Here is a 72,089-nt window from a genome sequence, read left to right on the forward strand (position 1 = left end):
GCAGAGTGGAAAACACGAATCTTCGAGATATCTTGAGCACTCCGGAACAAATGAATAGCGAGGAGTGGATGATTAAGAGGTGCACTGGCAAAAGAAGGTATTTGAAATGAGGAAAAAGGATATGATCCACAATGCTTGAATTGGATCCACCGGAGAAGAAAATGAGTGAAGAGTGACAAACTTGAAGCTTCGTTAGAATCTTCATGAGAATCACCGGATACGAACATTGAAAGAAAAGAATGAAGAGACTTCACAAGAATAAAATGGATACTTGATTAAGAAATCCGAGACCTTGAAGAAAAAGGGGTGGGAGGGTGGGAAAATAAAGGCAACTTGGGATTGATGAAACGAACACCGTTGAGAAAACTGAGATTGAATCTTATGGATGTTGAGAAAGAACGGATCTGCTTGAAGAGAAAACACACCGGTTGAAAAAGAATTACCATGACAATCTCCATGATCTAGAAGGATTAGTATTCACATCGGAGTATGAGAATACTGTTTCAGAAAGGTATGGAATCAACACTTGACATTGAAGCAACTCGAATACCACAACTCAAAACAAAACAAGGATTGGCTTGCAGAATAAGCCAGAACAAACATATGATAGAGATTTCGTCTGAAGTTTTCGTGGTGGGGCCTACACGGGCTCGATCGTACAGCACCATCATGTACAAGGCAGTGCACATGACATACGAAGCGTCCCCGAGTCGGCATAGCCAAGGACTCTTTAAGACACAACGAGACCACTGTAAAATCGACCGTGAATAGGCGGACCACTAGACGTCGAACCCCAATTTCATATCATACACCTGTCGGAAAGATATCCTAAGAGCTACTTGAATTCCCACTTATAAACTCCCGAAATTTTCCGGTTATGCAATCAGGTGTTGGGGATACAGGGGAAGCATAATATCTCACCCAAACTAGCAAATCCTACATCCAGCTGTATCCATCCTTCAACACATAACCAAGAAACCTTCGGAAATCATCTACCTCAACCTTCGAAAAGCATCCGTTATACGAGTTATGGCAATACTCCCGAACTCCCGCCCCAGTACTGGGTGGCGTCGAGGTTATCTCACCAACGAACTGCATAAAAGAGATTTTCGATGTTGGCGTACTAATCTCAGGTATTCCAGAATTGCAACGGTAAAATTATGACGACAACACCTCAGAGCTCAACTCCCCGGGACACTTCCACAAAACCCCTGGCAGGAGGCACCAAGACAATGTTCTCATCATAAAACCATCAGAACGATTCCAAGATACCCGCGTGATCCTAAAAAAATTTAGTGAAATTTGAGAAGAGAAGAGTCAAAACTCTACGTCAGGATGACTTACCAGAGCGATGAGGAGACTGGAAAGTAAAAAGAATTCCTAAACTCTCCGATATATAATTCCTAATGACTCAAAACATTTTTCTAGACACAACTCGGCCGCTAAAACGATCAAGCAATGGGGGCTCCTAAGGTCGGGGACGGCTCTGATTACCAACTTGTAACGCCCTCGATGCGGCTATATCTCCCACGTGTCGAAGCACGACTTAGAGGCATAACCGCATTGAAAGCAATGTCGCAAGTGAGGTAATCTTCACACAACCCATGTAATACATAAGGGAAAAGAGATACATAGTAGGCTTACAATCGCCACTTCACACAAATACATGAATAAAGCATTACATCAACCAAATACAATCAAGGTCTGACTACGGAACCAAAATAAAAGAAGAACCCCAAATGCGACACGGTCCCCAATCGACCCCAACTGGGCTCCACTACTGATCAACTAGAACGAAACAACACAAAGGACAAGATCTTCATCAAGCTCCTCCTTGAGCTTGGTTGCGTCATCTGCACGGTCTCATCGGCACCTGCAAGCTGGTTTTGGAAGTATCCGTGAGTCACGGGGACTCAGCAATCTTGCACCCTCGCGATCAAGACTATTTAAGCTTATGGGAAAGGTAAAGGTATGAGTTGGAGCTGCAGCAAGCGACTAGCATATATGGTGGCTAACATACGCAAATGAGAGCGAGAAGAGAAGGCAAAGCACGGTCGGTAAAAGTATGATCAAGAAGTGATCCTAAAACAACCTACGTCAAGCATAACTCCAACACCGTGTTCACTTCCCGGACTCCGCCGGAAAGAGACCATCACGGTTACACACGCGGTTGATGTGTTTTAATTAAGGTCAACTTCAGGTTTTCTACAACCGGACATTAACAAATTCCCATCTGCCCATAACCGCGGGCACGGCTTTCGAAAGTTCAAATCCCTGCAGGGGTGTCCCAACTTAGCCCATCACAAGCTCTCACGGTCAACGAAGGAATAGACCTCCTCCCGAGACATTCCGATCAGACTCGGTATCTTGGTTCTTCAAGACACTTCGACAGGTTAAAACAAGACCAGCAACACCGCCCGAATGTGCCGACAAATCCTGATAGGAGCTGCACATATCTCGTTCTCAGGTCACACTCAGATGAGACTAGCTACGAGTAAAACCAACCCTCAAGTTTCCCCGAGGTGGCCCCGCAGGCAGCTCAGTTCGGACCAACACTCAGAGGAGCACTGGCCCGGGGGGGTTAAAATAAAGATGACCCTCGAGAGAGCGACTCCCAAGGGAAAAGTAGGTGGTGGTGAGGCAAATGGTAAAACCAAGGTTGGGCATTGCTGGAGGAGTTTTATTCAAGGCGAACTGTCAAGGGGTTCCCATTATAGCCCAACCGCGTAAGGAACGCAAAATCCGGGAACATAACACCGATATGACGGAAACTAGGGCGGCAAGAGTGGAACAAAACACCAGGCATAAGGCCGAGCCTTCCACCCTTTACCAAGTATATAGATGCATTAATTAAATAAGATATATAGTGATATCCCAACAAGTAAACATGTTCCAACAAGTAACAACAACTCCATGTTCCAACAAGGAACATACTTCAATCTTCACCTGCAACTAACAACGCTATAAGAGGGGCTGAGCAAAGCGGTAACATAGCCAAACAACGGTTTGCTAGGACAAGGTGGGTTAGAGGCTTGGTTCAACAATATGGGAGGCATGATAAGCAAGTGGTAGGTATCGCAGCATAGGCATAGCAAAAGAGCGAGCATCTAGCAAGCAAAGATAGAAGTGATTTTGAGGGTATGATCATCTTGCCTGAGATCCCGCAAGGAAGAAGAACGAGTCCATGAAGAAGACAAACGGACGTAGACGAACGGGTCCTCACAATCACGACATAATCGGAACCAACCCGAAGAAGCAACACCGGAAAGAAAGCAAACAATATAGTAAACAACCATGACATGAACATGGCATGATGCACAAACAAGTATGATGCATGTCCGGTTTAATGAAGCATGGCATGGCAAAATGCACAAACAAAACTACAAATTACGTGGAGCTCAATATGCAACGAGTTGCATATTGACGAAACACCACATGACTTATTTAGTTCTCTCCTGTTTATGTACCCAACAAGATTAAATGTTTATTAACATGGCAAGAGGGTGAAGCACAATAAAACTACCTATCTAGGCAAGTTTAAATGAGGCCGGAACATCGAACAACAAATCCGGAAACTCCTCATGAGCATATTATAGATTTGGTACTGTTCTGCCCTAAACCATATTTTATAGTTGTTAAACATGCAAAACAAGTAGACCATGTTAAACTAGGCAAAATTCCACCCCATTTGCATATAAAGATTATTAAATTCCGAGTTACGGTTATTTAGTTATGAATTAAAGCATTTTAATATGGCATAGGAGCAAATTTAACCAAACATCATTTTTAAACATTTTAAACATGGATGAAAGTTGCATATTATGAATCTAGACAAAATTCTAAGCAAGTTTCATATATAAAACATTTTAATCCGATGCACAGTTGTAAAGTTATTAAATGCATGAAGCATGAGGGTTGTTCTGTAAAACTGTAAACCTCTGGATAAATGGCAAAATTCACAGGACCAGGAAAAAAACAATATGGGCCGAAACTTGTTGGACCCAACAGGAGGAGAAAAAAAAGGGGGGCGCTGCTCACTTCGCTCTAGGGAGCTGGGCTTGGCGCCTGTGCTGGGCCGGCCTTGGTGGATCGAAAGAGGGGATGGAGGGGGCGTGGTCAACGCAGGCGCTGGGCTTGACTGCTGGTCGTCTCCTCATATGGATGCAGAGCAACGGCGACAGTGGGGGTTCAGGGAACGGCGGCGTGAAGTAGAGGAGCGGCGGGGATGGCGGGGCTCGGCGCGGATCCATGGCGTCGAGGCGCGAGCAAAATCATCGCCGCGGTCACCGTCCTCGCATGCATGTCGTGGGACTTGGCGAGCGGGGCGCAGCGACCTGAAGAGGCGGCGCCGATGGCTGGGAACTTGGGGGCGCCGGCGGCGTTGGTTGAAGGCTCCGGCGATGGGGACGACGGGAGGCGTCAGATCCGGGGTTGGGGAATCCATTCCCGGTGACAAGATGACCTGGCACAGCGCGGGCTTGGAGATCCGGGCGGCGACGATGAGGTCCAAGGCGGCAGGGGCCTCCTGCTGGTCTTCGGAAGGAGCTTGTCTCCCTGCGTCGACGAAGAGAACGGGGAGGCTACAGAAAATGAAGGACGATGGCGCGAGGTGGTGCGGCAGCGAGGCTGATCCGGCGCGGATCCATGGCGTCGAGGACAATCGGTGGCCATGGCAGGCGGGTTCCCTGTGAAGAAGAAGAGAGCAAGGGGAGAGCTGCGCGTAAGAGAGAGAGAGAGAGAGAGAGAGAAGGAAGGGAAAAGAGCAGGGGGAGGAAGGGCGCAGGGCACGGCCTGGTTCGGTGGTGGTAGTCGCCGTTGGCGTCTGGTACTCGGGCAAGGCGGCGCTGGTGGATCGAGGTGCTCGGGGACGAGCGAGCAGAGGAGGGGATCGATGGATCTGATAGGCTTGGCACGGAATGCAAGGAGGAGGAGGGCATCAGGTGGCGGCGCGGATGGACTGATGGGACAAACGGGCTAAAATCTAGGGATTGGTCTAGGGTTGCCACTATATATAGCAAACCGGATAGGTTTAGGTGGGTAACTCATCCCTTCGATCGTAATCGGACGGTCAGGAAAAATAGGCTAGGGAGTCCAAAGAGAAAAACGGAGACGTTTTGTAGATGTTTGGGGATGATCCGAACACGACGGTGACGACTGCTCGGGTCGGGTCCGGGACAATTTTCGGACGCGCGCGCGAGGAGGGCCGCGGGCTGACGAGAGAGGATAGGTTGGGGGCTAGCGGTGAGTGGACTGTGTAGACGGTCTCGAGCTGAGAGAAGAGAAGAGAGAGAGGCCCAGCGACTGTTTCCGGAGACCGAAAATGTCTGACGTTAGACCGGCTATATTGCCGCTATAGTTTAACGGTTGGGCTATCAAACGAGCTCCGAATGCGATGAAACTTGGCGGGCGACCTACTAACAACATAACAACACCGCACGCCAACTTTCAACCCATTCCGAGAACATTTTCCGGCCACTTATAAAATAATATTTCGGACATGCCGCGGGCGCGTGCGAGTGTGGTTGGGCTCAGAACGGACAACAGACGAAACTGGAGAAACCCGGACGGATGCACGTTTTGAAAACATGAAGATGCAATGCGGATGATGACATGGCAAGATGCGACATGCAAGCAAAAGACAAGGCAACAACAGCGAATAACTGGAGGACACCTGGCACATCGGTCTCGGGGCATTACAAGAGTATCGTCCACGTACCCTTGTAGACCGTAAGAGGAAGCATTATGACAACGCGGTTGATGTAGTCGTACGTCTTCACGATCGACCGATCCCTAGTACCGAATGTACGGCACCTCCGCGATCTGCACACGTTCAGCTCGGTGACGTCCTACAAACTCACGATCCAGTAGAGCTTCGGGGGAGAGTTTCGTCAGCACGACAGCGTGATAATGGTGATGATGTTGCTACCGATGCAGGGCTTCGCCTAAGCACTACTATGATATGATCGAGGTGGATTATGGTGGAGGGGGCACCGCACACGGCTTGGAACAATCAACTTGTGTGTTCTAGGGTGCCCCCCTCCCCACGTATATAAAGGAGGGAGGGGAGGCCGGCCGGCCTCTCTAGGCGCGCCAAGGGGGGAGGAATCCTACTCCTACTAGTAGGATTCCTCCTTTCCTAGTCCTACTAGGAGGGGGAAGGAAGGAGAAGGGGAGGGGAAGGAAAGAGGGGGCGCAGCCCCTCCCCTAGTCCAATTCAGACTAGGCCCATGGGGGGCGCGCGTCCAGCCCTCGTGGCTTCTCCTCTTTTCCCCTTAAAGCCCACTAAGGCCCATATGTACTCCCGTATTCCCGTAACTCCCCGGTACTTCGAAAAATACCCGGATCACTCGGAACCTTTACGATGTCCGAATATAGCCTTCCAATATATCAATCTTTACGGCTCGATCATTTCGAGACTCCTCGTCATGTCCGTGATCTCATCTGGGACTCCGAGCAACCATCGGTGCATCAAATCACATAAACTCATAATACCAATAGTCACTGAACGTTAAGCGTGTGGACCCTACGGGTTCAAGAACTATGTAGACATGACCGAGACATGTCTCCGGTCAATAACCAATAGTGGAACCTGGATGCTCATATTAGCTCCTACATATTCTATGAAGATCTTTATCAGTCAAACCGCATAACGGTATACGTTGTTCCCTTTGTCATCGGTATATTACTTGCCCGAGATTCGATCGTTGGTATCTCAATACCTAGTTCAATCTTGTTACTGAAGGAAATATGCCCTAGAGGCAATAATAAAGTTATTATTTATTTCCTTATATCATGATAAATGTTTATTATTCATACTAGAATTGTATTAACCGGAAACATAATACATGTGTGAATACATAGACAAACAGAGTGTCACTAGTATGCCTCTACTTGACTAGCTCGTTAATCAAAGATGGTTATGTTTCCTAACCATGGACAAAGAGTTGTTATTTGATTAACGGGATCACATCATTAGTTGAATGATCTGATTGACATGACCCATTTCATTAGCTTAGCACCCGATCGTTTAGTATGTTGCTATTGCTTTCTTCATGACTTATACATGTTCCTATGACTATGAGATTATGCAACTCCCGTTTGTCGGAGGAACACTTTGTGTGCTACCAAACGTCACAACGTAACTGGGTGATTATAAAGGAGCTCTACAGGTGTCTCCAAAGGTACATGTTGGGTTGGCGTATTTCAAGATTAGGATTTGTCACTCCGATTGTCGGAGAGGTATCTCTGGGCCCTCTCGGTAATGCACATCACATAAGCCTTGCAAGCATTGCAGTTACATGAGTTAGTTGCGGGATGATGTATTACAGAACGAGTAAAGAGACTTGCCGGCAACGAGATTGAACTAGGTATTGGAATACCGACGATCGAATCTCAGGCAAGTAACATACCGATGACAAAGGGAACGACGTATGTTGTTATGTGGTCTGACCGATAAAGATCTTCGTAGAATATGTAGGAGCCAATATGGGCATCCAGGTCCCGCTATTGGTTATTGACCGGAGACATGTCTCGGTCATGTCTACATTGTTCTCGAACCCGTAGGGTCCGCACGCTTAAGGTTACGATGACAGTTATATTATGAGTTTATGCATTTTGATGTACCGAAGGTTGTTCGGAGTCCCGGATATGATCACGGACATGACGAGGAGTCTCGAAATGGTCGATACATAAAGATTGATATATTGGAAGCCTATGTTTGGATATCGGAAGTGTTCTGGGTGAAATCGGGATTTTACCGGAGTACCGGGAGGTTACCGGAACCCCCCGGGAGCTAAATGGGCCATGATGGGCCTTAGTGGAAACGAGAAGAGGCAGCCCTACATGGGCCGTGCGCCCCTCCCCTCCCTTGGTCCGAATTGGACAAGGAGAGGGGGCCGGCCCTCTCTCTCTTTTCCCCCTTCCACAAGTCCTATTCCAACTAGGATTGGGGGGGGGGAATCCTACTCCCAGAGGGAGTAGGACTCTCCTGGCGCGCCCTATGTGGCCGGCCAGCCTCCCCCCCTTGGTCCTTTATATACTGAGGCAGAGGCACCCTAGAACACACAAGTTGATCCACGTGATCATATTCTTAGCCGTGTGCGGCGCCCCCTGCCACCATAGTCCTCGATAATATTGTAGCAGTTCTTAGGCGAAGCCCTGCGATGGTAGAACATCAAGATCGTCACCACGCCGTCGTGCTGACGGAACTCCTCCCCGACGCTTTGCTGGATCGGAGCCCGGGGATCGTCATCGAGCTGAACGTGTGCTAGAACTCGGAGGTGCCGTAGTTTCGGTGCTTGATCGGTCGGGCCATGAAGACGTACGACTACATCAACCAAACGCTTCCGTTGTCGATCTACAAGGTACGTAGATCATATTCCCCCTCTCGTTCTATGCATCACCATGATCTTGCGTGTGCGTAGGAAATTTTTTGAAATTACTACGTTCCCCAACAGTTACCGGCAAGTCTCTTTACTCGTTCCGTAATGCTACATCCCGTAACTAACTCATTAGCTACATTGCTTGCAAGGCTTATAGTGATGTACATTACCGAGAGGGCCCAGAGATACCTCTCCGACAATCGGAGTGACAAATCATAATCTTGATCCATGCCAACTCAACAAACACCATCAGAGACACCTGTAGAGCACCTTTATAATCACCTAGTTACGTTGCGATGTTTGGTAGCACACAAAGTGTTCCTCCGGTATTCGGGAGTTGCATCTTGCATGATCTCATAGTCATAGGAACATGTATAGTTATGGAGAAAGCAATAGCAACAAACTAAATGATCATCGTGCTAAGCTAACAGATCGGTCAAGTCAATCACATCATTCTCTAATGATGTGATCCCGTTAATCAAATGGCAACTCATGTCTATGGTTAGGAAACATAACCATCATTGATTCAACGAGCTAGTCAAGTAGAGGCAAACTAGTGACACTCTCTTTGTCTATGTATTCACACATGTACTAAGTTTCCGGTTAATACAATTCTAGCATGAATAATAAACATTTATCATTATATAAGAAAATATAAATAACAACTTTATTATTGCCTCTAGGGCATATTTCCTCCAGTGTGATGGTGTTTAACTCTGTTATCTTGAACCACAAAACTGTCTGTAGCAACACGCCATGCAAAAATTCTGATTTACTGAGAGATCCGAGCCTTCCAATAATATTTCATAGCCTCCTTTCCCCATTTACATCACCACCGGAACTCCCTAACTCCATATTAGTGTCCGTTAGGTTCAGCGCCAATCTATACGCAGTTTTAAGTGAGAACAGCCTGTGTTTCTTGTAGTGCAAAGAAATAAAATCTTCCTCACCCAAAGTCAGAATACCATACTTGTTGATTGTGCCCACACATGTCATGCTCGATGGACATATCATACACATGACAAATTTGCATCTTATGCATGGATTGACTCATATTACGATTGCCTTGTTGCATCTTGTATTCCCATGTCACCCATGATATATGAGCTTGTGCATTTCCTTAGCAAATTTGTTGTGATCTTTCTTGATGGCATATTCATACATCATGATCATATTGCCCACCATCAATTGCATGATCACATAGTCACATTGAGCACCAATTACCATGTTCATGCTTTTGATACACCGTCTCTCTATGACATCATTTTGCACCGTGGTTGCATTGATCACATTCACAACACATATGTGTGCACAATGATTGCATTTTCGCCCATGAATGATTTGCATATCTTTCTAGATAATCTTGATAAGCTTCATGCACCTTGTCAGGATCAATCTTGTTGCACGGACTCATTCTTACATGATGGACACCTTGTGTGCGCTAACCATTGTATTTCCAAGTGTCGTTTGTGTTTGCTCTTTTTGCATGTGTACCACTCCGGAGACACCTTGGAGTACTTGGATTGTGCCATGTCTTCCACTTCGTCCAACTACAAGTCCGTCGACGACAACCGTTTCCATGGAGATGAGGTTTTCGATCCGAGGTCGGATCTTTCCCAAGGGAGGGGAGATGATGCGGAGCATCCTATGATCATCCCCATGTACACTACGACTTCTCCCCAAGCCCCTAGTGCCCATATGTTGAGACCTCAAGCATATGCCATTGGACACAAGGTGAACTCGCTCCTTTCCGAATCTTCCCTTTCCGCATGTAAGACATGGATGCTACCTCAAGCGCGGGCCTTGTGCATACTCAGGCCCATCCGAGGAGATCATGGAGAGCCAACGGGCCAAGGCCAAGTGCGCGCGGGAGCAAGGGAAGGAGAGCCAGCCGCTACAGCCCGAGCGGTACTACCGCTGAAGACCCACAAGCGGTGCAACCGCTCAACCACCGCCCAACAACCGGCCAAGCTTCTGTGATCGAGCGGTGCAAGGCCGGTGCAGCACCGGTTTATCCCCGTAACAGCCACCTGACCGGTACAACCGCCCCAAGCACCGGTACAACCGCTGAGCACATCCGCAAGTACCTCCAGGAACCAGTACCTGAGCGCCCAGCGGTACAACCGCCCCCATGACCGGTACTACCGCCCTGCCTGTGCGCAGTGAAAGGGGTTTCACCCCATGTATCCCCCAACTTACCCCTTGGACTATAAATACTTGTCCCTTAGCTCCGTACTAGGGGCAGCGTTGGTTTAGCTCATTTGAGAGATAGAGCTACGCTCATCCATATCGGATCTCCTCCGTGCGAGAGACCGCGGCCTCTTCGGAGAAGATCCCTTTGGATTCAAGCCCCCTTTCTAAGGGAAGATCCCCCCGTGGATTCAAGACCTCCTCACGGAGAAGACCGGCTACCCTTGTATCGTCCTTAGTTGTCCGTGGATCGTGTATCTTCTCTTATGTATTCGAGAATCTAGCACATGTGTGACTTATTCTTGTTGGTCTAGTGTTTCTCTTGTGTTCCCCTTGTGTTTTCCCTCTCTTTCCACCTCGTGTTCTTCGTGTTCTTCGCGGGATTCCGCTCCTATCGTGAAAGATCGGGCCACTAGGGTTCTACCCTACATCAATACCTTGCCAAGTAGCCGATGCCACTTGAGGGAATACAATGTCCAACAAATGCCCATGAGGATAATAATTTGCTTTCATCACCTTTGCACAACGAGTCCGGGAAAACCAATAACTGTCAAGCTTTGTTTGTTTGGAAATTGATAAAGCTATGTGTTTGTTTGGAAATGCAATTTTCAATGAGAATAGTGTGATGCCAAGATTGATTCTCACCTAGGTCTAAAATTGTTTGGCTAGAGCTCGCCAAATCAATGCTTCAATACTATTTTAGTTCAACCTTCACTATTTATTATTTTAATTTTGTAATAGAATAATATGAATATTTTGGAACTCTAGTTCAATGTTGCAAATTTACGTTCAAATTTGAAGCAACTAAAGATTCTTATTCAGTACGTTGCCTTAGGTTATACTCCTACCTAACAATTTCCTATAAAAATTACTATCTCTAACGAAGTGTAAATAATAGAAGATAATGATGCATAAAGACATCAATGCAACATCTAGGTTTTGAGTCTTCAGATCCTTCGTACATTCTCAAACTATCAAATTCTCACCTCTCCTGATTTTACTCTACATTTTACGACGGTTTTCGGAGCACGTCTTACACATGACTTTCTGTTTGAATTTTATCGTAAATTTACTCGAGTTTTCCAGAACACAACAATGCACATACATAATCATCAGGTTTTGTGGAGCTCAGGATCCAGATCACAAAAAGGGTACAGAAACTTAATGTCTTCATCAATACTCAGAGAACTCTAAGAATCCTATTGCACTGCCAAATGGTTATTGGGGATATTTTATACTGGACCAGTGATGGAGAATCCATGGAGTGACCCACATGGACCACATGATCGAATTCTGAATACAAGTTGGCATGCACATGCTCCAACTAAGCAAAAGCCCCAGCAGGTGCACCTCCTCGCTGTACCCTATCTGTCTCTCCACATGAGGACTGTGATAATACATAGGATTATCATTGCATGCTGGAGTACATTCACAACAACAAAAAATGGGGCAAGTAGACTACTTGAGGTCTCTGCTCTAGGTCAAAACTACAGTTTCATAAGAGTACAGTATTGTATTTATGTCCATCATAATAAAGGCATAAATACCAGTATTACAAGGGCAATAACTCACTCCTACATCGTTAAATTTTAATGTGGAGATTTGTGACGATTTTTTATTTTGTTCATTTGGTTGATAAAATAGTGTACGAGTTAGATGAGCAAATCAGATATTATAAGGGCACACGTTTTTTTCAGTGTAGGATCTTCCAAAAGGGGACACACAGTCAGCCCCTTCCTGGAATCAAGTGCCATACGTTGTTTCCAGTGTAGGACCTTCCAAAAGTGGACACACAGTCAGCCCCTTCCTGGAATCAACCATCGAAAGGCAAATCATGTCGCACCAAAGGCCAGAAAGGCACCGAAGGTCTCAGTGCCTTATCAGCTGGTGGATCGGCGCCAGAAAAGCAATGGCAACAAGATCACAATATATAATACAGCAGAAATTGACAGCGCATGTGCCACCCCTCTTGCCACTTGCAACTACGACAAATCAGCACAAGGAATAAAGAATCTGCAGGGGAAGTATGTATGTGTAGATTACAATTTCAATTCGACGCTTCTTAATAGCTGGGGATGGCAGTTTCAAATGAGGCTTGGCCATATGAACATGCCGCTAGACATAACAATTGTAGACAACTTACAAAAAAAAAAACTCTTTTACTCTCCAACACTTAGGTATCCTGAAATAATAACCACGCTCACATTTTTCTGGCATATAACTCTGCAAAGTATATGGCTCTCACAAAGAGACCAGCATCAGCGGAAGCCGCCGCCGTCGGCCCAATATGACCCGCCCGCAGTTCCATTCTGATTGCTCCCACCCTTGTTGGCTGGGCTGTGATGGCTGTAACTATCAAAACCGTCATCTTTCGCATCATCCCAGCCGGCCCACGAGTCGCTGCTCTGGCTTGTCTTGGCAGGCTCTTCCTTCTTGTCTTGGTCATCCCAATCATCCCAAGAATTGGAATTGTGGTTCTGGTTCTTCGCTGATCCATCTTGCGGAGAATTCCAGCCGTTGCCGTTGCTGGTCTCCTGATCATACCTGCGGTAAGGCTCGTTGCTGTTGTTCTGCTGCTCCCTTTGTTGCCAATCATCACCCCAGCCACCGCCCACTCCCCCTTCCTTGGCATATTCCTCTACCTTTTGTGTGGCCAATGCCATCACTCCTTTCATAATCCCCCAGGTTCTGCTTCCTATCTCTGCAGTTTTATTGGTAACAACATTGACAGTTTCATTCACCTTCTGATCATAACCCCCTTCCCTCATCTGCATTCCAGAGAAGGAACATTCTTAAAAGACAAATATCGATGTAACATGAGAATAAAGAACACGACAAATAATCTAAAATTCAGCATGCACTATATCCTGAGACAAGGATTATGACAAGATATGTTCACTCAGCGCCTAGTCATGGGTGGAAGTGTGAAACAAGACAAGATACTGAACATCAGGCGCAGTAGAAATAAATATGAATAGAATAATATTCTTGAGTTAAGACTGCTCCAAACAGAGAAGACAGTTCATATAACTATTACAATGTCAAACCTTGCTTGGAGGACACCTTCCTATCATATTAGTATTCAGGAGAGTCTAACAAGATTTAATCAAGATACTAGCTAAACACAGCGAACAAAGAGCATTTTTCATGATCAACTAGACTACGGAAATTCAACTCTTGCATATCACAAATCAGGCAAAGCATTGCAAGTACCTTTGATTGAATCTCTTTTGTGCCAACTTGGACAACAGTAGCAGCAGATTGGGCAGCAGATGCTGCAACAAGCGAAAGGCGTCCAAATCCCTGAAAAGGTAAAATGGTAAGGAACATATACTCATGAGATTAAACAGAAATCAAAACAATGTCCAATTATGACATGACTGTCTAACCATATATGCACATGATCCAAGTATGACATCTCAAGCTTGGCACCAAACAAAATATAACCTTAAGTAACCAAATGACGGATGCAGATGTACTTTGCTAATATAATCTGAAGGAGTGCTGCTGGGGACGTTTATAAGGCACTAAGGCGAGCACCAACTGCCCTGACGCCTAAGTGACGCCTAAGCGCCTAAAGCGGGCATAATTGTAAGGCGCCGCAAGGTCACCTTACCGCCTAAGCGTCCAAGGTGGGACGCTTTAAAAACAATGGCTGGGGTACAGTAATAAACCACATTAAGTCTATAAGGAGAAATTGTTGATGATCAGGATCAGGCTACAAATGGTGATCCCACAGCTATGTCAATATGCATAGCTTAATGAAGACACGGTAGAAGGGGCACTTTAACTACATGCGAGGGGAGGTTCACAAATCCGATGAAGTATAAGATGTGGATGTCCCAGCACTCTAACAGGGGCAATATCAGTGATGCATAGTTAACAGTGGTGACAATATAGCCATTCATGACTTGCTGTAATAGGATCCCCGGAAGAAACCAATTTTATGAAATAGCAGATTTTCCTTTTTGAAAACAGAAGTATATGCTCTTCCAATACTATTGCAGTATTGGGGAAATGTTTGGAGATTCGTTGATTCTAACCACAAAACTATACATCATGTACTAGTAGTATTATGTTTGCAGGTATATAGGGAGTAGTTGATAATATCATAAAAAACAATGACCTGTTTCGTTTACCTGGGAAACGACCTGCATGACATCGCCCTGGGCAGCACCGTTGTTGTTCCTGTTCGCCGACGGCGGCGGGGTGGATCCGAAGCCAACGTACTTGCCGCCCTGAGAGGGAGGGATCCCCTGAGGCTTGGACTCGTTCTCCGCCATTCTCCTAGCGAAAAAATCCTCCTTGCTGGCCGCCGACGCCTCAAGCTCCTGCTTGGTGTATATGTCCTGAGTGGACTTAGACCTCGTCGGCTGTCTCCCCGAATCCGCTCCAGCGCCAGCAAACGATCCGGCCGATTGGTTCCTACGCATATCCGGACGGACCTCGTCGTCCCAATCGTCCCATCCACCGCCACCGCCACCGCCTCCGCCCCCTACTCCGGCGGGCAAGGGCGGCCTCCTGGCGGGGGCGGGGGCGCCAGATCCGGGCGTCTCCTTAACGACGGGCGGGTCGGTCCACGCGCGGCCCTCGGCGAGGGCGACGATGCGGTCGCGGTAGGCGGCGGCGGCGTTGGAGTTGTACTTGGGGATGTGGGGCGTGTCCTTGGGCACGCCCCGCGCGGTGAGGAAGGCGTTGAGGCGGTCGTTGCCCCCGGCCTCCATCTTGCGGAGCTGCGGCTCGGTCCAGGAGTCCATGGTGACGGAGCGGACGAAGCTGATGTGCACGCCGAGGCCCCGGTGCTTGCCGGAGCACTCGAGGCACATGAAGACGCCGTAGGAGACGCTGGCCCACTGCGGGTTCCTCTGCGCGCAGTCGACGCACGTCTTGTTCCCGGGCTGCCCCTGCAGCTCCCTGAGCCGCCTCGCCGCCGTGGACGCCATCGCCGGGATCCGGATCTGCCGCGCCGGATCCGGGATCGGGGCCGGTTGGTGGCCGCGGGAGGGCGAGGAGGGGGAAAGGAGGTGGTGGTGGTGGTGGAGGGCTCGCCGACACGGAACGGGGAGCGAGCGAGCGAGCGAGGGGGAGGTCAAATACCGTGCGGTGGACGCTTGTGCCCCTGGGCGCGCCGGGGCCGCGCCGATGGCAGGCTGGTAATTTCTCCCCGCGGCGGGAGGGCAGGGCGGGGACTCCTCACGGTAGGCGTGGCCGAACGGCCGAACCGAACTGCCCGCGACGCCGACAGCCCGGGCCCACAGCGCAGCAGCAGCGGGACGGACGGGCGAGGAAACTGGGAAAGGGAGCGAGGGGTCAGGACTCAGGAGGAGTCCTACTCGTAGCCGAGTCGGGTCGGGTAGGGCTCGGGTGTGTGGGTGGGCGCTGCACGCGATACAGCCGGGTGGCCATCGGGTGGTTTGGGGTCGGGACGGGCCGAAACGCACGCGGGGCCGTCGCTCGGCAAACAAAAACCGACCCCTCCTCTCGCCTCGCGGTTTTTTGACCCGTCGTTTCCGTTTCCCGCATTGCGTTAGGAGTTAGGACGACGACGCGCCGAGAGCCCTAGCCGATCGATCATGGCGGCGGCGGCGCCGGAGGCGGTGGAGGTGCCGACGGAGGAGACGCCCGCGCCCGCGCCCGCGCCCTCCGTGGCCGCGGCGAGCGATGATCAGGCGGCGCCGGCTGCCGCGGGAACCAACGCTACGGTGCCCGCGCTCTACGTTGGCGATCTCCACGAGAACGCACAGGAGGAACACCTCTTCGACGCCTTCAGCAAGGTCGGCGCCGTCACCTCTGTACGCGTCTGCCGCGACAACGCCACTAGCAGGTCGCTCAGATACGGCTATGTGAATTACTTCTCCCAAGCCGATGGTATACACGCTCTCTATCGCGCTACTGTCTCAATCCATCCATCTCATTTTTTTCCTTTTCTACCATGTCACCGTGAGCTACCGCTATGTATCTTCAATTTCGATTTTTCCTTGATAGCGATATGGGGTGCCATGTTTTTTCCTATCATTATTTATTGCGGTCTTATTTCATGGATTTATACAAAATAGGTATGTTTAATTATATATCAAACATCTCTGCGTGGCATCAAAGTGGGCGTGTTTAATTATATATCAAACATCTTTGATGGCGTTTGAACAAGCTATATGGGTCGTTGTCATCCAACTGTCGTTTTCGTTGCTGTAGTGTGTTGCCACTTTTGAATTGATAGCCATCATCGGTCCCTTATGGTAACCGGGGGAATTGCATAGTTTGGGTTGTTCAACATGCAACTAGTGCACCCATCACATAACTGCCATGCGTTGCTTAATCTTGAGCTTGTATGTCACATGCAATTTACTCCCTCCGTTCCTAAATATAAGTTTTTTTTATAGATTCCACTATGGACTACATACGGAGCAAAATGAGTGAATTTACTCTCTAAAATATGTCTATATACATCCATATGTAATTTGTAGTGGAATCTCTAAAAAGACATATTTAGGAACGGAGGGAGTAATTGTTAATCTTTAAATTTTACCATGTATGGAATGTATTTGTGTCATGTGTGTGTGAGAGAAAGAAAGAGAGAGTGCGTGAACTGGCCATATTTGGGTTACAACCCATCCTTTTTACATGCATGTTTGGAAGCATGAATTAGTATCTCTTCCAAAACTAGAGATTGCGGCAATGTTAGCAAGGAAACAATGTTTGGCTTTGAGGCTTGGTTCTGGTGCTAGCTGAACCGGTTCACAGAGAGAGTAATATTTATGTTTATTAGTACATCTCCTTTGTACAAGTTTAAGATGCACGGTGATATATTGTGATGTGGAGCAAAAGATTGGTATCGATTATTCAAAGTTGAGTTCCTTTTCCATTGAAGATGGTAGAAATAATAATTTAGGAGACTTTGTCTGCACGCACTCCCTTCTTTATATATATTGTTCCTTACAATGTCTTGCAATCGCACAATTTCCAATTTTTAAGTTAATGCCCGATCCATGGAAATGTGAATGAATAAGTTGATTACTACTGTCTTGTCGCTCTCTCCAGTTTTTCCTATGCTTGTTGTATAAATTTACTCTTTTTTAAATATATATATTGAAGGTATAATGTATGTTTTACCAACAACTTGTCTACTTTTCTATTTATTCGTTCTCTCTTTCCTTCATTATCTTATTACCGATTTCATTGTTCAACAGGGCCCTATGCCCAAACTACTTTTGTTTATGGAGGGATAATTGATTGGCTTTTGACTTGTTTTTTAACTGTTGACAGCAACGACTGCTTTGGAGCAGATGAATCATAGCCTTATATTGGACAAACCAATTAGAGTAATGTGGTCAAATCGAGATCCCGATGCCAGGAGAAGTGGCGTTGGAAATGTGTTTGTGAAGGTAAAAAGATAAAATATGTTCTTCATGCTAATATTTCTCACTCTGTATTGCCATATGTAAGTACTAACTTGATATTGTATTAATTGACAGAACTTTGGGGATCATGTTGACAATGTAATTCTTCAAGAACTATTCTCCAAGTTTGGAGAGATATTATCTTGTAAAGTTGTTAGAAATGAGGATGGCACAAGTAGAGGCTATGGTTTTGTTCAGTTTGCAGCACAAGAGCCAGCAGACATTGCAATAGAGACTCTTAACAACTCTTACTTTGAGGGCAGAGAGTTGTAAGTCAATGTTTCTGTAATACAACTAGTACATGACTTTATTTTATGTTAATTTTGTCTTCTTTTTTTAACATTTCTACTTACATAGTTTTGTTTTACAATGATCAATCTTGTGTAGGCTTGTTGCTCATTTCGTTAAGAAGAGCGAACGATCCGCCAATAATGATGACAAGTACACTAACTTGTATATGAAGAATATAGATGATGACATGACAGAAGAACTTATTAAATTAAAGTTCTCTCAGTTTGGTCAAGTAACTAGTGTGAAGATAATGAAGAGAGATGATGGAACATCCAAGGGTTTTGGGTTTGTTAGTTTCAAAACCCCAGAAAGTGCCAAGAAAGCAAAAGAGACCATGAATGGGATGGCTTTGGGTATGTATATTACTGCCATGCTTTTCATTTCACAAATAACTTTTAATGGTCGATGCATTTTTACTTAACAATGTTAATCATATTTTCATTATTAGGAGCGAAAACTTTGTATGTGGCAAGGGCTCAAAAAAAGGCTGAAAGAAAGCAATATTTGCAGCTCTTACATGAGGAAAAGCGCAATGAAATAATCACTAAGAGCAATGCAAGTTCCATCATTATCTCTTTTATGTCTCCTCGTTGTTCCATCCTATATATTCACGTATATGCATTCACGTCTTTCATTTACAAATGTGTATTTAATTTTGACAGGGGTCCAATGTGTATATCAAAAATATTAGTGATGAAGTTGAAGATGATACTCTTCGCGAGCGCTTTGCTGAATTTGGAAACATTACATCAGTAAAGATTATGCGTGATGACAAGGGCATTAGCAAAGGATTCGGATTTGTATGTTATAGCACACCCGATGAAGCAAAGTGTGCCGTAGGCAACATGCGTGGTAATCCTCTATTTATTTTGCAGCGACTTATAGTTATACATTGACATCACGATACTAAGAATGTATACATTGACATCACGACACTGAGAATGTTTTGTTTTGTTTGAAATAAAACAGGTGTCATGTTTTATGGCAAACCATTGTATGTTGCTATTGCTCAAAGGAAAGAGGACAGAAAAGCAAGGCTAGAGCAACGTTTTGCTGAACTTGCTACGATGGCAGGAACTGCAAGCCCTGTGATCCCCACAGATTATCCTCATGTGTACTTTGCCCATCCCAGTACACACTTTCCCCAGGGTCCTTCAAGGCAAGGTTTCATGTATCCACCCATTGGGTTCGGCCAAGAATGGAGGCAGAATGTGTACCCTTCGCCGCATAGTATCCAACAAATTCATGCACCACTCGTATGTCACTGACTTGTTCTACTCAAAATTCATTTTTTAAGTGCAAAAAACTGGTTAAAACTTCTTAACTTTAATTTTTGCATAGATGCCAAATACTCCAAGGCAGTACAGAAACAATAGGGGACGAATGACCGGGAATATGATGACTTTTCCCCACACTGTTAACTATGTGTCACACGCTCAGACAGCTAAAGATTTCATGTCCATGTCCCGGCAGGTATGTTTATCACTTCATTTTATAAATATCTAATATTAACGAATGTTAAACGGTTTTTAGTGAGAAAACAAATGTTTTACTTTTTAGTCTATTTAAATCGTGGTTAGTCTAACAATCTTGTTGCAAAGTTTTTTGTTGACACTGTCACGGATTATTTTGACCACTAATTTTCCATCTCAGTATAATTCAGCAAAGGCATATAGCGTGAACATACTTTTTGAGACAAACACATGTGTATTTCAAGTATCTAAGTAAAATTGGAAGATAATAATAGTCAAGATTTTGAAAGATACATATGTGCAAAACAACTTTTAAGGAACGAGAAGGTAATATATTGTTTTGTGGCTTATTTAAACGTCATCCTTTTCCTTTAGTTAGCCCCCCCCCCCCCCCCCCCAATTACTATTGGCAATTCAATCATACTAAGTATACATTGTCTTGTGGCAGAACTTCACTAACACGGAGTGTTAGGCTACCACCTAGCACTTTATTAATTAACAGTACTTGATAATTCTTTCCTTCTGAAGAGTTTAAGGTGCAACCTGTTACTATTGCCAATTCAATTATACTACCTAGACGTTGTCTTGTGACAGAACTTCACTAGCATGGATTGCTAGGCAGGGAACTACCTTGCACATAGTTAACATTATCTGATCCAGTTATGCATAATTTATTTCCTTTTGGAGAGTTTAAACTGCTACCTGTCATGCAGCAATTCGCTCATGCAAAGTACATTCCACCTGATGTTATGAGCAATGGCCTGGCCATCCATCACGGCGGCCCTATTTCGTCGCTGAATGATTCTTTTGCCAGCTTGCTGGCTGCTGCTCCACCTGAACAACAAAGGGATATGCTCGGGAATAGGATATATCCACTGGTCGAGAGATATCATGTAATTCCTCATCTACTTTAATCCCTTATTTTGCTTCTTTCAAAACCAATAACTGAGGGACCTAGCAGTTGCACTAACTTGGTATGCCCTGTCTGTTGCAGCCTGATCTGGCCAGTAAGATCACTGGAATGTTGCTGGAGCTGGATACTTCTTATTTGCTCTCGATGCTGAATTCGCAGGATACCTTGTCTGCAAAAGTTAACGAGTGTGTGCAAGCTCTCCAAGGGCAGCAAGCGGCAAAAAATAAGCCTGAGGATCTGGAGGCCCTACACCCTGGCTTCCTCGACTCTACCGGTGTAAACGCCAACTGAGAGGGTTCACAACCAGGCCAAGAACCTTCCATTTTCTTTTCTGGACAGGGATTTTTGGGAACTAGATAGCCGTTCTTTCTTATTTTAGTTTGTGGAATTTTTACCGATTGGACTTATGAGTTACTTGTTACTTATACAGAATAAAAATATATTGGATTTAGCTAGAACCTTGCGAGTTTTATTATTATTATTATGACATCCTATGAATGAATCTTATAGAGAATAAATGACTTTTGGTGACTTTACTATGTTGCTCTTCCTCTGACGTTATGAACATTTCTGCCTTAAGTCTGCAAGGTTTCTCCATATATTTTAATTTATTGTGGAGTCTATATAGAGATTAAAGTGTAGACCTGGTGTCGTACAATCTTCATATACTCACATCAGACTATATTTCTGAAACCATGTAGATTATCTGAAGTCCAAGCTGTTCAGGCCACTTTACTAGATGTGTTATTTCTGATTTTGTCTCCTACAGATTTTGTGGATGTGTTCTGACTATTGAGAAAGCCACTGCCGCTGTGTTGTTATGATATCTTCGATTCTCCATGTGGTTTAGAGATAATTGCTGTGCCAGATCGGCCTATTAGGGCATGTGCAGGCCCTAGTGAATGGCGCTAGGATTGATTTCCTGGCCGGTATTTGTACCAACGCATTCCAGGATGAGCTATTCTAACAAATTCTCTAGAGCCTCTATGATGGTTTTAGAGGGCCGACTCCAGGATGAAGCTCTATAATTCTTTTTTCACATGGTACACACTCTTGGGTGGGTTACATATTTTTCTTTTCTTCCTTTTCTCGCTCTCGCTGTCCAACCCAATCAGGGAAGAGAGGACCTCATTGGAGCCGCCGCCTTTTTCCACGGCTGATCGTGCCCTTGCACCCTGGGCGCGCGGGGCAACGCGTTTGTGTAGAGATGGGGTTGTTAGGTGGCGGCAATGTTAGGCGCAGACGAGGGGAGAAGGAGCATTGCCCGCACCATCTTCAGTGGCAACACGATTGTACATGGATGGGATAGCTACAAAGGTGGCAATGGTGGGAAGAGGTAGTGCTGCGCCAACGAGGGATGGAGGAGTGATGTCTGCATTGTCTTTGACGGCGATGATGGGGTGGGAGTTGAGGCAGTGCAAGGGCAGGCAACGAAAGAATGGAACGATGGTGAGACGCGGGGTGATTTGGCGGGGTCTGGCTGTTGGCGTGGCAATGTGACCCACGGTAGGAGGCGGGAGTTGGGCGTGCAATAGAGTGCCCTATATATCCCCTACCCCAAAATAAATAGAGGCAAGATGAGTTTTTTGGGCATGTGTGTGTCGGGGTGCGCGGTGGCCGATGGTCCTCGCAAACTGTCACCGGCGGTGTCAGGTTAGCCTCAATCTGGATCTGGAGTACTCGACCTGTCGTGGTGGTCCCTCGTCGGGGTTGGTCTTTGACCTGTTCCCGCAACATGGTGGTGGGTGGGGGAAGCTTAGTGTCTTAGCGCCAGCGGCGGTGATGCCTTCGGGTGCCTCGTTCCTCTTGGGACGCCGCCTTGGCCCCCCCTCCCCTCGGCACCCAGGGCGAAGGCTTCCTCTGCTTTAGTTGACGCGATGGTGCAGCGCCCAAGGGCGTTATCTTCTTGGGGGCGTCATCGATGTGTGGGGGCGTCATCGATGTGTGGGGAGCTTAGTGTCTTAGCGCCATCGATGGGGGGAAGCTTAGTGTCTTAGCGCCAGCGGCGGTGATGCCTTCGGATGCGTCGTTCCTCTTGGGGCGCCGCCTTGGTCCTTTCCCTCCCGTCGGCACTTAGGGTGAAGGCTTCGTCTGCTTTAGTTGACGCAATGGTGCGGCGCCTGAGGGCGTTATCTTCTTGGGGCGTCATCAACGTGTGGGTGGCTATCAGTGGCAGCGTATCTCCTGCGTTTTTCCTCGGCGGCATTTTGGTGGTGTTCGGTAGTGCATTTTTCTGCATTTTTAGCGTCTTGTGTGTTCTCTCTTATTCTTTTCACTTTTGATCAGTTTTTGAGGATTTTCTTAACATCATGTATCGTTTAGAGCTGTGCTTTATATATGAAGTGGGATGAAAGTCTATTTTGAGAGATGCAATGCTCTTAGCATCGTTTCACATAAGGGAGTCGATGCTTTGTTTCCCATCGTGCCTCTACTAGAGCAAATTCATCTTGAAGGTACATAGAACTATGGTTGCCTTGATGGGCGGACCGCGGCCTTGATAGCTTAAGGCCCCGATTGAGAGCCATGTAAAATTATACACCTGAAAATATCATACAGGTGTATTTTACTGTTCCACGGAAGATCCCGGTATTTTACAAGTGGTTGAAAACCAACATTTGGATACAGTTCCCACGAGGAGCTCTTCGAGGAGCACAACCGCAACTCTCGACTCAATCCCCATAGCTGCCTCTGTAGCACACCTCTGCCTTGCAATCTGGCATGCTGCCGCACACATCCGCCTCTCCGCACGCTCATCCCACTCCGATTTCTTCTTTTCCTCCCCCTCTCCTGCTGCAAACCTCAACTCGAGCCGATCTCATGGCGGATGCGGGAGCTCGTCGGCCTATCTTCCCTGCTGCCACATGCATAGTCAGGTTGGGAGAAGACATGCCACAAGCGTCATGGAGCCGATGAACAGGACGCCGACGCTGTACGCGTTTAAGACCCCGCCTATATGTACATACGTAGTCGTATTTACTTTCTTGCAGCGTGGCTGTACGTACATGTACATGATTTATACAGGACTACCTCAACTGCTATGTCACATGTGCCGCTCTTTGCTCGGCCATGGTTCTTTCTTACAGAGAGACCGATCGACCAGTATGTACATACACGTCCGCTACCAGAGAGACAACCCTACGTACGGTTCAACCGCATGGGTCCCAGCTGTCAGGGAGGATAAGGAGGCACTTCCTTGCGTGCGAAGATATAGCTGACGGCTCCCAACTGTCCGGTGGAGGAATCATTATTTTGGCCCGTAATAAGGACGCACTTCCTTGTGTGCGAAGATGTAGCTGGTGGGTCCCAGCTGTTAGGGGGAGAAAACATTATTTTCAGGGTAAAAAGGATGCAGTTGCATGCATGCGTCCATGGGCGTGGTGCGTCCCCACTGTCAGCCTCTCCACGTACAGTCATCTTCCGATGACTCTTGTTTGTTGACCACGTTGACCACACCGTGCCGAGCGCACCAAGACCGATGGACGACGGCGAGGCCCGCGCTAGAAGGACCCGGATATGGGGAAGACGCGGCAGTGGAGTCGCAGATGGAGAGGAGCGAGAAACTTGACTGGTTCGGGTGCGCGGGCAGCATTGCCGCCCACGGGAGACATGAGCAAGATCAGAGGTTGAAGAAGTAGCACAACTGTTAGATTAACATCCAACGGTCCAGCTGCTAGAATCATTTGTTGATTAAGTTGGCAAAGCCCTACGTACGCGTCAGCTTAGTAGGCCCAAAAGTCAGCCACCAAATTATCCGGGTCCCAGCTGTCATCGGGAGGAATAGGTTTTTTCGCATAACAAGGAGGCACTTCCTTCCGTGCGAAGATACAGCCGATGGGTCGCAGCTGTCAGCAGGAGCAATCATTTTTTGTGTAATAAGGAGGTACTTGCTTACGTGGGTCCCTACCGTCAGCCTCTCCACTTACATCCCTCTTCCGATGGTTGTTGTTTGTTGACCATGTTGACCACATCGCGCCGAGAGGACCAACGCGGTGGACAACGACAAGGCCCAGGAAGGGAATGACCCAGAGCCGACGAAGCCACAACAGCGAATACCCATGCTGAGGGGAGTACGAGGGCTGACTAGTCGGCTGCGGGGTGAGGCTGACGTCACCGGAAAATAATAGGAGGTGCGGGTGGGTAGAGGGATGGCCTGGTGGTAGCATAGCCGACCACGGGAGGAGGGATCAGGCAGTCCCGCCGACGCTGGTTTGGGCGGCTGGAGCAGGAAGATCACTGATCATCGGGCAAGTCAATCAAAGTCCATACTTTGTTCTCATACATGGATCCCATCTCAAATTTCATGGCCTCAAGCCATTTTGCAGAATCTGGGCTCATCATCGCTTCCTCATAGTTCGTAGGTTCATCATGGTCTAGTAACATGACTTCCAGAACGGGATTACCGTACCACTCTGGTGCGGACCGTACTCTGATTGACCTGCGAGGTTCGGTAGTAACTTGATCTGAAGTTTCATGATCATCATCATTAGCTTCCTCACTAATTGGTGTAGGAATCACTGGAACTAATTTCTGTGATGAACTACTTTCCAAATCGGGAGAAGGTACAATTACCTCATTAAGTTCTACTTTCCTCCCACTCACTTCTTTCGAGAGAAACTCCTTCTCTAGAAAGGATCCATTCTTAGCAACAAAATATCTTGCCTTCGGATATGCGATAGAAGGTGTACCCAACAGTTTCTTTTGGGTATCCTATGAAGACGCACTACTCCGATTTGGGTTCGAGCTTATCAGTTTGAAATTTCTTCACATAAGCATCGCAACCTCAAACTTTAAGAAACGACAGATTTGGTTTCTTGCCAAACCATAGTTCATACGGTGTCATCTCAACGGATTTAGATGGTGCCCTATTTAACGTGAATGCAGCTGTCTCTAATGCATAACCCCAAAATGATAGTGGTAAATCGGTAAGAGACATCATAGATCGCACCATATCCAATAAAGTACGATTACAACGTTCAGACACACCATTATGCTATGGTGTTCCAGGAAGCGTGAGTTGCCAAACTATTCCACATTGTTTCAAATGAAGACCAAGCTCGTAACTCAAATATTCGCCTCTATGATCAGATTATAGAAACTTTATTTTCTTGTTACGATGATTTTCCACTTCACTCTGAAATTCTTCGAACTTTTCAAATGTTTTATACTTATGTTTCATTAAGTAGATATACCCATATCTTCTCAAATCATCTGTGAAGGTCAGAAAATAATGATACCCGTCGCGAGCCTCAACACTTATCAGATTGCATACATTTATTATTTCTAATAAGTAAGTTGCTCACTCCATTGTTCCGGAGAACGTAGTCTTAGTCATCTTGCCCATGAGGCATGGTTTGCAAGCATCAAGTGATTCATAATCAAGTGATTCCAAAAGTCCATCAACATGGAGTTTCTTCATGCGCTTTTCACCAATATGACCTAAACGGCAGTGCCACAAATAGGTTGCACTATCATTATTAACTTTGCATCTGTTGGCTTCAATATTATGAATATGTGTATAACTACTATCGAGATTCAATAAACCATTCACCTTGGGTGTATGACCACAAAAGGTTTTATTCATGTAAACAGAATAACAATTATTCTTTGACTTAAATGAATAACCGTATTGCAATAAACATGATCCAATCATATTATGCTCAACACAAACACCAAATAAAATTTATTTTAGGTTCAACACTAATCCTAAGGTAAAGGGAGTGTATGATGGTGATCTTATCAACCTTGGAATCATTTCCAACACACATCGTCACCTCGTCCTCAACTAGTCTTTGTTTATTTTGCAACTCCCGTTTCGAGTTACTACTCTTAGCAACTGAACTAGTATCAAATACCGAGGGGTTTGCTATAAACACTAGTAAATTACATATCAATAACATGTATATCAAATATACCTTTGTTCACTTTGCCATCCTTATTATCCGCCAAGTATCTAGGGCAGTTCCACTTCCAGTGACCATTTCCATTGCAGTAGAAGCACTCAGTTTCAGGCTTGGGTCTAGCTTTGGGCTTCTTCATGGGAGTGGCAATTTGCTTGCCATTCTTCTTGAAGTTCCCTTTATTTCCCTTGCCCTTTTACTTGAAACTAGTGGTCTTGTCAACCATCAAGACTTGATGCTTTTTCTTGATTTCTACCTTCGCCGATTTCAGCATCGCGAAGAGCTTTGGGAATCGTTTCCATTATCCCTTGCATATTATAGTTCATCACAAAGATCTAGTAACTTGGTGATAGTGACTAGAACATAGTTATTGATCTACAACATAGTTATGCAAATACTATCAGGACTAAGTTCATTATAAATTAAAGTTCAATTAATCATATTACTTAAGAACTCCCACTTAGATAGACATCCCTCTAGTCATCTAAATGATCACGTGATCCAAATCAACTAAACAATGTCCGATCATCACGTGAGATGGAGTAGTTTTCAATGGTGAACATCATTATGTTGATCATATCTACTATATGATTCACGCTCGACCTTTCGGTCTCCAGTGTTCCGAGGCCATATCTGCATATGCTAGGATCGTCAAGTTTAACCCGAGTATTCCGCGTGTGCAAAACTGGCTTGCACCCATTGTATGTGAACGTAGAGCTTATCACACCCGATCATCACGTGGTGTCTCGGCACGACGAACTGTCGCAACGGTGCATACCCAGGGAGAACACTTATACCTTGAAATTTAATGAGAGATCATCTTATAATGCTACCGCCGAACTAAGCAAAATAAGATGCATAAAGGATAAACACCACATGCAATCAAAATATGTGACATGATATGGCCATGATCATCTTGCGCCTTTGATCTCCATCTCCAAAGTACCGTCATGATCTCTATCGTCATCGGAATGACACCATGATCTCCATCATCTTGATCTCTATCAACGTGTGATCACATGGTCATCTCGCCAACTATTGCTCTTGCAACTATTGCTATCACATAGCGATAAATTAAAGCAATTATTTGGCACTTGCATCTTATGCAATAAAGAGACAACCATAAGGCTTCTGCCAGTTACCGATAACTTCAACAAAACATGATCATCTCATACAACAACTTATATCTCATCACGTCTTGACCATATCACATCACAACAAGCTGTGCAAAAACAAGTTAGACATCCTCTACTTTGTTGTTGCAAGTTTTACGTGGCTGCTACAGGCTGAGCAAGAACCGTTCTTACCTACGCATCAAAAACCACAACACGCTATAGTGATTACTTTTTGATCTTCAGAAAGAACCCTATTCATTGAATCCGATTCAACTAAAGTTGAAGAAACTGACACCCACCAGCCACCTGTGTGCGAAGCACGTCAGTAGAACCAGTCTCGCGTAAGCGTACGCGTAATGTTGGTCTGGGCTTCTTCATCCAACAATACCGCCAAATCAAGAATCAACTAGTGACGACAAGCAATATGTATATACCCACGCCCACAACTCCTTTGCGTTCAACTCGTGCATATAACATCAACGCATAAACCTGGCTTGGATGCCACTGTTGGGGAACGTAGTAATTTCAAAAAAATTCCTACGCACATGCAAGATCATGGTGATGCATAGCAACGAGAGGGGAGAGTGTTGTCTACGTACCCTCATAGACCGTAAGCGGAAGCGTTATGACAATGCGGTTGATGTAGTCGTACGTCTTCACGATCGACCGATCCTAGTACCAAAAGTACGGTACCTCCGCGATCTGCACACGTTCGGCTCGGTGACGTCCCACAAACTCACGATCCAGTAGAGTGTCGAGGGAGAGTTTCGTGAGTACGACGACGTGATGACGGTGATGATGATGCTACTGGAACAGGGCTTCGCCTAAGCACCGCTACAATATGACCGGGGTGGATTATGGTGGAGGGGGGCACCGCACATGGCTAAGAGATCAATGATCAACTTGTTTTATGGGGTGCCCCCTGGCCACGTATATAAAGGATGGAGGGAGGAGGAGGCTGGCCCTCATAAGGGGCGCCCAAAGTGTGGAGTCCTACTAGGACTCCCTAGTCCGAGTAGGATTCCACCTCCCACATGGAATAGGAAAAAGGGAAGGGAGAAGGAGAAGGAAGGAAGGGGCGCCCCCTTTCCCTAGTCCAATTCGGACCAGTCCATGGGGAAGGGGTGCGACCATCCTTGAGGCCTTTCTCTCCTTTCCCGTATGGCCCATTAAGGCCCAATACGAATTCCTGTAACTCTCCGGTACTCCAAAAAATACCCGAATCACTCAGAACCTTTCTGATGTCCGAATATAGCCTTCCAATATATCGATCTCTACGTCTCGACCATTTCGAGACTCCTCGTCATGTCCCCGATCTCATCCGAGACTCCAGAAAAACTTCGGTCATCAAATCACATACTCATAATATAAATCGTCACAGAACGTTAAGCGTGCGGACCCTACGGGTTCGAGAACTATGTAGACATGACCGAGACTCATCTCCGGTCAATAACCAACAGCGGAACCTGGATGATCATATTGGTTCCTACATATTCTACAAAGATCTTTATCGATCAAACCGCATAACAACATACGTTGTTCCCTTTGTCATCGGTATGTTACTTGCCCGAGATTCGATCATTGGTATCTCAATACCTAGGTCAATCTCGTTACTGGCAAGTCTCTTTACTCGTTCCGTAATGCATCATCCTGCAACTAACTCATTAGTCACATTGCTTGCAAGGCTTATAGTGATGTGCATTACCGAGAGGGCCCAGAGATACCTCTCCGACAATCGGAGTGACAAATCCTAATCTCGATCTATGCCAACTCAACAAACACCATCGGGGACACCTGTAGAGCACCTTTATAATCACCCAGTTACGTTGTGACGTTTGGTAGCACACAAAGTGTTCCTCCGGTATTCGGGAGTTGCATGATCTCATTGTCATAGGAACATGTATAAGTTATGGAGAAAGCAATAGCAAAAAACTTATCGATCATCGTGCTAAGCTAATGGATGGGTCAAGTCAATCACATCATTCTCTAATGATGTGATCCCGTTAATCAAATGACAACTCATGTCTATGGTTAGGAAACATAACCATCATTGATTTAATGAGCTAGTCAAGTAGAGGCAAACTAGTGACACTCTGTTTGTCTATGTATTCACACATGTACTAAGTTTCCGGTTAATACAATTCTAGCATGAATAATAAACATTTATCATGATATAAGGAAATATAAATAACAACTTTATTATTGCCTCTAGGGCATATTTCCTTCAGTCGCAGGGCCACCAGCGTGTCGAAGAGTTTGTCACCATAGAGGCCGTTGAGGGTTGCGGGCATCACAGACCCTAGGCGTGTGGGCTGGAAGCGTACGTCAAGGTCGTCCGCGAGCTTCCTGATGATAGTGAACTTGTCAAGGAAGCCAACGAGGAACTCGTAGAACAAGGAGATGAACCTGTAGTCCAAGAGGCCTCTCGCCCTGGCGGCCTGAAGTACGACCTGGAGACGTTCCTCGGTGCCGGGCGGCATGCCGACATCATGGATCATCTGGCACAGCCAACTCATGCTCGCGCTCATCGCCTCCATGGGTCTAGCTTCTAGTCAACTGATCTTGCGATTGGAGTGATCCCTCTTGCCCTTGGTTAGGGTGTGTAGGTGCGTAGGATTTCGTAGATTGGGCTGGCGGGGAGCCTTTATATGAGAAGTGCAGACTACGTTGCATTCATGTGTGTGTTGGCCATCTACTCCTCTCGGCCCTCCCTCCATACCAGTGCGGTGTATAGTCATCTCACCAAGACCAAGTTGGGGCAAAACGAGAGAAATTTTATGTAATTAATGTCATTGCATGCAGATAATTAAGCATTGCATGTTGTGCTAAGTAGTCTCAAGTCATTGAATGCATACGCACCCCACGTCTCCAATTGCGTGATTTCTTTTCTCGTGGACGAGGTGGGAAGTTAATGCACCGGGCCTAAAAGTTTTGGGATTATTTGGTGACATGCATTACTAGATATTGCTAGTCAAATGCAAATTGCAGACGGAGGTGGTAGTACTACTAAATCCAGACGGTGGTGCTAGTACTAGTAGTACTACCAATGTAGTAGTATTGTACTACCCGTTGGTCAAACTATTACGTGCTGCTCCTCACAGTGAAGTGACAAGACCCAGCGCCGAAGATGACACCTGAGTGTAGGCGCCGTGTTCGGCATACCAAAGTCAGCTTCACCGTGTGCAGTCACTATCATCAAGGTTGTAGAGCTAGCCTGCTTACAACTAGCCATGTTCGACATAATTTCCCGTGCGTTGCCACGCGTATCTCTACTCTTTCTTATAAAAAACCGAGTAGGTGATGATGGTGTGCCTACCATCCTACAATACAGACCGTCCGATCTATATCTAACGGATAGAAAGCAAACTATGACAATTTTGCAAAAAGATACCTGCACCCCTCTTCACATTTGCAGATAAGGCCTTCCCTCGTTCATCTTCGTCTCCCACAAGATAAACAGCTCGTATAAATGCATCTTGATGTTCCGTGCAACGCATGGGCCTCTTTCTAGTAATAATAAATATTGTACTCTAGTAATGGGTATATCATTGCTGCACTTATGCACGCGAACATTTATCGTAACATAGTACCTCATGCTGGATAGTCATAATATTACAAGTTTCAAACCGATATTACAAATGCTAGGAGTGATGCTGCACCTACGAAGAGGGAATTATTAGGAAGTTTACATAAGAACTTTTGTTACTTTAGTTGGATGTAGCATTATCGTACAAACTAAAATCCACCGCCCTGACAAGTCACTAATGGCAAATAAATTTTCGAGTCTCCGGTGACCTGATGTTTCAAAAACAAATTCAGCTTCTGCGGAGCCTTTGTCATTTAGTCTTAGACGCTTGCGGTGATCATCACACCATTCATTGTTGCGCCAGAGAATGCCAAACCTCATTACCTTCAGCACACTTGCCTCCAGAACAAAGAACCTGGCCAATTTAATCTCCGATGTGCTGCCTCGGTAGTCGATCAAATCAATTTCTGTAAGATGGAGATCAAGGCATTTGATGAGATTGTTATAGTGCAACACATTTTTCACTTTCGGGTCTTTTTATCTGCAAAAGAAGAGAACATATTAGAGCAGCTAGCTGTATAAGATTGTCGTGTCATCAAGAGGTACCAATATCATTCGCTCATACGATAGGATTGGCTATAGGCTTGGCTCTAAGGCTAGTGATATTTTTTCACTCTATCTCTCTCTCTTTCTCTTTCCTCTCATTTACCTAGGAGCACGTGAAGAGCTTGGGCATTTGTTGCCTTCCACTATGTGGCCGATGCCATATTTCTCAAAAGTATGCCACATAATACGCATCAATGTCAAATCAAAAGATTTTGCCACCACTCTAGCAATGTGAGAGAGTTGGCACGCTGTGCACACAGACCCACATGTATAAAAAAATCAATCAAACCAATTACACCAGCCTCTCCCTCTCCCAAGTAAGTGTTTTTATTGCCTCAGTCCTCTCCCTTTCCCACACAAGTGTTTTTTCATTGCGTCAGTTAATTTGGCACCGGAGAAAAGTAGGTGATCCAGATTGGGCACCAGGTGAGCAATGGAGGGCATCGATGCCAAATGCATCAGAAGTGAATTTGGCACGTGTTTTGGCCTACATAGTGGAGGGCCGTTATAACCCACTTTTGTACTACCTCGTGTTTAGTGTAAAATTTTGACCATAGATTTACTTAAGAAAATTCCAATGCATGTCACCAAAAATTATACCATTTGAAACTATGTTCAAATATGAATCCAACGATATATTTTTTAGGGACATGCATTAACATTTTGTCAGTTAAATCTATGGTCAAATTTCGATACTACAAAATACGAAGAGTAAACCAGGACGGAGGTAGTACTTGCTCTTAGGCTAACCACAGAGTTACTAGTCTAAGTTACTTGCCACTATGACTAGCCTAGGCTACTAGTACAACAAAAAACGATGCAGGTGATCACGTGAGAAAAAATACTAAAAACATTTCTTTCGGTGCAGTGCGTAGATGCAGTTTTGAACACTACACTTGTCATCGTAATTTGGAAAATTATGAAAAAATGAGCTATGTTGTGATTACCATTTACTAATAGGAAAGAAGTATCACCTCGATGAGTAGCTTCTCCGTGCACAGAAAGCATGTAAGGAAAACAACAACTTGATCCAGATTGGGGCCAATAGATTTTATTGTCAAGATCTTCAATGTGTGCATAGACTGGGTCAAGCTTGTGGGAGTCATTTTCTGGGTGACAGTCGTAAATACATCAAGAAGAAATTTAAAAATATGAATTTCAAGAAGACGGAGAATAAGACGAGTGTTGTACCTAAACGATTACGGATCCAATAAAGAGTTCGGAGAATTTGGCAGACGAGTACACCAACGCTGTCAATTTTGGCGTGTCAACGACCCTGATTTTTGTTGGACCTTCTATATCAGATACAAGCAATCTCTCAAGGAAAGGCGCATTCTCAATGACCATATGTGGAACAGCTTGAGTGATCTCTTCCCAATTGATGTCTTGTTGTGGGGCCCGCAAGACCCATAAATCCATCGGAGATTGGTCGAGTCGATATGGAGGCTAATGAACCCGTGGATCTGCCAAAGACGAAGGTACTCGAGTGCAGTACAGCTACGGAGCAGGTGCCCCATAGCCTTCTTTGAGATGCCAACGTTGAAGATGTCGAGCTTCTTGAGTTGAGGGAGAAGAAGGGCGGTCGTGGCATTAATCTGGGGAAAATAGCAGGAGTTGAAGATGATGCGGCGCAGCATTGGCGTGAGGCGGAGCGTAGACGGCAGCAGAGAGCGACATTGTCTAGCTTCAAACCTGAGCTCCTTGAGAAGATCTATGGTGGGGGATAAGAGCCACTCATCGAACTTGGCTTGGACCTTGCAGTTGGTACTGAACATGCGGATGTCAAGGCATCTGGCTGGCTTAGGGTAAGATGAAAGGATCTTGGAGACTGCGGCCATGCGTTTGCAATCCCCATCGAAGAGGCAGCTGTCGATGGTGAGGTTGAGGGGGACGCGGCGCCAGAGGGGGCGCCACCGCTGGGAGAGCAGGGTGGTCCGCATGAAAAATTTGGTGGGGAGGTGATGACCCACAAGTATAGGGGATCAATTGTAGACTTTTCAATAAGTAAGAGTGTCGAACCCAACGAGGAGCAGAAGGAAATGACAAGTGGTTTTCAGCAAGGTAATGTCTGCAAGTGCTGAAATTGTAAGTAACAGAGTAGTTTGATAGCAAGATAATTTGTAACGAGCAAGTAATGATAGTAGTAGCAAAAGTTCAGCAAGGTAGCCCAATCCTTTTGAGGCAAAGGACAAGCCAAAACAATCTCTTATAATAAGAAAATCGTTCTTAAGGATACACGGGAATTTCATCTAGTCACTTTCATCATGTTGATTCAATTCGTGTTCGCTACTTTGATAAGTTGATATGTGTGTGGACCGATGCTTAGGTGATGTTCTTACTTGAACAAACCTCCTACTTATGATTAACCCCCTCGCAAGCATCCGCAACTATGAGAAAATTATTAAGAATAAATTCTAACCATAGCATTAAACTTTTGGATCCAATCGGTCCCTTACGGAATAGCGCATAAACTAGGGTTTAAGATTCTGTCACTCTCGCAGCTCATCATCTAATAAATACTCCACAATGCATTCCCTTAGGCCCAAATATGGTGAAGTGTCATGTAGTCGATGTTCACATGACACATCTAAGGGAATCACAACATACATACTATCAAAATATCGAACACATATCAAGTTCACATGATTACTTGCAACATGATTTCTCCCGTGACCTCAAGAACAAAAGTAACTACTCACATATGATAATCATGCTCAAGATCAGAGGGGTATTAAATAGCATATTGGATCTGAACATATAATCTTCCACCAAATAAACCATATAGTAATCAACTACAAGATGTAATGAACACTACTAGTCGCCCACAAGCACCAATCTATAGTTTCGGTACAAAGATTGAACACAAGAGATGAAGTAGGGTTTGAGATGAGATAGTGTTGTTGAAGATGTTGATGGAGATTGCCCTCCCCAAGATGGGAGAGTTGATGATGATGACGATGATTTCCCCCTCCAGGAGGGAAGTTCCCCCGGCGGAATCGCTCCGCCGGAGGGCAAAAGTGCTCCTGCCCAAGTTCCACCTCGAGACGGAAGTGCTCCATCCCGAAAGTCCTCTCCTTCTTTTTTCTAGGTCAAAATGACTTATATACCAGAAGATGGGCACCGGAGGTGGGCTGAGGGGAGCACAACCCACCAGGGCGCGCCCAAGTGGGTTGTGCCCACCTGGTGGGCCCCTGTGGTACTTATTGCCTCCAATATTACTCATATATTCCATAAAAATTCTCCGTAAAGTTTCATCTTGTTTGGAGTTGTGTAGAATAGGTGACCTAACGTAGCTTTTCCAGGTCCAGATTTCCATTTGCCAGACTTCTCCCTCTTTGTGTGTACCTTGCATATTATGAGACAAAAGGCATTAGAATTACTCCCAAAAGCATTATTATGCATTAAAACATCATAAATATCAGTAGGAAAACATGATGCAAAATGGACGTATCAACCCCCCAAATCTTAGACCTCGCTTGTCCTCAAGAGAAAACCGAAATCAAAAACATGTCCACATGCTTAGAGAGAGAGAGAGGTGTTGATAAAAACAAAATACTAACATAGAAGCATCATGTAGATTATTATAACAACAACAACTTTAAACATAAAACTTCTATCATAGACTTCTCATGAATAAGTAACAATTCATCACACTATCGAAGTATAAAGCATAAACTCTTTTACAAACCAACAAACTATGTTCTCAGTCAACTTTGCAACTACAATTCATCATATTTTTAGGAAGGGTCACGTATCAGAGCCTTTAGGCAAGTCCACATACTCAACCATCATATAGTCTTATATGATTGCTAACACTCACCACATACAGATGAGCAAAATGTTTCAACCGGACACATAGAAAGATAGGGTCTTATAGTTTCGCCTCCCAAGGTATTCACCTCAAGGGTGATGTCAACAATAATAACTCATGCTACCCATATTCAACTGGACATATGTGCCTAGATCTTTCCTCACCACATGATTCTTGCCAAAGGAGAAAGATAAAAAGGAATAGAGAGAAAAACTTTGACTCTTGCAAAAAGTAAATATGTAAAACTAAAAGATATGCCCTTGACAGAGGGAAGCAGAGGTTGCCATGCGCTTATTTGTTTGTATGCTCAACCCCTTAGTGCAAAAGAACGTCACGTTGTATTGCCCCTTGTGATGGCAACCTTTATTGTGCAGTCTATTGCTTTTATTCTTCACCATCACAAGTTCGTACAACGCTCAATTTTCTCTTATACTAAATGATCTCACACTTTTAGAAGAAATTTTTATTACCTGATTGCACCGATGACAACTTACTTGAAGGATCTTGCTCAATCCCTAGGTAGGTATGGTGGACTCTTGAAAATAAGATTTGGGTTTAAGGGTTTTTGGATGCACAAGTAGTATCTCTACTTAGTGTGGAATTTTTGGCTAGCAAAGATGGGGGCAAGCACCACATGTTGAAGGATCTATGACAATATAACTTCTAGGTGAACATGAACAAACATAAATCATTACGTTGTCTTCCTTGTCCAACGTCAACAATTTTGGCATATAATATTTTGATGGGGGCTCACAATCACAAAAGATTTCCAGGATAGTAAATTTATATGTGAATATTCTCTTCCCTTATTAATTCTTTCATGAGTTGCGTCATTGACCAATGCTATGTTTGTCGATCTCTAATAATATTTTATACTTATACTTTTCCTTATGTGGTGTCATCACCTACCATAAGATTAGCATATGATATTTTTCATTTATTTCCTTTCTTTTTATTGGAACTCTCAAAAAGAAAGGATCGAACTAAACTTTTATTCATCTAAAGCAGAATATAAGTATGGATCGAACTAAAATAAGTAAAGGCAAAAGATAGTGGGGGTGATACGATACCAAGGCACCTCCCCCAAGCTTGGCAGAAGCCAAGGGGAGTGCCCATACCCGATACTCAGTTTTCTTTTGGTGATGAAGAAGGTGGTGGTGATGAAGTAGCAGCGATCCTGTCCTTCACGATCAAGAGATTTTCCAATCTACGGATGATGCTCTGGAGGAAGATGATGTGCTCTTGATGCAGAATATTTTCATGGGTGAGATATTTATTTTGCACATGAACCGTTTCAATTATTCAAAAGGCTTGAATCTCAGTCGGGGTAAGATGAGCATAGTAAGGTTTAAGGATATCTTCTTCCTCTTCCTCAGCAGGCCAGGCCTACTCAACCACTGGTGCTTGATCTCCGGTAGTCTCCTTGCTCTTATCCCCTTTGACAACTTCTACGGGCTCTTCTATCTCCAGCTCGATCTTCATCAACCAAGCATCCTCTTCCACGTTGTTGGAGGAAGAAGACATGATGCCTGACTCAACAGATCTGACCGAAAGCAGCAAGAAAAGAGAACATAAGATTTCTCCGTGATACAGTGGTCAATAGGTTCGGGGGGTATATAAAGATTTTTTATCTTGGGGGACAAGCAAACGGTAGAAAAATGGAGTCCGGAAGGTACCCGAGGTGGGCACAACCCACCTGGGTGCCAGGCACGCCCAGGTGTCTTGTGCCCACCAGGGTGACCTTCCTGGTTGTTTCTTATTTTCCTAATTTTTGTTATATTCCAAAACTAACAAAAAAATATTTTTGCGGATTTTTTGGAGTCCGTTTACTTACCATATCACATACCTCCTTTTTTCCCTGATTCTGGAGTGTTCCGGAAGAACTCTTTTATGTGTTCTTCCAATGTCATAGTTTGAATAATATTACTTTCAACATTAACGGGCATACCTGAGATATACTGTTTTATTCGTTGCCCATTAACAATCTTCGGGTTAGTGCCTTCGTCATTATTTATTTTGATAACTCCAGACCGGTAAACCTCCTCAATAACATAGGGTCCTTCCCATTTGGAGAGGAGTTTTCCTGCAAAGAATCTAAAACGAGAGTTGTATAAAAGAAAATATTCTCCAACTTTGAACTCAAACTTTTGGATTCTTTTATCATGCCATCTTTTAACCTTTTCTTTAAATAACTTGGTATTTTCATAAGCTTGGGTTCTCCATTCATCTAATGAGCTAATATCAAATAACCTCTTTTGACCGGCAAGGTTGAAATAATAGTTGAGTTCTTTGATTGCCCAATATGCTTTATGTTCTAACTCAAGAGGCAAATGACTCCATAAACCATTTTAGAAGGAGACATACCCATAGGATTTTTGTATGCTATTCTATAAGCCCAAAGTGTGTCATCTAATTTCTTAGACCAATTCTTTCGGGACCTAGTGACAGTCTTTTGCAAAATTAACTTTATTTCTCTATTGCTAAGTTCAACTTGACCACTAGACTGAGGATGATAAGGTGATGCAATTCTATGGTTAACATCATACTTGGCAAGCATTTTACGGAAAAGCACCATGAATAAAGTGTGAACCACCATCAGTCATTAAATATCTAGGGACTCCAAACCTTGGGAAAATAACTTCCTTAGCCATTTTAATAGAGGTGTTGTGATCAACACTACTGGTTGGAATAGCTTCTACCCATTTAGTAACATAATCAACAACAACCAAAATATGTGTATACCCATTAGAGGAAGGAAAAGGTCCCATGTAATCAAATCCCCAAACATCAAATGGTTCAACAGCAAGTGAATAATTCATAGGCATTTCTTAACGCTTACCGATATTACCTATTCTTTGACATTCATCACAAGATAAGACAAACTTATGGGCATCCTTGAAGAGAGTAGGCCAATAGAACCCAAATTGTAATACCTTGTGAGAGTTTTGTCTCCAGCATGATGCCCTCCGTAAGCTTCGGAGTGACATTTCCATAGGATTTGTCCCTGTTCATGCTCATGTACACAACATCTAATAATACCATCTACTCCTTTATAAAGATGTGGGTCATCCCAAAGTAATGTCTTAAATCATAGAAGAATTTTTTCTTTTGTTGCACTACAAAAAAAAATACACTTCCGTGATGATACGTGTTTGTCACAGTAGGTCACTTTTTTTGTCATGCATGTACATCCATGACAAATTTATGACAGAATCAAGATAGTCATACCTGTGCTGTCGTAGAAGTGTTCCATGACATTACCAAAATTATCATCACAGAAGTGTCCACTTCCATGACGATAAATCGCGCGTCATAGAAGTGCTTTCGTCAAGGGTGACTGACACGTGGCATCCACCATAACGAAATGCCGTTAAGCTATCGGGTCGGGTTTTGGATCCGATAACCCATTAACAGCCCCGACCAATGGGGATTTTCCACGTGTAAAATCATCATTGTCTAGAGGAAACACGTTTCGGCTCATCGTCGGGACAGATGTCATCCACTCACTAGACAAAAGGCGCCTATGATACGTCGACACGTGGCACGACCCAACAAGTTTAAATGGGCCGGACCAACTAAAGGCCCATAAGATTTTGCGGACCATAATGGGCCGGCCCAGCTAAAGGCCCACGAGATTTTGCGAACCATAATGGGCTGGCCCAGCTAAAGGCCCACAAGATTTCGCGGGCCATAATGGGCCGACCCAGGTAAAGGCCCACAAGATTTTTGTGTGCCATAATAGGCCGGCTCAGGTAAAGGCCCACAAAATTCTTGCGGATCATAATGGGTTGGCCCAGCTAAAGGCCCACGAGATTTCGCCGACATTAATGGGCCGGCCCAGCTGTAGGCCCACAAGATTTTGAGGACCCTAGTAAGCCGGCCCGTTAACTGGCTGCCATGTTTTGAGCCAAATGCCGGCCCATATTTGATACGGTCTATTAATGGCCTGCCACGCTCCAGGCCTAATAGTGGCCCATATGAGATCCGGCCCGTTAAAAGCCTACCACGTTCTGGGCCAAATTACGGCCCAGATCAGGTCCGGCCCTTTAAGAGGTTTTGGGCCCAATTGTGGCCCATATCAGATTCGGCCCGTCAACTGGACACTATGCTTTTGGGCCCACTTGCTAAAGGCCCACTTAGTAATTCGGCCTGATATTAGTTTTGGCCTGTTATGGGCCCGTTTAACATTTCGGTCCTATATTAATTTCAGCCTGTTAAAAGCCCGTCATATAGTTGGGCCTAACTACGACCCGGTTTGCATCCGGCCTGCTCGCAGCCGATATCTGATTGGGCCAAACAAGGACCGAGACAATTTTTCGGCTTGTTAAAAGCCCGTGATTTGATTCGCACAATCATGGGCCGGGGTTCATTTCGGGCTGCTGCCGGCCCATGAGCTGATCGGCATGTTTCAAGCCCAACCTACATCGTGATTGCATGACGGCCCGATTATGTACCGTAATTTTACGGCTTGGCCGGTTTACTGCGAAGACAGGATATATATACAGTAAAATAACTGCAGCATCATGAATAAGAAAAAACCTATACTATACAATAAAGAAATTACGACATATTACATCCACTGGGCATCAAAGTTCGCCACTATGATAATAAAGCACAAGCAAACAGCAGATTACATACACTGGGCATCAAAGATCGCCATCAGTGCAAATAAACACGCCGACAAAATAATATACAAAACCGATAACACTTCAATAGAGTTCAAGAAAGGTTAGCCCTGCTGGGGAGCTGCAGCGCAAGCAGCTGAGCAAGATGATGAGACTGCGCTTGTTCAACACTTATATCTTCCTCACTCTGAAAGATAAACAAGCAGACAGATGACAGGTTTTGCACATAAAAGTATCAGTGCTAACAATTCATCACATTTCTTACTGACGAATAAAGTGACACAGTTTAAATTTGCATTAACACAATATGGTATTGTTTAGGTCAAGACATGGCAGGAAATGACATTGTGAAGGAGTTGGTAGCTTCACGACACCACTGGATTACAGATCAAGAACTCATAAGTATCAATGGTTAGTGTGCTGTCAATTTATACCATTTCAGATTGGCAAATAAAGAGACAGTTTAAATAATAGTAGAATGATATGACATTTTTCATAGTTAAGACATTGCAGAATATGACATTGTGCTGTAGTGGGTAGGTTCACCACACCACTGGATTACAGACGAAGAACAGAAGCATACATGCAGTGCAAAAGAAGAGCACTTGCTCTGTATAGTTTAATTTACATGGTATGAAGAAGGAACTTGGTTGTAAAACTGAAAACTTAAATTGAGAAAGGACTAACTTTTGTTTATGAACTACATATAATAAACTTTAAATAAGCAATTTGATGCAAGCACCAAAAATAAACAGCTGTTGCAGTCATGCCTAACCAAATATATACAACAAAGTTTGAAGGCTTGAGATGGACAAACTTACATTATTGGTGAAGACAGGCTCTATAAAGGCCTTGTCCATGCTGATGGGGGGGGGGGGCAATTCAAGAAGTTTACCACAGAATCTTCTTCAAAAGCATTGCCTTTATTCTACATTTTGTTAAGAGTAAATATAGATGTGATAATATACGAAAAAGGAGAATATTTAAGATAAGATGAAGAGTGATGCTACATAACCAAGTAGCTATAAATGTAAGTGTAGCGATACATGCAAAAGGTACAACCAAGAGCAATGCATAGCTAAACTTCTTCAGTACCAACCTTATGGTAAGAGTAAATATAGATCTGATATGTAGAAAATGGAGGGCAAAGGAAAATAAGCTGCAGAGTGATGGTACATGAACAACTACCTGTCATTATAAGTACACTGAGAAAGGACAGCATGTACTTACAAGAACAATGCAGAGCTAAACAAACATTGGCATTGGATATATTCTACACTAATGTAACCATTCATACAGATCAGATAATTTGGAGCGAACAATTGATAAGCAAGCTATCATGCATACTGCTGTCACATAATGAACCAGGTATGTATGCAAGTACAGTGATACAGGACAACAGGTACTAACAAGAGCAAAGCAGCGGGCAACATATTTGCGATATCCTATCGTTCTTGTCAAACCGGAATTCTTCTTTGAGCAGATTTCCTGCAAAAAATCCGTAAGGCACATGCGGAAAAGTAGAAGTTCAAATTGTAATGTGATTTCATAGACAGTACCTCATCCTGGGAACGAAACCATTGCATAACAAGGTTTTTCCATTCAATGTCTTCTAAATTTTGCACAGGAGACTTCACCGGAAATTCGTTTATAGACTTGCCATCAAAGTGTGATTTCCTCAGGTAACACCGATACTGCTGCAATGCTTCCTTGAAAAGCACAAGCAAGCTTTGCTCGTCATGACTATCCAGATTGACCCTCGCCTAGTTACAACAATGTAATGTAAATCATTGATGTGTTCAATCAACAGAAAATAGGAAAATAATAGCCATGAATAATAGCACTTACATGTAAGTTGGACAGGAAGATGTGAAAATGGTGTTTGTCTTCACAATAATCTTCCCATGACGGGAATATATGCACGTAGTCCCTAACAACATTGAAAGCATTGTCTTTTAAACTGGGAATAAATGGAATGGGGTTCCAATCTGCAGGAATTGGCCGTCTTTGCAGTTGGGATAGGTCTTCGGCCGGTGGACTTGCTGTACTTTTTGCTGGAGTGGGATTTTTCTGTGGTACAGCTGGTGCTATGGCAAATGAAATCGGTATACCTTTTGCTGGAGTGCAGGTCCTGTGTGGTGGGGCTAGTGGTGTGGCCAGTGAAGTATGGGTACAGTCTGCTGGAGTCGGTCCTACGTTTTGTTTCACTGGTTGTACAACCAATATAAGTGGGGTGCTATCTGATTTCTCCGGCACCACCACGTTTTTCAAGGACTTTGCTGGTGCTCCTTCAGGTTCGGCAATCACCCTCTTCCTTTTTGATGTCTGATGCACAAGAATAGCATTTGAGTGGAAAAACATGGTATGATGACAGATGGAATATGTATTGCTAATGGATGGGCATGGCATCTCGACATATATGATGAGTAAACTAAGCAGATGTCAGTGCAACAAAGTAGAAGAAATGCAAGACAACATATGCAAGATACCCGCAATCAATAAAACATTGCCAAATTAGAACAGGCACCTTGATGGGTGAACAGGACAGGCCATTTGCCTTTGACTCCTCGAGGTTAGAATAGTCATTAGGATCATATTCTGAAGAAGAATCAACAGGTGGGGAGCGTATGAGTTTCATTGCATCTAGAATGGCACTCAATGCCTTGGTGCCAATTTTGTAAGTCATTGCAGTGTTTAGCTTCAAGAGTGGACTGCTACTAGTGCGACACAAAGCAGCTACACAAATCATAGTGTAGATATAAGGGGAAAACCTTAATCATCAGAGTAAAATCAGCAAAGTGGAACTTGCTGGAATATATGTGCTAGTATTGCTGGTACGGCTAGAAAGGCTTCGGATACCAGATCTCTTCAAGTGAAGGTGCGGTACTGTTAGTATCAATGTAACTCTCAAAGGCGACACAGCTCCCCGCATTACCATGCTATTCTTATAGGATTCAAGTGGGCAGGCCACTACAAATCCTATTCCTATGTTTACAAGATCCTACGAATCAAAGAGGCTCAAAGTGTCCATCACAATCGACCGTATAGACCTCTACACTGCAAATGTCCCTGCTCATCTTCAGTACAAGGAACATACTGTACTACTATCATACTCCCTCCATTCCAAAATATAAGTCTTGGTAGATATTTCCACTATGGATCACATACAAATGTATCCAGGTACATTTTAGAGTGTAGATTCACTCATTTTGCTCCATATGTAGTCCATGGTGGAATCTATACAAAGACTTGTATTTAGGAACGGAGAGAGTACATATTAAAGAAGAACGGAAGAGGAACATGGTAAAGAAGAGCAAGCAGATTTTGGATAATAAAATGTTGGTTGCTCAGTGCCCACACATGATGAACCAGAGCGCATTAAGAATGCAACTCCTAGCTGTCTCTCGACCATTTCAGGCGGTTGGATGAAGATCCTACGTCTCCTAACCCTTCTTCTTCCTCGTCTCTGATTCTTCCCATACAGAACACCGCACGGGCCGCCGGCCGGACCACCGGCCCCCACCGCCTGTGTTCCTCCACCACCCCCACCCCAACCCCCACCCGCGTCGAGTTTTCTTCGTTCGGCGAGGCCCCACAACCACCCGAGCCCCTTCGATCGCACCGGCGAACTCCGGCGATCTCTGAAAAATCGACTGACCCAATTTTGAAATTTAGTCTACTGTGATTTAACTAGTGTGGAATATAAAAGGGGAAAACCATAAGCATTGCGAGTATGGTGTTGAGCGTGCCATGGCGGATCTGGAGGTGCAAACCGGACAAAGGCAACTTTGCAACCAAGACAAGAAATCAGAGTAAAGCAGTGGCGATCTATTTTCTTGTCACGATAAATAAGTTGAGCAGATACGAAAGAGTACCGCCTCTGGTGCGGCGCCGTGTACGCATCTGCTGAGAATTTGACGGTGCTGCGGTAGCGATGGCTGTCGGCGGCATGGAAGCAGATCTAGGAGGGTAGACGGTGGCGGCGGGGCGCGGTGGACGAGATAGTCGTAGGAGCGGTGTCGGCAAGGTGGACGACGACGGGGATGAAGCGAGAGGACGGGATGCAAGGATCCCGGTCCGAAGCCGTGGATGAGAGAGGTCGATCTCTTGTAATGGACGGCGGCGTCGGGGTATCAGCTCCGGCATGGTGGAGGAGGATGGCGGTGGATGGGGTGGCGGACGGCGGCGGACGGAGGAGGGTGGGGTGGAGAGGGTGTTTTGGCGCCCACAGAGTACGAATGGGGAAAGGGAGGTAGAGAGGAAGGGGGGAACCATGTATTCAGGGCGCGCTTGTCTCAAATGCGAGGAAATTTACAAACTTATCCCCCGTTTCAAATTTCTACTACATCACAGCAACACTAGTCAGTTGGGGATAGGACGGTAATCTCGCATACACCGAATATTTGCCGACGAGAGTTTGTTTTTGGCGCCCATCGTGTATGAATATGAATTGGGGAGGGAGTCGATTTCGGCCGAGGACACACTGTGTTTTAGCACCCACCGTGTATGAATCCGGGTGAGAGGAAGTTACGCCACGTTTTGGTGAAATTACAAACCTACCCCTATCGAAACCTATAGAAATCCAGCATATAGGCTTTGCATGGCAGGGATAGGCAGCAGTGATTTCCATCTCGCAGATTTTGGTTTCGGGCGGTTACTGCGACTTTCCCCACTTCGTTCAAAGTTTGCAGAGTGCACGTTTACCGTGCCAACTCAATTCGAATCCCGTTTGTATTCTATTTTTTTGGGCGGGATCCATTTTCAATTGGAATTACATTCTATATACATCATTTTTTTTATATATATATACTTTCAAAAGCACAACACCATTTATACATAAATATGATTTACAAATGGCATGATCTCAGATTCATAAGGTTGTATCCATCAATTTGGATTTTCAAATATTTGAAACCACTTTATGTTGAAATCCAATGTATGTATTCCTCGCCAACTGTCTCCAATTAATGTGTGTTTCATGCGGTTTTTTTACTTCTCAAACATGTATAATGTGTTTCACACACGCAACATATAGTGTAATCCCGTTTAGACATTAATTGCATATAAACCATGCATTGTTTGTAATTGAAGAATCTATGGATCACCAATATTGATAAACTATATAACATTACACGTGTGCCCAAATTCAAATGAATATGCATGTTTGATACACCAATTTGCGTTATGATATTATCGATGTCGTGATCTCCAGTTTAAATATTTGAATCCCCTTTAATCCAGATATTCGTCTCATATAGCTATCACTCATGCTTATATAGGACTATCTCTCTGGACCTATACGCGTTCATCGTCTCTCAGGTATCTCTCGTGCTACCTGTATGTCGACAATGATCTTTTATCTTCGTAACACACTGACGATACTCTCTCCCTCGACCTTCATCACTCTATCTCTCTCTAAGTATATCTCGCTCCCTGCTATGTGTCTCTAACTATGATTCTCCATGTGGAATCTCTTTCTCTCACACAAACACAAAACTTTGTCTCCCAGGGTCTCATTTCTCTCTACTATTCCCATGTGTGCCACTCGCACACCCCTCATACAGAGATGTCTTTCGCTCCTTAGATATGAAAACCTATGACTCTTCCTCTTCAATATCTCTTTCTCACACACAAACACAAACTCTGTTTCCCAGGGTCTCATATTTCTCCATTGTTCTCTTGTATGTCGCTCACACACACCCTCTCTCCCAGAGATATCTTGCGTTCCCTCGTATGTCTCTCTAGCTATCACTCTCGTTGTGAAATATCTTCCTCTCTCGCAGACACAAAACTCCGTCTCTCTGGATCTCATTTCTCTCTGATATCTGTTTGTATGTGACTCACACGCACCCTCTCTCTATCTCTCTCACACCCACACACATAACCCAGCCTTCTGATCCACTCGACTCCTATCTCTAACGCACACTAGCTAGCATCTTTATCTTTCTATTTATCTGTTTCTCCATCAACCTTCTTTCTCGCCCTCACTCTTGATTCCTATCATGCACACTACATATGTTTCTCTCTACATGCAGTCAAGCGCCCTCTCACACACACATATATAACTTCACCCTTTGAACCACCCGACGGTCATCTCCAACACCCAAACTAGCGGATGTCCCTCTAGCTAGCATCTCCATCTCTGTATCTATCTGTAGTTTCTCCGTCAACATTTCTTTCTCGCACGGAGTCTTGCTTCCTATCACCCACACTATATATGTCTCTCCATACATATGCATTTATAGGTTGGTCTCTTTTGCACAATCGTTGCGCCTCACTCCCTCTGCTCGCCATAGATGCATGCTCCAGCTCACGCCACTATCTCTTAAAGACAAAAACACATGCTCAATTGTCGGGACTTCTTCCATGCATTCTCACATGCATGCATATTGTCATACCGATCCGTCTCTCCCATGTCGTTGATCTTATGACTTATGTCTTCTTTCTTTTATCTCGATCATGCGCACGCGCACACACACACACATCCCACGTATACATGTATACCTCTCACACATGCACGTTCAAGGTCTCTATGTCTCCATACGTAGTTAATTACCCTCAATCCTAACGCCACATCGAATCGTTCTCCTCTTTTGTGCACATAACTTCCGCCTGGATGGGTAAAACACACACTCACACTTAACAATCTCCTTCTAGCTACCCCCCCGCCTCTCACTCTTCCCCTATATCCCCGAAACCAATAAGACCATCCCTTAGTTTAATTCCCGCCTACATTCACCATCGATATATAGTAGTCTTCCTCGGTGTCTCTCGAACAAACACGTTCTCTCGAAGTCGACTCCTCTCACGCGCACACACCTTCTCTTCCCTCTCTACGGGCATTTTCTCTCTCGCGCCCCATCGTTGGTGGCCTCTGCCATACACATCACCTCCCTATGATGAAAGCCATGCACACTTAAATTACATCTGCCACAGAGGACCCCGCGACACACACACACACACACGCACCCCCCCAACACACACACACACACACTAAGACTCCATCTCTCTCTCTCTCTCTCTCTCTCTCTTTCTCTCTCTCACACACACAAACACACACACACACACACGCAAGCACCCCCCCACACACACTAAGACTCCATCTCTCTCCCTCTCTCACACACACACAAACTAAGACTCCATCTCTCTCTCTCCTCTCTCTCTCTCTCACACACGCACACACACACACACCCCACACACACACATTAAGACTCCATCTCACACACACATGCTCTAGGCAGAGCATTTTTTCCTACCACCCTTCATCCAACCTTACCCGTATGATAAACAATCACCTTTATTTACTTGCATAACATGGACAAATTCCACTTTACTTTAGTAGTTAGCAAACTTATCATCTGTACCCTTATAAAAAACGAGTTGGTGGTGATGGTGTGCCTGCCATCTTGTAATACAGACTGTATGATCTATATCTGAGGATAGAAAGCAAACTATGATAATTTTACAAAAGATACCGGCACCTCTCTCCACATCATTATCTCTCGCAACCTCATTGCTCAGCAATTAAAAAAGGAATAAGTCTCTGGAACAATCTAGCATGCATGGTGGCCGCTGCCGCCTGCCGGCGCCGTCCATCCCCATGCCTCCGCCCATTCCGACCACCAGTCACCACCACGCTCCACTCCTCCTTGCCTTATCTCTCATCTTTCATTATTTCGATGACATTCTCGAGATACCAGTTTTCCGATAAAATTCTTGAGATATCACTAGTTTTTACACATGGGATTACTCCTGCATGGGTCAATCACAACAGGTGTTCTGTAAAAAAATGCATATTGATGTTCCGTGCAATGCACGAGAATCTTCATTGTAATTATATAATGCAAATCACGAGCAAGAAGTGACATTTTTTTGACACAACCACGTTAACATGGCCACGTAAATCACTAGCTAAAGTAAATACCATTATACTTATATCCCGATGCAAAGGGTTGAGTACATGTCCGAAGAGTAGAGTCGCACACATGCACTCTGTCTCTCAGAATCTCTCTCACACACCAGTTACGTGATGCCCACTTAAGCAGACACGTATGTTACAATTTTTGCACCTGCGAGTACACATGATGCTGCGCATTTATTTAAGCCAAAAGGCGAACCCAAACAGTAGCTGCATTCATTCCCCTCCCGCCGCCTCTTCTTTGGTCGCCGTCGCACGATAGCCATGGGCCGGCCGAAGGTAACAACATACGCCATACTCCCGCCGGAGCGACACTTTAATATGGAAATTTTAGTGGTCATGCATGCATATTTTTGTGCTAGCACTCCTATATAAGGGTTGACCGGTCGCTTCCCGCGAACGTGTGTGGGCGGTGGAAGAGGAAGAAGAAGGGAAGCGGGCTGTGGATAACGTTTTTTACCACAGTTTCTTAGGAAACTGAGTGCAATAATTGAGTAGTTTTGCAAACTACCAGTACTACACCTGAAACGGTTCAAAACCTATACTCCCTTGCCAGCACGCGCTTCCCGTGTGAAACGGTTAGCGTCCCCCTGGAGCGTCAGTGCCGCATTAATGCCCGGCCAGAGCAGAGGCGACCTCTCACTGGCGCCGGCTTTGAAGTGGCGCGACGGCCGAGAGAGCGCCGCTTCCCAGTGCACGCGACTGCTCCGCGTTGAGACTGGCCATAGGCCCTGTTTGGATCCATGGGTTAGAGTTAGTTTGAGCTAGTTGGGGCTCAAATAGCCCTAAACTATCCAAGCATGATGGTTTAAATTGGAGCAAGTTGCATCGAACCCACCAAAAAAACTATCCCACCCAAGAGGTGCTAACTGGAGATAGTTCTCATTGGGACCACTGAAAAATCACTTTTCTCTCTCCATGAAGTGCATTTATTGTCAATCTAACCCTGTCACCCAAACACCTCTCTGGCTACAGTTAGTTCAGGGTTAGTCATGAGTTAGTCTAACCTCTAGCTAAGTTAGAGTATCAAACAGGAGCAGTATAGGACATGCAAGTTGCTCAAAGCATACAGGCAAATTCGTACATGAAAGGATTTTTTTCTTTTTGAAAACGGAACGTGAAAGGAATTTTTTTTAGAATGCTCTTGGCATGTCGCTAACATGTGATAGTTAACCGACCTCAATAGACGGCAGAAACGCCAGCCCGCCGCACTTTGATAGAGACGAGGAGGGAGAAGCGATACAAGCTGCTGGATTACTAGAGATAGGTGTCGCACGGAAGCCAAGAAATATGGTGATAGCATGGGTTAGCCATGTACTAGTATGATACTACGCTGGGCTGCCGTGTTTCATACTCTTCCAGTCCACTGTGGAGATGATTGGTTAATTTTATATCGCTGAATAATATTAAATATTATAAGTGCAGACGCTCAACCACAAGGTTCCTTGCTCCTTCTAGGTCGTCCGGAATCTATGTTCTTCTACTCTATTTTTTTACGTGAGCTTTGTTCATCCTTTTGCCAACACGCGAGACATCTAGCATCAAGGTGCACGTGTTATGCAAGGATCGTTCCATCTATATGAAGAACACGTGGGGCTGGAACTACGAGACGAACATGTACCCAGGAGTGGACATACGAACCTGAGTAATGTAGCGCAGTAAGTGAAGTTGAAAGGCACAAATGGTATGAACATGCGTGGCATATAGGGTGTGTTTGGTTGCGTTCTCTTCTCAGCATAGTTGTTCCCTCTTCATGCATGCTCAACTCAACACCCCTCTTCATGCATGCTCTCTTCATGCATGCTTCTAGTGTATTTGTGCTAAACTAGTGTGGACTCATGCACCCTCCATACACTCTACCAAACACCCAAAAGTAGGTCGAGAAGGGAACTCTTGGGCGGCATTTGTCTCTTACTACGTACTACCACTAAATGTTGTATGTGCAATGCACGGTGATGTTATGGAGTACGTGCCTAAGTACTCTACTACTACTATATTAGTTAGAGGCACATATTAACTTTTATATTTGTTTACGTGTATGCCCCGAGACCTTCCAACTAGACGTGTCTTTGTCTCCAGGTCGCACTTTGTATCGTTCATACCACTAAGTACTACTACGTGTGGTCTCCGACCCAGAAGTGGAAGAAGTGGGGACGCTCTACCACGTTGCTTTTTTACGCTGGGCTCTACCACGCTGTTCATGTCTCACTCCTTTCACTGACGTGTGGGACATCCAGCACGTGCCGTGTTTGGCACCCTTCGTCGTAAGAGTTGAAACGCTAGCATTCATCAGAAATAAAAAATAATTATAAATCGGCTGTGATACTATTTTTTTGCGAACCAATCAGCAGTGATACTATACCACGCGGTTTACTTGCTCCTCGATATCGGAAAGAATACTTCCGTTCGCCAACATGTGGGACGTCGACCATCCTGGTCCACTTGCCATGCATGCAGAACTCCAAGGGAGTCACCCAGGTCGCCGTGCCGCAGTAACAATGACTAATGAGCCGTCAAATCACAGGCCCACTTCCCACTTTGAAGTTGCTTGGACGAAGGAACCATCATGACTTCATTGAATTCTGCTTCTTGAAGAAAACTACTGTACCAGCAGTACTGCTAGCTACAGTAGTTACTCCAATAGAGGCCTCCTTTCGTTCATAGGATAGGAATATGAAAATCATAGGAAGTGAGATGACATGCATCTCAATTCCTATAGAGAAAGAGATGCCATTTGATGCTTAGGATAGGAATTTTTCCATTTAGTCTAGGCTAATGTACTGGTAATTTGCTCTAAAAACTACAGTAGTAACTAGTAGTACTGGTACATGCTCGTACTCACACACACACACACACACTAACTACTAGTACTACTACTTCTCACATGCTGGCCAGACGCCGTCGTTCTCCTCCCCGGCTTTGTCGGCGACACCCCACCGTGCTTGGATCTCCGCCGACCTCTCCGCAGCAGCGCGTGCATCCCTTTCTTTCTTGCGGCGGCGGGCCTCTCTTTTCTTGAGTGCTTTCTGATTTTTCCGCTCCCTCTGTGCGGCTTTGGCCGCCTCTTGCTCTACTGCCCATTCGGCCTTGGCATCTTCAAATTCCTCCCACATAGTTGTGAGGTCGCGAGTGGCTATGAACTCGGCATGGCGGGATGCCATCGCTTCCCTACCATTTTGTGTGCGGTCGTGGGTGGCGAGGAACTCGACGCGGCGGGATGCCATCGCTGCCTTACCGGTTAGTGTGCGGCGCGGTGGCATGAACGACGCTTGGTGAGAGCTCTGGGGTGGAGTGGCCGGACAACCGTATAGTGCATTGGTTTGTCAAGAGCTCAAGGACAGAAGACGAAGCAAATTTGGATTCCCCTTCAATCCTGGTCATTTATTACCGAGTAAAATGCATTGGCGGTCATCAAACTTGTCTTGATAGCTCACTTTGATCATTGTATACGAGATATGGTGATTATACGGTCACTGGCTCAGCGTATAGCTCCGTATTTGTCTGGTTGACCAGTCAAACAGTCCGCATGCGCCTCATCAGCTCGTGTTCTTTATTTATGTACGCTGGCCTACCTGTCAATGGAGAAAGAAATGCTATAAAAACCAAAATTATGCTAGAGTCCGGACCGCCTCCGGAGCCCGCTCTCACCGCTGGCCCCTCAAGACGCCAGCTGCCCGCCGCATGCATGCATAGCAAGTAGTACTCCTTATGTGGAGGAGAGAGAGGCATTGACAAAGTCAAGGAGTGGGCTCTCCAAGAGCCCGTCTCTACACGTGCTCCTAGGTATAAAAAAATAATTCTAAAAAAGGCATAAATAACAATTGTGTCTTAAAAAAAGAAAGGTAAAAAACATTTGAGAGGAAATAGATAGAGAGAAAGTGAGAAAAAGCTGTAACCTGGGCATTACATGAGGAAGGAGGGAGTGGTGCACATGCCAAGTTCACTGGGCTGCCATGTTTCACACTCCTCCGTCGTAACAGTGGAGACAATAGCTTTCATCAAAAATAAACAATGAATACTCGTTGCTCGTCCTCTATATCGGAAAGAATACTTTCATTCGCCGACATGTGGGACGTCGACCATCCTGGTCCACCTGCCATGCACAAAATTATCCTGGTCTACCCCAGTCGTATCGCAGGCCCAAACTTTCCCACTGTAAGTTGTTCGGACGAAGGAACCATCATGACTTCGTTGAATTCCGCTTCTTCAAGAAAACTTATTATACCCACAATACTGCTACCACACGCGAAGACTGGACGGCACTGTACCACGTCATATCACTGAAACCCACTAGGGCAAACTAGCCCGCCTAGGTCATCTATTTTGGAACGGAGGGAGTACGTCTCTACACTGCTATCATTTTGTGTTGCACGTCATATCACTGAAACCCACTAGGCCAAACTAGCCCGCCTAGGTCATCGATCGCTAAGCCTACAATTTTAGGAGCTAGGGCTATTGGTCGATCGACGAGGGATAAGTATAAGCGTACCACGAGCTCATCAGCCCCAACGTTTCTCTTCGGTGAGTGTTTTGCAAGTACTATAGCTTGCACAGTGGCTAGCCTACTAACACCAAGAATCATCAAACAAGCCTTGCTGATATGATAAACAATTCAAACTTACATCTAATCATGCCATATATTACATCAAAAGCTGGTGAGGATACATATGTTTCCATAACTCGGAGAGGGTTCGCATGATTCATCGCATGATTCACTATCAAACAAAAGTAGCAAGATCCGCCCACACAAGACAGTGCACTAGCCCTAAGATGGTTTGATAACATGCATCGTTCTGGTAATTAAACACAGGGCAATGCAAACTACCCTGAAGGATTAGCCCGACCAACTATTTCTTGTCATCGATCTCTCAGGCAATGACCACAACATGGACAACGACATGGGAATTGATTTCTGGGGCGATGTCCGCAGGACTGACCGCGACACCGGAATCGATCTCTGGGGCGATGTCCACAGGATGGATAGCGGCATCGGAATCGATCTCCGGGGCAATGCCAACAGGATGGGCCATGACACCGGAATCATCAAGGACGTCCACCGGCACCTGCACAACCCTAACATATTAGCAAGCACATTGCAAATAATCAAAAACCACAACTATGGTAATAAGCCATTATTTTTTACCTTGTGTAGCTCACCGGGGGATCTCATCCCTCCGGGGGCCATCTCCTCATCCTCGATGGGGGCCATCACCTTGCCAGGGGAATACTGCTTCTCAACGGCGACTATCTCCTCAAACTCGGTCTTGAGCCTCACATAGGTGGCAATCAGAGTTCCTGGGGTAGGCACGGTGGGGCCCTTGCCGTTCTTCCAACTTCCTTTGAGGAGTTCGTCCGCCAACGTCCTCAACTCTTTGGCCAATGCTTGTTTCTTGGAGTTCTTCGTCTCCATGGGTTGGCCCGCCAACATGGTCAACTTGTTGGTCGGTGCTCACTTCCTGGAGATCGCTGTCTCCAGTGGGTTGTCCGCCGACAACTCTTTGCCTAGTGCTCCAGGATCCATCAATGAACTGACAAACAAAAAGCAATCGAAAGGAAACCACAATCGCAATGAAAACGGGAAAAGAATAGGATGTGAGAATTGGCCGGTGCTTCACAAAAAGAAGATTCTTGGAATGAAAATATAGCAGCATAACTGATTCGCCCACCTTTGCTTTGTCGGTACAGAAGAAAAATGGCAGAAGTGAGTAGCCTGGAGTGAGGTTTTCTTCAAGAAAGGGAAGAAAGGGCTTGAATGAGCATTCCAGTGAAAAGATGGTTGCTTTGTCCAGTTCAACTTGGAGGCCACCTTACCACTGCTGGTAAAGGTGTGGGTTTTGTGATATGACAGGTCATGACGGCCACACCGGGGTTACAGGTGAGTTCGACTGTAGCACCTCACTGTGATTTGGTGGATGGCACGCGGGCCCGGATGCTTTGAAATGTCCCGCATGTAGATAGAGCGGCTAGTCATATAGGAGTGCTCAATATTGTGCACCGTGACCAAGACGGAGAGGAAAACGAGAGAACTACGTAATTAATGCATGAGTTTAATTAGGGTAGTTTTGTAAAGTACGAGATACATTCCTCCAATCACAAAATGCCTTGGTTCATGAGATTTGAGATTTGAGACCTATAAACTGGGAGGGAGGGAGTACTGCACACGGTGTAGTCTAGTCACTTGTTGAAATCTCTAGAAAGGCAAATACTCCTTTCCGGTTTACAGGGCTATACTACTCCCTCCATCTAGGTGTGTAAGTCATCTTACAAAAATCAAATAGTCCCAAAACACTTAGGCGTGATGCATTAACTTCTACCTTGTTTCTTGTTTCTTGACATATCAACCAATAAGAGATGAGAGGTGTGAATGCTTTTAATGACTTGCAATGGCTAGATCATTGCATGCAATGCTATTAATTAGCAAATAAACATTGGTGACCCCAGGAGGAAACGGTGCTAAGCGCGTGGACCTATGCAGAATGAGTATCAACCAATGGATAATGGAGTTTAATTGTTAAACAATAGCAATTTTGTCTCATGCAAGAGCCTGGCTAGTACTCCAAGGAACCGCACCACGTGAGCGTTCGCAACTGCCACGTTCGGGTTGCGCTTGGCTCTTCGCCTCTTCGAGAAGACGAACAATAATGATTACTCCTACTTCTATAGTATCAAATCCACTGCTGCATGTCCGTCCACCTCGTGTAGGAGGGATAGCGAAAGCTTCAACTTACTGCTCCTGCCTTTGCGTCCATGACAGTTGGGCCCAACAGGTGGTTGGCCCTCCTGTCATGCAGCCAAAGGCAGGTGCAGTTAAGGCACCGGAGCTCAGTCCGCGAGGGAGAGGGCGTTGTAGTAATCAAATTTCTCGGTCTTGTACGAGTTGACGAAGATAGGGGTTGCTTGCTGGCTAGGGTTGCTCACTACGTATATATAGGCCGGAGCCTCCACGCTTGCTTGCTAGGGTTGCTCTATTCACACACTCTCATCCTCTCCAGATTTAAACAAGATAGGGGTAGTAACACTGTCTTTCTTCCTTCAAAAAACACTGGCTTTCTATCCTCACCGCTGGTTACGGATCCAGACGTATCCCCTCCGCCGGTGAAGGGGAGGAGGGCCAGTGTTTAGGCCGTCGTCGATAGCGAGGGAGGAGACCCACTGCCGGCCGCACCATTATCTCTGGCCGAGCGCCGGCGCGGGAGGTCCTCCAATCCCTTCGCCGTTGCCTGTGGGCGGATCCGGCCTCCCGCCGCCCACCTATCCACATCCCGACGACATTCAGGTATATCTTCGTTCGAAACCGCCTTAGCTCTACTTCCCCAGCTCGCTACGTCGCTGCATGTGCATCATTTTCTACCTCTCAGCCCCTCTCGATCGGATGGTCCAATGTCACATATTTTTTTCTTCTATTGTTAGAGGTAAAGCTAATTCATGGAGTAGAATCTTGTACTCGCTCCGTCCGAAAATACTTGTCATTGAAATGGATGTATCTAGATGTATTTTAGTTCTAGACACATCCATTTTGATGACAACTAATTCCGGGCGGAGGGAGTACTTGGTTCAAACAAGAAATAAAGTGGGGGTGGGGGAATTTAGTATGTACATCGGACTTGGTACAAACAGGAAGGAAAGGGGGTGAAAGTAGTAGAGACTGGTCATCCAACCGGTCTCTTGGTCGAAAAGGGAAATATAGGGGTAACGCTGTACACAGTGGTATGACCAGGACTAGATTTGCTATCCACACATAGGAGTAGGTGGCTAGAGTGAACAAAAATGGGACCAACCCAGATATGTTTCTTGGATGTTTGTTTCTCGGGGTAACAAACTATGAATCACCACTTTATGCCCCTGTTTACGTACATGGTGCTGGACTGCTGGTGCACCCACTGTTATAAGACACGACAAGTTTAGCCAAATGTTTTTGCCTGTAATTGTTTGAGACTCTGACTGTTTCCTCTGTGCCTTTTTGTGCAAACAAGGATATCCAATTCACCTGGCTGCTGTTGTGACCTTTTGGTGCACTGCACAAAACTCTTCTTAAAAGAAGTGACGTTTGTGCTGTTTAACTGGATTGTCAGAATGGAACAGTGGGTTCATTTTGGTGGAACTGCACAAAGGGAGATCTGTGTTCCAATCCTCATCATCCATATTGGCGCCATAACCTTCCTTTAGGTAAGAATGATATTTAATGCATGTGTTCATCTCTATTTTCCGACTGCCATGAGAAAATAATGCTGTTTTTTACTAGTACACTTGTACTCCCTCACTGACAATACCAATTATGAATTAGAAGACCAATCATGTACTTGGTTTCACCAACTAGTGAGGAGAAAGAGAAACAGAGCATGAAGAGGAGGAAGAAGAAGAATAAACAGTGCCAAGGCGATCTTGCTGAAGCCAGAGGCCTCAGTCGAGGCCATTCAAGGGCTCCAGCAACGACTACCTTACATGTGAGACGATCCTCTAGGGAGCCCTTTCACTTCTGCTGTCTCACTTAATTAATTAGGAGTACTTAAGTACCACTAATTTATTACTGCCTAATTTTCCTGTTGGAGTTAAACAAATCTTTAGTAGGACCCTATGCTGAATCATGTATGTGTGTATGTTTGTCTATGGAGGTGAATCATGTGGTGGAGCAGGGAGGGAATATTATTAGTGTCATGACATAATAGTGCTATTGTTTTGCATGTCAATTTATTGCCATTGGTTCAATGAGGCAATGTTTTGCGTATTGTCCATCATGAATTTGATTGATGCTACTGGTTGAGTAATGTGCTAATGTCTTCCTATCCTTTCTCACTAAGCTAATGAAGGTTTCACCTTGTTCCTACTTGTGCAAACAGGGATCATGTTGTGCCAATCATACATTAAATGGAACTACACAAGAAAATACAATGAACTGTATCCCAGCCAGTGCTTTAACTCCGTTGGAAGTTCTTGATAATCTTTCGATATAATCTCAGCACTGGTAAACAAGAGTGATTTCAACCATACATTTGAAGTGCACAAAAATATATACTATTGTGTCATTCCAGTGAGTGCTTTATCATCTCTTATGGGACTACATGAATAAGCTTTTTTTCTCAGGTTGGTACAGGCCTAAGGCCTTCATCCATATTAGTTTGCTGTCATCTCTATTTGTATCGTGCTACTATCATGAGAAACTCCTTTATCTTTGCACGTTAAAGTTTTGCAACCTATGATAAATGGCAATGCTTTGAGTGTTGAGTTGAGCTAATTGGCACTGATTAAATAAACTAATGCCTCTCTTTAAGCAAGACTACTATGTTGCAAACTTTACCCATTAAGATAATGAGGGTGCTTCTATTTGTTAGTGTATGTTTCATAAACTAGTCCCACTATTACAGTAATCTCACTCTCTCAATATATGTGCCAACAGGGATGCTCGATTTTGGTGGAACTGCACAAAAACTTTGGGTGCTTCATTGCCTCGACAGCTTCCGTCCTTTCCTGTCAGTCGCTAAACTCCGCATGCTTTCTTCCTTTGCTGTCAGTCGCTTGGCTTATCTCGGCTTCCAGTCAAAGGAAATAGTAATTGATATGCTACCTCACACAGGTTGGTACTGGTCTTTATCCTGATTATTGTGCCTGTCATATGTATTGGTAATTTGGTATTGTGCTACTATTTGCCGATTTCATAAAGGAGTAATTTGGAGCCTGAACTCGCAGGCAAATCATTACATAGGGTGATTTCAGTAGAACTGCACAAAATGATCAGATGGACAGGTACTTATGCTGCTGCTATGTACTCCAAAGTTCACTCAGGCAAGCATCGATGTTGACAAGAAGTGCCTATATTCATTCGAGTATCAACCAACGTCAACCAATTGTAAAACTCCAAGTGTTAGGAGAGTGAACGCCAAAAATATTGCTTGGTGCATAGCCCAGAAAAACGCAATCCAGTCTTTGGTCCCAACTTGTGCCTTTTGGTTATCGGCACATATGGTAGCGAACTATATGGCATGGAGTCTAAAGTTTCCAGACAAGTTGGTTGACGCATATATTCATCTGGCACTTAATCAGTCTGCACACCAAGGATGCTCCATTTCAGTTGAACTGCACAAAAAATTTGGGTGGTTCATTTTCTCAACCGCCTCGTTTCTCGTCTTCAATGTAGAATTTTGGCGAGATACATGACCAAGATGACCCAGTAAACTGGTTGGATGAAAGTAGTGGCCAAGTTGCTCAAACCTCCCTGGGCACGAGGCCACTATTTGAGGATAAACCTACAAGCAAAGTTCAGATTGTCTATGCTGCCTCTTATGTACTCGAAAGTTTACTCATACAAGAACTAATTTTAGCAAGAAGTACCTCCGATTGAACACCATTTACCAGTCTGTACCCTAGGTAATTAAATTTTGTCCATGGATCATATTGGCTGTGATCTCAATCATTTGGATGCATAAACATACTGAACATGCGTATATCTGAATCTTTTTGTAAATTATGTATGAATATTGTCGTGTGATCTATCAATCATTTGGAAGCATAGATATGCTGAGCTTGTGTATATATGAATCTTTTGAGTTGTTGATTGTGAATGTTGGCTATGGATATGAACGTGTCCTATGAACCTGAGTTTGATATGAATGTTTACCTTTTCTGTTGTATTTGTGTGTGAACTTGTCAGTATGCCTACTGTGGAGTATAAAACGCAGGTCTCTTATAAAAGTACTGTGGAGTATAAAACGCAGGTCTCTTATAAAAGTAATGCCGTGTCCAATTTATGTTTTCCCTTCTAACCACCGCGGCTGTGCTGCCACGCACCCGAACCAGTGAAGTTTCCCACTCCTCTCCATCTGCGACTCCACTGCAGCTTAATAAATAGTAACGTCTTTGGTTTTAGCCTGGTTTTCCGTAGATTAACCAGGCAATTCTCTTCTTCTTAATTAATCGACGAGGCAATTCTTTTGCCTCCGTTTCGAAAAAAATAGTAACGTCTAACTGAGCGAGTTAGTTAGATGCGTACACTTGGTGTAGTAGGATCTTTATTTAGTTTGATGCATACACTTGTTCTTTTTTGGTAGCCCTTTTGTAATGGTGGCTGATGTTTGGTTTGGAAGAGAGAGCTGCGTCTTCATTCTTCTGGCCTGCTTACTGCTTCTGTTGCACCCCCAGCCCTGGTTGCTGCTGCTACTGTTTTCAATGTACAATCAGTAGTATATTTCGTCTGTTGGTTGAATAAATGTGTTGTTAGAACGACGAACACAATGTTTTGGAAGTCATTGCACGGTTCGATCCTTTAGTGCCCCGTACCGTACGTAGTGCATACTATTTATCGTACGGAACACATTTTTTTAAAACTCGGAACACATTTTCCACTTGTTGATAACATGCAGCCACTGATGAAGGCCCAATAGAGAAGCCCATAATTAACTGGAAGGGAGGCTCTCACATGAATCCAGCCCAGGTACATGCTCATGGTCCCCTAAACATAAATAAGTAAATAAATAAATAAAGCTAAATGCTCATGCACCAGTTCTTTGGGAAAATAGGTAGCCCAGTATTTCTTTTTGAAGAATACCCAAGCTAGGCCTATTTGTTTTCTTCAAATTACTCGGCTGCAAATCTTTCAAGACGAGGAGGGATGCATTCCGGCCTGGCTTAAGAGTATGGTCAATGTCTGTTAAAAGTAATATCAAAAGGGGTTGAAAATTCCAAAAATTTTATAACAAATGGGATATAAGTTTCTTTTTTTGTTTTTGTTCTTCACTGATATCTTATACGTATTTCATTGGATTTAACATGACATAGTACTAATTTATTTTTAAATTTGTTTTAGTATGGCTATTAATTTTTGGATTAAGAATATTTCGTTCCCCAGCAAAAATTTGCGAATTTTTAAAATTTCCCACATATTTAGTTAATTTTTTTACCCTGGTACTGACCAGAAAATGGCCAGCAATTCTAAAAATGGAAAACGGGCTGCAATAAATTCCATATGAATTAGAAAATGAGTAAAAATTATAAAAATAATAGCAAATGTGCTGTACACGCCACATATTTCGAGGCTGACTTGTTTACGCAAGGCTTTGTCAGTGAACATATGATTCTAGCAGCAGTTAGTGTTGGATGTCCATCCAACGGCCGACATGCTTCTTCAATCTCTGATCTTCCTGCTCCAGCCGCCTAAACTAGCACCGGCGGGACTGCCTGCTCCCTCCTCTTGTGGCCCACTGTGATGCCGCGCAGGCTTCCCTGGCCCACCCTACTCCCTCCGCTTGCCTGGCCGCATGCAATCAACTGCCTCCTTATTACGTGAAAAAAATGATTCCTCCCACTGACATCTGGGGCGCACCTGTTGGGAGGCTGACCTGTGGTCCTACTAAGTTGACGCATATGCAGGGCTTGTCAACTTTGTCAACAAATGATTCTAGCAGCAGTAACCGTTGGATTTGAATCGAACGGTCCTGCTGCTTCTTCAATCGCTCCTCTTCTTGCACCAGCCGCCCAAACCAGTGCCGGGGAGACTGCCTGCTCCTGCCTCCAGTGGCCGGCCGTGCTGCCGATGAGGTATCATCGCTCCCTACTACTCCCACTGCTAGCCAGGCCATACGGCGACGACAGCCTCACACCGCAGCCGAACCAGTGAACCCTCATACTCCTCTCCACGTGGGCATCCACTGCCGCGTCTTCCCCGACTCCGCATCGTCCCCTTCCTAGGCCTCGCCGTCGTCCACCGCCTTGGTGCTCTCGGCGCATTGTGGTCAACGTGGTCAATGACATTCCATCAAAAGAGTACTGTACGTGGAGAGGCTGACAGCTGGGTCCACGGCCACAACCCAGTTTTTTTTGTGATTTGCCAAGTAAGTCGCTTTGTCAGGCTTGTTGGGCTGCAAATCTTTCAAGACGAGGAGAGCTTTCATTCGGTTGGCCGAGAAAATGGCCCATCAGTAATGAGAAATGGGTTGTACATTTTTAAAACACATCAAACCAGCAATTAGTTTCAAATATCTTTTCTTCATTTCGAGATTTGAAATTACATTAATTTTTTTGCGTGGAGAATTTGTTGGATTTTATATTGATATACATTTATTTTTAAAACCAGTTTGAATGTGAGTCAAAATTTCGGGACTAAAAACAGTTCGGACCGCACCGGAATATGCAAAATTTCGTATAATTTTTTAACCGTGGCCACAATATGGGCTGTAATGCTAACAAAAAGAATATGGGCTCCAAAAAAACCTTAATAATTAGCAAATGGGCTGTAAATTATTAGAAATAATGGAAGATGGGTTGTATGCTGTTTTCCACAGATTTGAGGCTTTCCTAAAAAAAGGTTGACGCATAAGTAGTGACTGTTGGATGGCCATCCAATGGCCGTCGTGCTTCTTCAATCTCTGCTCTTCCTGCTCCAGTCGCTCAAACAGGCGCCGGCGGGACTGCCTGCTCCTTCCTCCCTGCGGCTGGCTCTGCTGCCGCGCAGGCCTCATCGCCCCACCGTACTCCCATCGCTGGCCTAGCCATCCCTCTACTCACCCACACCTGCTGTTATTCTCCGGCGACGACAAACGAACCAGTAAACCCTCGTACAGTCGTACTCCCCTCCGCGTGGGAAACAACTGCCGAGTTTTCCCTGCCTCCGTGTCATTCCCTTCCTAGGCCTCGCCGTCGTCGTCCATCGTCCTGGTGCTCTCGGCGTGGCCTGGTCAACATGGTCAACGACCGACATGCATCTGAAGTGGACTTTATGTGGAGAGGCCGACAGCTGGGTCCACGGCCGCACGCAAGGAAATGCCTCCTTGTTACGCGCAAAATAATGATTCCTCCACCTGACATAAGGGACCCACCGAAAGGGCCTCTGTATTTCACGAAAAAAATGTTATCGCACGCAAGGAAGTGCCTTCTTATTACGCACAAAAAAAATGAATACTCCCCCTGTTAGCTGGGACCCAGTATAGTGGCAGGCTGACTTGTGGGCCTACTAAGTTGACGGGGACGGAGGGCTTTGCCAACTTAGTCAATATGCACGATTCTAGCTCCAGTGACCGTACGATGTCCATCCAACGGCCGTAGTGCTTCTTCAACCTCTGGTCTTCTTGCTCCAGCCGCCCAAACCAACGCCGGTCGTGCCTCGTGCTCCTGCCTCCCGTGGCTGGCTGCGATGCAGCGGAGGCCTCACCCACCCCTACTACTCCTGCCGCTGGCCAGGCCATCCCTCTACTCACCCACACCCCCTGTTATTCTGCGGCGACGGCAGCCTCACACCGCAGCGAACCAGTGAACCCTCGTACTCCTCTACGCATGGGCATCCACTGCCGCATCTTCCACGGCTCTGCGTCGTCCCCTTCCTAGGCCTCACCGTCGTCTACCGCCCTGGTGCTCTCGGCGCGGAGTGGTCAACGTGGTCAAGGAATGGCTTCCATCGGACGTGGACTGTACATGGAGAGGCTGACAGCTGGGTCCACGGCCGCAACAAGGAAGTGCCTCCTTATTACGTGCAAAATAATTATTCCTCCACCTGACAGCGGGACCCACCGGACGGGCCACCGTATTTCACAAAAAAAATGTTTTCCCCTGACTGCGGGGACCCACCAGCTACATCTTCGCACACAAGGAAGTGCGTCCGGGAAAACAAAAACGATTCGCCCCCTGACTGCTGGGACCCACCAGCTACATCTTCGTAGGCAAGGAAGTGCCTGACAGTCAGGACCCACCTGGTCGAAGCGTACGTAGCGTTGTCATTCTGGTCACGAACGTGTACGTACATACTGGTCGATGTAGAGGCGCGCACGTGTCGTAGTAGAGGCGCGTACGTAGCATTTACACGTACGTACAACGGCCAGGGTGCAAGAAAGAATATACGGCCATGTATGTGTACATACGGGCGGGGTCTCGAACGCCTACTCGCGCATACTTACGGCTAGGGCTCGTGTACATGGCTGGGTCGGAACGGAGAAACAACGTCGTCGTCGTGTTCATGGGGAGGCAACGGAATGCGTCGTGTTCATGGGGAGGCAACGGAATGCTTCGTGTTCATCAGGAGGGCTTGGACGGAACATGCGATGGAAACGAGGCCTGGCGTACCGCAGAACAGAGGAAACGGCCTTGTGTTCGACCGGCCACATTCGAAACGGGATCCTGTTCATCGGGAGGGGTCTGGCGTACCGCAAAACGGAGGAAACAGACCTCCTACGGTCGAAACAGTGGTCCTGTTGATTGGGAGGGGTGTGGTGTACCGCAAAACGGAGGAAACAGACTTGTGTTGGAGTGCTACGGTCGAAACGGGGGTCCTGTTCATCAGGAGGGGTGTGGCGTACCGCAAAACAGGACTCCACGGGATACTATTCATATCCACCGTCGACCTCCTCCAGCCTCCATGGGCTCCTGTTCATCCAGCCTCCGCCGTGCGCTACTCCACCAGCTACTGTTCAACCACCCCTCCACCGTCTACTGTTCATCCAGCCCTCCACACCACGGGGTCTTGTTCAACCACCCCTCCACGGGCACCCCTCCACCGTCTACTGTTCATCCAGCCCTCCACACCACGGGGTCCTGTTCAACCACCCCTCCACCGTGTACTGTTCATCCAGCCCTCCACACCACGGGGTCTAGTTCATCCACCCCTCCACGGGCACCCCTCCACGGGCACCCCTCCACTGTCTACTGTTCATCCAGCCTCCACCACACCACGGGGTCCTGTTCATCCAGAGCCAACGCCACCGCTCACTGTTCATCCAACCCCCCCGCAACACTCACTATTCATCCCATCGATCGGCTTTAGTTAGCAGCATTAGCGAAGGCATCGCTCGATCGGGTTTAGTTAACAGCCATCGATCGATCGCTCGGGTTCAGTAACGCGTAGCCTGCAGTGCAATCGCTCGGGTTCAGTTAGAGCCCAACGCCTCGCTCGGGTTCAATTAGAGCCAATGTCTCGCACACACGCGCGTACGTGTACGAGAGAAACGTGCATCGCTCGGCCCCTGACCTCCCACCGTAACCGGGAACTCCCCGAAATTTTCCTCCCCCTCGCTTCTACCACGGTTTTTTCCGTCATGGACGGCCCAAAGAATGTCATGCAGCTGCGTCTCCGGCCCGCCCAGGACGAAAAGCCCATTTTCTGTCATGATTTTTTGTCATAGAAGTAGGAGCCCACCACATCTATGATGATACTGGGTTTTGTCACAATTATCGTCATAGAAGTGTCATATGTATGACAGAAAAAAATTCGTTCGGCCCAAAATGTCACGGATGTGTCTTTTTTGTAGTGTTGGTATGTAAAGCTAGCTGGTAAATATTTAGCAACAATGTAATTAGCATAGTCAGCATACCAAGGGGTGTTATGAGAAACATTTATTGCAGCTAACTGCTCATCGGGAAAAATATCATCAATAGGTAGTGGGTCATCAAGCACATTTTCAAGCCTAGACAAGTTATTAGCTACGGGGTTCTCAGCTCCTTTTCTATCAGTGATATGTAAATCAAATTCTTGTAGCAAGAGAACCCATCCAATAAGTCTAGATTTAACATCTTTCTTTTCTATAAGATATTTTATAGCAGCATGATCGGTGTGAACAATTACTTTCGAATCAATAATGTAAGATCTAAATTTATCACAAGAAAACACCACTGCTAGGAATTCTTTTTCAGTAGTTGCATAATTTCATTGAGCACTGTCTAGAGTTTTACTAGCATAATGAATAACATTCAGTTTCTTATCAACCCTTTGTCCTAGAACAACACCAACAACATAATCACTAGCATCACACATAATTTCAAAAGGCAAGTTCCAATCAGGTGGTTGAACAACAAGTGCAGAAATTAAGGCTTTCTTGAGTGTTTTGGAGGCTTCTAAACAATAATGATAAAAAACAAAAGGAACATCCTTTTGCAAAAGATTTGTAAGAGGCCTAGAAATTTTAGAAAAGTCTTTGATAAAACTCCTATAGAAACCAACATGACCTAGGAAACTACAAATACCTTGGATATCTTTAGGACATGGCATTTTCTCAATAGCATCAACCTTAGCTTTGTCCACTTCAATACCTCTTTCAGAAATTTTATAAAGTGGCACTTCTCCCAATTCAAGACAAGATTTGTTTCCTCGCATCTCTGCAAATCTCGATAAAGATTGCTCAAACAATCATCAAAAGACTTCCCATAAACAGAGAAGTCATCCATGAAAACCTCAACAATCTTTTCACAAAAGTCAGAGAATATAGCAGTCATACGTCTTTGAAAGATAGCAGGTGCATTGCATAAATCAAAAGGCATATGTCTATAAGCATAAGTTCCAAAGGGACAAGTGAAACTGGACATTTCTTGATCAGGTTGAGAAACAGGTATTTTTGAAAAACCAGAATATCCATCAAGGGAGCAAAAATGTGTGTGCTTATATAATATTTCTAGCATTTGATCAATAAAAGGCAGAGGGTAATGATCTTTTCTAGTTGCTTTGTTTAATTTTAGAAAATCAATTACTATTCTATAGCATGTAATAATTCTTTGTGGAATAAGTTCATTCTTATCATTAGGAACAACAGTAATACCTCCCTTTTAAGGACACAAAGAATGGGGCTTACCCATCTACTATCAGCTATAGGATAGATTATACCTGCTTCCAGAAGTTTTAATATTTCCGTTCTTACCACTTCTTTCATCTTGGAATTTAACCAACGTTGGTGATCAACAACGGGTTTAGCATCAGGTTCCATATTAATATTGTGCTGACATAGAGTGGGACTAATGCCCTTTAAATCATCAAGAGTATATCCAATAGCAGCTCAGTGTTTCCTTAGAACTTCCAATAATCTTTCTTCTTCATGTTCTGAAAGGTTAACACTAATAATAACATGATATATCTTCTTTTCATCAAGATAAGCATATTTCAAAGTGTCTGGCAATTGTTTTAATTCAAACACAGGATCACCTTTAGGTGGAGGAGGACCTCCTAGAGTTTCAATAGGCAAATTGTGTTTAAGCAGAGGACGTTGTTCAAAGAAAATCTTATCTATTCCATTTCTTTCATGCAATGTAAATCATTTTCATGGTCTAGCAGATATTGTTCTAGTGGATCAGTAGGAGGCATAGCAATAGAAGCAAGACCAATTATTTCATCCTCACTAGGCAATTCTTTTTCATGAAGATTTCTACTAAACTTGGAAAAATTAAACTCATGAGACTCATCACCAAAACTAACACTGGCAGTTTGTTTCTCACAACCTATTTAGCATTAATGGTGTTCAAGAAATGTCTACCAAATATAATGGGACAAATGTCATCTTGTGGGGAACCAAGAACAAGAAAATCAGTAGGGTATTTTATTTTCCCACACAAGACTTCAATATCTCTAACAATCCCAAGTGGTGTGATGGTGTCTCTATTAGCAAGTTTAATAGTAGCATCTATTTTTTCTATTTCGGCGGGTGCTATGTCATTCATAATTTCTTGATATAAAGTAAAGGGAATAGCACTCATGCACTACTAGGGAAAAGCCTATACACAGAATCTTACCAGCAGCGTGCTATAAAATCAGGCGCTGCTGCTAAGTAGCAGTAGCGCGGGCTGTGGAAACTCGCTGCTGAAACAAGTTTATCAGTAGCGCGCGCACTCCAAGCAGCGCTACTGCTAAAATTCCCACGACGCCGCCGCGAGGCCAGTTATAGCAGCAACGCATTAAAATAGACAACGCTACTGCTATGTAACGTAGCAGCAGCGCATTCAGGCAATAATCGCTACTACTAAATTAACTACAGATCTCACTAGCCTCATCCACAGATCACACTCACACACACTCAATCACGGTCTCCTCCTCACCCCCCCGCCCCGTCGCTCCTCCCCCGTCGCCCCTCCCCCAATCTGCGTCACTGTCGCCTCATCCTCCTCGCTGGACTCGGTACCGGCTTCCTCCTCCGTCCTCCCTCCACTCGCCGCTGGCCGCCCCCTCCTTGCTCCGCCTTCCTCCTCGATCCGTCCTTCCTCCACTCGCCGTCGGCCGGCCCCTTCTCGCTCCGCCTTCCTCCTTCGTCCTACTATCTTCTCCCTCCTCGAGTCGCCCCTCCTTGTCCCTCCTCCCTGATACATTTTGATTTAGTAGGCTTTCATATGTAACATTTTGATTTAGTTGATTTAGTATGCTAGTGGATTTAGTATGCTAGTTGATTTAGTATGCTAGTTGATTTAGTCGATTTAGTTGATATGATTCAGTTGATTTAGTAGGCTAGTTGATTTAGTTGATTTAGAACATTTTGATTTAGTTTATTTAGTAGGCTAGTTGATTTAGTTGATTTAGTAGGCTAGTTGATTTAGAACATTTTGATTTAGTTGATTTAGTAAAATGGCGCCACCACCAGCACAACTATGTTGACTGTGCAAGTCAAGGTGCACCAGCAACCTTGCAACTGGCAAGCTGTTCGGCATCTACTTCCATCCGAGTTTTCATCATGCGGCGGTAAGAAATTAGATGAAATGTAACAACTATTTTATTTTTAGTGTTGGCATTACTGCATTGTGTCATTTTGCTTTTCTTACACAGATTGTCCCATGCAATGTGAGGTTGAAATTCAACAAGCTGGCAGGAGACACTATGACATTTGAGGCTCTTGGGGGGCCGATGGATGGGCCCGTTTCCTCGCTCGCATGCGTCTTACTGGTGGTGAGTTGATCAGATTCTCCTTCAGAGCAGAAAGACCCAAGCTGGTTGTCATTTATATCAACCTGGTGGAAGATGATGAAGATGACGAAGATGATGAAGATAATGAGGACCCACTCAATGAAGATGATGAGAACCCACTTCATGAAGCCATCATAGCTCAAAGAATGAGGCTAAGCGAGGAGGAGGTGTGCAACCTATGGGACATAATTCCGCCACGTGATGACTTTGTCGGGGTGCCATTCGTGACCCGCCTGACAAGTACCATGGTTGATCGGCATGAAATGGTATGTTATACGTACTGCATGTAGTAATTTGATGATATATATATGCTTTATTGTTATACTTACAAATGCAAATTATCCGATTATATGCTTAGTGAATCCGATGATATGCTTAGTGTAGAGTCCAATGATATGCTTTGTGGAATCTAGTCGATGATATACTTTAGTGTAGAGTCTGATCACATGCTTAGGCTATTTATTAATTGATATGTTTTTCTTATTCAGAGATTGCCAAAGAACCTATCTATGAGTTGTGGTATCGAGCTTGATGAAGAAGGCTCAGTTGGACTACGCCTTACCGCAAGGGGCTCCGTCACCACATGTACTTACCGCATGGGCACAGATGGTCGCACACACTTGAACTCGGTTGGGTGGAAGAGATTCCTCGTTGGCAAGAATCTTCGTGCTGGACAGGCCATCCTAATTACTATTAGGAACACCCACCCCCCAGGCTTGAGGATGATGATCGTCATCGATATCATCTAGAACTACATATGTGTATGTGGCTATATCATCTAGAACTACATATGATGATCGTCGTCGATATCATGTAGAACTACATATGATGATCGTCGTCGATATCATCTAGAACTAAATATGATGATTGTCGTCGATGTCACCTTGTACTGCTTGAGGATGCATGTTGAGTATATATGAAATTGTTATCTAGTACACCCTCGGTTCCAAATTACTCGTCGTGGTTTGAGTTCAAAGTTGAACTAAAACCACGACGAGTAATTTCGAACCGAGGGAGTACTACCTAGTACCTATAATGCTTTATGAAATTGATATCTAGTAGTACCTAGTATCTGGAAATTGCAGTTTATCGAAGCCGGAATGGGGAAATGGTGAAAGATATAACAGTAGCGCTGGACCGGGAAATCGCTACAGCTAAGTAATAGCAGCGCGTTCCTGAAAAGCACTGCTACTATAGTCAATAGTGGTAGCGCGGGTACAGGCAGCGCTACTACTAAGAGTTAGCTGTAGCGCCTTATTGGTAGCGCGGGTACCCGCGCTGCTGATAGGCCTAAAACCCGCGCTGCTGCTAGCCTTTTCCCTAGTAGTGACGCTAGCACCTATGTCACATAAACCATGATAACAGTGATCTCCTGTTTTAACTGAGACAACAGGCATGCCAACAACGGGTCTATGTTTTCCTCTTTATCGGGTTTGACAATTCTAGTAGCTTCATTACAGAACTAAATAACATGCCCATCTATATTTTATTCCAAGAATTCCTTAACCATAGCAACAATAGGCTCTACTTTAATTTGTTCATCAGGTTTAGGTGTTCTAATATAACTTTTGTTGACCATAGTTGAAACTTTAGCATGTTCCTTTATCCTAACAGGGAAAGGTGGTTTCTCAATATAAGCAGTAGGAACAACTGGATCAACATTATAAAGTATAGTTTCCTCTTTAGCTAGTTCCGGTTCTTTAATTTCTTCTTTAATAGGTGGGTGATATTTAAACCACTTCTCTTTTGGGAGATCAACATGAGTAGCAAATGATTCACAAAAGGAGGCTACAATCTCATAGTCAAGTCCATATTTAGTGCTAAACATTTGAAAAGCATTGGTATTCATAAAAGATTTAACACAATCATACTTAAGCTTGATACCCGACTCTTTACCTTCGTCGAGTTCCCAATCTTCAGAGTTGCGTTTAATTCTTTCTAAGAGATCCCACTGAAATTCAATAGTCTTCTTCATAAAAGAGCCAGTACAAGAAGTATCGAGCATGGATTGATCATCACGAGAAAGCCGAGCATAAAAATTCTGGATAATAAGTTCACTTGAGAGCTAATGATTGGGGCATGAATATAACATTGACTTAAGCCTCCCCCAAGCTAGAGCAATACTTTCTCCTTCACGAGGCCAAAAATTATATATCTAATTCCGATCACGATGAACTAGATGCATAGGATATTTTTTTTTGGTGAAACTCCAATTTCAATCGATTCCAATTCCAAGATCTAATATCATCGCACAACCTCTACCATGCCAATGCTTTTCCATTCAAAGATAAAGGGAAATCCTTCTTCTTAACTTCATCTCCGGGTAAACCTGCAAGCTTAAACAATCCACAAATTTCTTCCACATATATCAAGTGCATATCAGGATGTTCGGTTCCATCTCTCCCGCATAAGGATTAGCCAGCAGTTGTTTTATCATACCCGAAGGAATTTCATATTCAATATTTACAGTAGGTGCAGTAGGTTGAGGGGTAGCTAATTGTGGTTCCGGTCAAGGTGAAGATACCCCGAACAAACCCCTCAAAGGATTATTTTCCATAGTAACAAGTGACAATAAATTTCAGCACACTGTATAAACGTTTCCTTACCAATTTCCACTTACCAAAGGCGCTTCACTCCCCAGCAATGGTGCCAGAAAATATCCTTGATGAGCCACAAGTATAGGGGATTAATTGTAGCCTTTTCAATAAGTAAGAGTGTAGAACCCGACGAGGAGCGGAAGGAAATGAAAAGTGGTTTTCATCAAGGTAATGTTTGCAAGTGCTGAAATTGTAAGTAACAGAGTAGTTTGATAGCAAGATAATTTGTAACAATCAAGTAACGATAGTAGTAGCAAAAGTGCAGCAAGGTAGCCCAATCCTTTTGAGGCAAAGGGCAGGCCAAAACGGTCTCTTATAATAAGCAAAGCGTTCTTGAGGGTACACGGGAATTTCATCTAGTCACTTTCACCATGTTGATCCAATTCGTGTTCGCTACTTTGATAATTTGATATGTGGGTGGACTGGTGATTTGGTGTTGTTCTTACTTGAACAAAACTCCTACTTACGATTAACCCCCTCGCAAGCATCCGCAACTACGAGAAAAGTATTAAGAATTTATTCTAACCATAGCATTAAACTTTTGGATCCAATCGGTCCCTTACGGAATAGCGCATAAACTAGGGTTTAAGCTTCAGTCACTCTCGCAACCCATCATCTAATAACTACTCCACAATGCATTCCCTCAGGCCCAAATACGGTGAAGTGTCATGTAGTCGACGTTCACGTGACACCACTAAGGGAATCACAACATACATACTATCAAAATATCGAACACATATCAAGTTCACATGATTACTTGCAACATGATTTCTCCCGTGACCTCAAGAAAAAAAGTAACTACTCACAAATGATAATCATGCTCAAGATCAGAGGGGTATTAAATAGCATATTGGATCTGAAGATATAATGTTCCACCAAATAAACCATATAGTAATCAACTACAAGATGTAATCAACACTACTAGTCACCCACAAGCACCAATCTATAGTTCCGGTACAATGATTAAATGCTACCTCTTAAGCACTGTTTTGGTTTTCCCTTGAAGAGGAAAGGGTGATGCAGCAAAGTAGCGTAAGTATTTCCCTCAGTTTTTGAGAACCAAGGTATCAATCCAGTAGGATGCTACGCGCGAGTCCCTCGCACCTACACAAAACAAATAAATCCTCGCAACCAACGCGATAAGGGGTTGTCAATCCCTACACGGTCACTTATGAGAGTGAGATCTGATAGATATGATAAGATAATATTTTTGGTATTTTTAAGATAAAGATGCAAAGTAAAATAAAAGCAATGAAAATAACTAACTATTGGAAGATTAATATGATGAAGATAGACCCGGGGGCCATAGGTTTCACTAGTGGCTTCTCTCAAGGGCATAAGTATTTTACGGTGGTTGAACAAATTACCGTTGAGCAATTGACAGAATTGAGCATAGTTATGAGAATATCTAGGTATGATCATGTATATAGGCATCACGTCCGAGACAAGTAGACCGACTCCTGCCTGCATCTACTACTATTACTCCACACATCGACCGCTATCCAGCATGCATCTAGATTATTAAGCTCATGAAGAACAGAGTAACGCATTAAGTAAGATGACATGATGTAGAGGAATTAACTCAAGCAATATGACAAAAACCCCATGTTTTTATCCTCGATGGCAACAATACAATACGTGCCTTGCTGCCCCTACTGTCACTGGGAAAGGACACCGCAAGATTGAACCCAAAGCTAAGCACTTCTCCCATTGCAAGAAAGAT

General features: G+C 44.8%; 2 protein-coding genes across 2 annotated transcripts; one reads left to right on the forward strand and one right to left on the reverse strand.

Moving 5' to 3' along the window:
- Positions 1 to 12,554: 12,554 nt before the first annotated feature.
- Positions 12,555 to 15,643, reverse strand: LOC125552123 (probable ADP-ribosylation factor GTPase-activating protein AGD6). The gene is made up of 3 exons (XM_048715602.1): positions 14,711 to 15,643; positions 13,785 to 13,874; positions 12,555 to 13,339 (listed from the first exon to the last, which is right to left on the reverse strand). Exons 1-3 carry the CDS (start codon positions 15,512 to 15,514, stop codon positions 12,830 to 12,832), a joined length of 1,404 nt encoding a protein of 467 aa, XP_048571559.1. The 5' UTR covers positions 15,515 to 15,643; the 3' UTR covers positions 12,555 to 12,829.
- Positions 15,644 to 15,761: 118 nt separating this feature from the next.
- Positions 15,762 to 21,148, forward strand: LOC125552124 (polyadenylate-binding protein 4-like). The gene is made up of 10 exons (XM_048715603.1): positions 15,762 to 16,439; positions 17,835 to 17,953; positions 18,044 to 18,237; positions 18,356 to 18,612; positions 18,708 to 18,814; positions 18,922 to 19,111; positions 19,229 to 19,515; positions 19,601 to 19,732; positions 20,445 to 20,624; positions 20,726 to 21,148. The coding sequence occupies exons 1-10, from the start codon at positions 16,145 to 16,147 to the stop codon at positions 20,933 to 20,935; spliced, it is 1,971 nt and encodes a 656-aa protein (XP_048571560.1). The 5' UTR covers positions 15,762 to 16,144; the 3' UTR covers positions 20,936 to 21,148.
- The last annotated feature ends 50,941 nt before the right edge of the window (positions 21,149 to 72,089 follow it).

This window comes from Triticum urartu, chromosome 4, assembly GCF_003073215.2.
Source record: "Triticum urartu cultivar G1812 chromosome 4, Tu2.1, whole genome shotgun sequence".
In the NCBI taxonomy this organism is placed as follows: domain Eukaryota; kingdom Viridiplantae; phylum Streptophyta; class Magnoliopsida; order Poales; family Poaceae; genus Triticum; species Triticum urartu.

Coding starts and splice junctions, on each gene's coding strand:
- LOC125552123 (XM_048715602.1), bottom strand. CDS start 15,514: ATGGCGTCCACGGCGGCGAGGCGGCTCAGGGAGCTGCAGGGGCAGCCC. Junction 13,875..14,710: donor TCATGCAGGTCGTTTCCCAG/GTAAACGAAACA, acceptor TTACCTTTTCAG/GGATTTGGACGCCTTTCGCT. Junction 13,340..13,784: donor CAAAAGAGATTCAATCAAAG/GTACTTGCAATG, acceptor TCTGGAATGCAG/ATGAGGGAAGGGGGTTATGA.
- LOC125552124 (XM_048715603.1), top strand. CDS start 16,145: ATGGCGGCGGCGGCGCCGGAGGCGGTGGAGGTGCCGACGGAGGAGACG. Junction 19,112..19,228: donor TGCCGTAGGCAACATGCGTG/GTAATCCTCTAT, acceptor GAAATAAAACAG/GTGTCATGTTTTATGGCAAA. Junction 19,733..20,444: donor TCATGTCCATGTCCCGGCAG/GTATGTTTATCA, acceptor CCTGTCATGCAG/CAATTCGCTCATGCAAAGTA.